The sequence below is a fragment of the Pygocentrus nattereri genome, chromosome 19 (genome assembly GCF_015220715.1).
Source record: "Pygocentrus nattereri isolate fPygNat1 chromosome 19, fPygNat1.pri, whole genome shotgun sequence".
Taxonomy (NCBI): Eukaryota; Metazoa; Chordata; class Actinopteri; order Characiformes; family Serrasalmidae; genus Pygocentrus; species Pygocentrus nattereri.
The window spans coordinates 37,281,427-37,353,515 of NC_051229.1; the positions used below are offsets into that span (position 1 = coordinate 37,281,427).

At 40.8% G+C, this 72,089-nt stretch overlaps 2 protein-coding genes across 4 annotated transcripts; both read right to left on the minus strand.

Annotated features, from left to right (window-relative positions):
- Positions 1–292: 292 nt before the first annotated feature.
- Positions 293–26,713, minus strand: ppp5c (protein phosphatase 5, catalytic subunit). Its single transcript, XM_017691886.2, has 13 exons — positions 26,533–26,713; positions 14,377–14,618; positions 12,356–12,503; positions 11,558–11,679; positions 10,592–10,657; positions 10,322–10,420; positions 8,739–8,844; positions 7,936–8,078; positions 6,559–6,646; positions 6,317–6,357; positions 4,715–4,893; positions 3,963–4,044; positions 293–1,590 (listed from the first exon to the last, which is right to left on the minus strand). The coding sequence occupies exons 1-13, from the start codon at positions 26,630–26,632 to the stop codon at positions 1,528–1,530; spliced, it is 1,479 nt and encodes a 492-aa protein (XP_017547375.1). The 5' UTR covers positions 26,633–26,713; the 3' UTR covers positions 293–1,527.
- A 36,640-nt stretch (positions 26,714–63,353) lies between these two features.
- Positions 63,354–71,566, minus strand: LOC108424029 (gamma-crystallin M2-like). 3 transcript variants are annotated; one of them, XM_037531113.1, is made up of 3 exons: positions 71,552–71,566; positions 64,249–64,491; positions 63,354–63,638 (listed from the first exon to the last, which is right to left on the minus strand). In XM_037531113.1, the coding sequence occupies exons 2-3, from the start codon at positions 64,462–64,464 to the stop codon at positions 63,354–63,356; spliced, it is 501 nt and encodes a 166-aa protein (XP_037387010.1). In that variant the 5' UTR covers positions 64,465–64,491; positions 71,552–71,566. The 3 variants fall into 3 exon arrangements, with proteins under 3 accessions (XP_037387010.1, XP_037387009.1, XP_017547261.1); XM_037531112.1 differs by lacking the exon at positions 71,552–71,566 and adding an exon at positions 66,256–66,273; XM_017691772.1 differs by lacking the exon at positions 71,552–71,566 and adding an exon at positions 64,580–64,588.
- Positions 71,567–72,089: the final 523 nt, after the last annotated feature.

Genomic DNA, 72,089 nt, shown 5'->3' on the forward strand with positions numbered 1-72,089 from the left:
GTCATTTTTAACTCCTAAGGTGAAAGATTTGGCGATTCAGTGTTTTGGAACAACCAGCAGATGGCGTAGTTCTGCACTCCATCTGCTGCTACTTGTTGGGTAGAGGACTGTTTTTCAAAACAAAAGTCCCATGCCAAAGGCAAAACAGTCACTGTAGTGTAGTATACTCGGCTGATCTTTGTTTCTTAAATCATTACAATGTTTTGGGTTCACTCAAATTAAAAGACTGAATTTCTGACAAGTAATGATTTATAACTTCAAAACACAACATGACGCATAAATGGACTGCAGGTTTTTTTATTCAATAACTTTCTTTTCCAAACATGTACACAGGGAGTTTTTTTTTTTTTTTAATGTTACATTATATACTGTATATACATACACATTTGTGTATATAATATTATCTAAAAAGTCAGGGGCATGGGGAGTATGGCTGCTGTGCGTATTTAAGAGAGGAAGATGGGTTTCTGAACATCTGCCATGATCTGTCACAAATCCACACTGGGGTGGGAGGCGGGGGGTAGCTAAACAAACGGACATACGGTGGGGGGAATACAGCAATCTCCAGTGCATTTCAGTTGAGCGAGCTGGGAGAGAAACACGTGGGAGCTGCAAACCAACTGAACAGAGAACAACTGACAGTGAGCTTAACAATACTGTACCGTCCCCATACAAAAAAAAAAAAAAACGGAAAGAGAGCTGAAGTAGTAGTAAGTGCTGGGAACAGAAGAGGCGTGTAATCTGTACAACTGTTTCGTGTTTTAACACACTTAAATGACGGACAACAGTCTGATTACAAGACATTTATAGTGAAGTCTCCTGAGACAGCTTCTGGAACCCCTCCAAACCTGGCTCTACTATACAGAGAGGTGACGCACGCATGGAGGTGTCTGGTTATGAAACCAAGCAGCACAGAACGATTTTCACTGCTACAGTATCACAGAAAAACATTGTCGTCTCTCCCAGAGAAGCTTCGAATGCGGGGTGGGGAATTATGACGAATGAAAATTCACTTACAGGGGGGTGACATTTCTAAATCGGTTCAAATTCAGGACCCATAAAATGTGTCAACCAACTCAGAGCCATTGTGACTGCCCATCCGACCCCTTTCTCTGAGTCACTTGACACGCAGGGCCCCAGGTCTTTGGTACAATCCAGCTCCTCGAGTCCTACGGCTGAACAATCAACCACTCAAATTTTATTAAAAACCTAGCAGCTCTACAGATGTGAAAAAACAGAGAGGGAGAAGAAGAGACATTTCATCTTTTTTTCAAAGTGGATAACGAACAGGAAATTCCCACTCGGCTTTTCTTTTTCTTTTTTTTTTTGTTTTACCGTCAAAGCACGAACACTGCTTTTGATTCGAGGTTTCCCCCTGCTACTCTGAATACCACGAGCGCTTGTGTGTGAGAGACAAACCACTTGTGCAAAACAGGAATGAGAAGAGTGTGTGACGTTTCTGGAGGGACTGGTGTGGACTTGAGAGAGGAACAGCTGCTGAGAGACGGATGAACAACTCGAGTGCCTCTACATCATTCCCAACTGCAATAGAGAGTTGGCGTACGCCATGGGCTTAACATTCGGATGAGGCTGCAGGGAGACAGAAAGAGGGTTCGGTTATACATTTGACTGATTATAATAATAAAAATAGCTCCCAGCTCATAGTGCTTTACAATGAAGAACACCAGCAAGCTATCGAATATTTTCATTTTTAAATATTCCATTCCACGGAATATTATCTTGAATATTCAAATATAAGCTTTGCTAATTTTCCACTATTGCATTGTATTAATTTATTTTGCTTTTTAGTACAACTTAATCGAAACACCACAAGGTAAACGGGAAAAACATCACTTTTAAATAATTATTTCAAAATGCTGATCTAGCCAATCTGGCAACCCTGATCTGGCTCTGAATGGCAGTGATCAGTGGTGGAGAGCAGAATTAGTCAGTCAATGGTTTTTAAAGCTGCTCAGAGCTGCTTTTTACTGCTGCTGAGTGCCTTGTTGTAAAAGACAATAAGCTGCACATTTTACAAGTCTCTCCACTTCTCCCTGTAATTTATGAAGAGGATTTGCAGAAAGCCAGTGTCTAAAATCACATGTTGGAAGACAGAAACAGAGACACAGGTGCCAGAGCATTTAAAATAACTTTGAAATCTCTTTAGTGAGTAATTTCACTGAACTAAACTGGAGTCAAGTCATTTCTATAGACTTTATTCAGAAAAACTGTTTTCATAATTTCATATAATTTAATGCTCATTGATATTCTTTGCCATCAGGAACTAACACACTGTCAATTATCTGATAAATTTTGAATATATTTCTGTATTTAATATGTACCTCTTTATGCCTATAATCACTTGTCACTAGGGGTGGGGAGTTGATTCTTTGATGTGGACGATTCTGAATTGATTCACAAATGTCAAAAATCGATTTTCTAAATATTTAATTTATAACAATGTTGAACGCAAAGGGCAGAACTTGGAAGCGGGCAAGTACAGCGCCCGGACAGTCTGTGAGGTGCACATAACAAAAACACAGCTGGATGAGCGAGAAATCTGACCAGCTCTGCATTAAAGCCAGGTTAGGTCAGGAGTCACAACCCAAATGTTAAGAGCCATTTTGTCCTTTCAACAAAAATCAAAGCACCTAGGAAGCCACAACATTTTATGTCCAGTACGTCTCAGTGTGTGATAAAGTCCTAGTATAAGTTAGGCTAAAAATATAAACGAAAAAGCTGATTTACTTGCTTTAAGCTTCAGCTATAGCCGCTTTCCTTCCGTCTCCGATCGGAAAACGTTTCCTCAAAACTAGATCAGTTTCTGGTAAAATGTCTGTTGACGTTCGACTGTTTTATGAGGCTGAAGCTGCTTCTTCTTCTCCAGCTTCTTCTTTGAATTTTCCCATTCCACCTTAAATTCAGCCTGAGGTGCCAGAATGTAAATGTGGCACCGCTTAAGGTGGAACGGGGAAATTAGAGAAACTGACTTCAGCTTCGCAACTTTTTAGTGTTTGACTGTTTTTCATTGCAGCTTTAATGTACCAGGAAACCATTTGGCTCCAAACGTTTGCCTGAAATCTCTTGGCATTTTCATTCACTACTAGCTCGTCGCGACTGTCTGCGTTGCCATGTTGCCTGCAGTCTGCACGGCAGGGGAAAAGGGACTGGAATAAGAGCCACACTATATGCAAGTTGTGTCACACTAAATTAAGTTATAAAATCACTAAAGAAAACGGGCAGGATGGCTGTAACGTGCTGAGTGGACATCCATTATCATTGGATCTTATTTCACCATAACAGCGCATTGTATCACAGATGAACGGCAGCAGCGTCTCATGTGCTCCAAACAAGAGCAGTGAATGAGAGCCTTCCAGTTCACTTACCACATCACTTCCATTAGTTTTATTAATAAAAGATATTAGAAGTAAATTCGTTATGGATCATTACAAACACTTCGCTTTAAAAGTACCAAGTCCTGACACAGTGAGAAAATAGAAATCTTGTATAGGAAAAAAAAAGATGCATCGATAATTGTTTTAAAATCACATCATAGCCTCTGAATCGTAATCGAATCATGAAATGCCAAGAGACTCCCACCCCTACTGGTCACTGTATCAGAACACCTACTTTGTGGATTTACAGCTATAGACTGTAGTCCTTCTCTTAATGCACAACTTATATGTATTCATTCGAAATTGACTTGTTTTATTCATTAAGGTTGTATTTGGAGGCAGATAAGTTAAAGATGCACCTGCATGGTTGGCGGACCTGATAAAATGACAGAAGAATGTAATAATTTCGTGGTTGTACCAAATAAAGTGGCATTTGATACGATCAATAAAACAGCAGAGACTCAATATCCTCACAGATGGATTTGCATTACCCCAAAGAAATGGTCAATAATTGCTATTTATTACAGCCACGGTCAAAAAAAGCTGTTTAAATGTGATGATACTGACCACAGCAGTGAACTGGTGGAATTCAGGCTTGAGGTCAGATCCCCTGAGGTGAATGTATGCACCTTTGTTTCCCATCTGGTCACTAAAGGCAGGAGACACAGGGGACAGTCAGATTAAATCAAACTACAATGAACACAATAAATGACAAGTGACTTGCACACAATCTGAGATCAGCGACTTCAGTTTCAGAGGAAAAAGTAAGACCTGGTTTTTCATTATTTCATAAAAACACTCAGAAATGATACACAATGTGCATTTTGCCATCATGTCGACAAATTTCAAAAGGGCCCATATCTGACACTTTTTTTTCCTGAGGTCCACTTATGGCATTTGTGTGGATTTATGTCCCATTCATAGTTCATTTGTTACATGACTATTTTCCAACCTCTCATTACCTCTTAGAATATGTAAATGAGATCTGTTCTGATTGGCTGCCCTCATTTAAAAAGCAGTCTAGGCTGAAACACTCCTTATAACTTTAGCATAAATGGGCAGAGTTAAGCTGCCGCTTAAGCTGATCAGCTGGATATAAACAGTGATTTTAAAAGATTCATCCGATTTCAAAAGAGCTGTGTTTCTCCAACCTTTTCATTTCACACATGAGTTTTACCAGCAGAGGCAATTTGCTTTTTAGCACAAAGTGAATCACAAGGTGCACCGCAAGGCTTTGCACACTAATCCAATTATGGAGCTCTAATGAGGTCGCAGCATGATTCTTGAGGTCAGCAGTCGGTGGGGTGGGGCTAACATACCAGTAATTTGGCGCTGAGAACACCGTGATGCACTTCCCTGAGTGAGTGACCTCGTAGCCCTCGGCCTTCACCTCATGACTGCGCACAATGTACTGCAGCTTGTTCTGTTCCAGGAAGCGCTGGGTGACATCGGGCCCAAACTGACAGCTCACGCCGCGCTTACTGATGGATCGCCCGTTCTGAGAGAAAACATCAGGCAAATTAGAGGCTTTTCTAAAACCTGCATTTCACAAATCTAAACTGGGATAGAAGAACTGTTCAGTCTGTGAATCAGATGACAAGGACGACAAAGAAACCTGGGGAAAGGAGGGTGAAGTTCCATTTGCCTCAAGTGTGTTTTTGCCAGTAAAAACATATCATATAAAAATGAAAAAACAAAGTAACACACAAACTCTTTTGTTATTCGAGTTATTAACATGCTGGTTAGAAGAATTTAGTTAGTCTTTTGCACAGCACTCTAGTTTAAGCAGTTTATCAGGGATACCAGGGAACCAAAATGGTACATTTCTGGACCAAACACATTCAGCAATTGGCCAATGGGTTATTTTGATTTTGGTCAGTCTGTGCTGCAATTTTATGTGATAAATGAGGTGAGGCAGATAATTGCTCTCTCGCTGTAGTTGAATGTTTGTTACACCTACAGATAGTATTCACAAAAAAAAAGAGGACAAAAGGGGAATTTGGTAGCGTTATAGTGAAAGGCTGTATTTCCTGTTTATTCTCCTCAGTTTGAAGACTTCTTGGCTGACTATGAAAGCTTAATAAAAACTTGCAGCATTATTTTTTTACGCTGCTGCTTTTACTACAGCCATGCACCATGCAGCAGGCTTTATGGCTTAACTATCGGTGTACAAATGGCAGCTGCTGTCAGAAATACAGTGACTATACTGTTGGATATTACGCAAATGTTATAGCATAATTTATGTGCAAGTCATTGTGCAAAAGTTGTCTTATCTTTGATGATTTATGTTCTTTAAATATCAAATCAAATCAAATGTATTTGTAGAGCTTTTTACAACTGATGTCACCAAGAAGCTTCATGAATTCCAATAAAGATAAAGTTTTAACATGAATGCAAAAACCCCCAGGTGAGCAAGCCGGGGAAACCTTGGGAGGAACCAAGGCTCACAAGGGGGGGACTAATCCTCCTCTGGTCAAACTACCTACAAATATTTGACAAAAAAAGGACCCTATACATCACATAGGTCTCCTTTAATGCTCATGTGTACCTATTTAGTCATAGTATACAATGTAAGTATTGATGATATTATTATTATTATTATAATTATAATTAATAGTAATATAGTAGTAGTAACAATTAGGAGTCCATGAAAACTTTAATGTGGTTGGGCAGCTAGTCCAAGGCAAGTGGTGGTAGCTGGGGTGTGGATAGCCGGTCTGAAGCGGGTAGCAGGAGAGGATAGGCAACCGATGATTCATTTCAGGATATAAAAAGCTCTTTAGGCCCATAAAACAGCAAATAATGTTGTTTCTATTGTGACTAAAAACTGGTCAGCGCACCTGCACAATTTACATAAATTAACATAAGCAGGATATGTTCCTATTATGTTTATAGTACGACTGGTAAGCAGTGTGACTGACCTGAGGTTGAGGATCTGACCACAGGAGATCGCACATAGGACCTGGATGATTGAGAAAAGATGAAAAGAGAAGAAAATGTGGTGGAATGAGCTCACATTTAGTCATCAGCATGATCTCAAAGTCAGCAGGTTCAGAGAAATCTTACTCACTGGAGAAAACCCTGGAAAAAACAGATTTCTTTTTCCACAGCGAGTTCATGACCTTTTTTTTTTTTTTTTAATTAAAGCAGGATGATTTCCTACCCGAGTCTGGAGGCTGTCTGTTTCTGTCAATCTTTCTAAGGTCATCTAAGGTCACGCCGTCCTCACTGAACAGTCCTCCGTGCATCACCTGAAACGTCCACATAGCGCAGGACAAACTTAGTTAAGAGACATTAAGAACAAATCTACAGTAAAAATCTGTGTTTCTTCTGAAATAAAGGCTATTAATCAGGGGTTTGCTGCAGTAACAGCTTCTACTTTCTCTGGGAAGGAATCTTTACACTAGATAGTTGTACATTGCTGTGAGGATCTGACTGAGCGTTAGTGACTGATGGTCAGTTCTGGACCATGCCAACTCAACCCAAAAGTACTGGATGGAGCTTCATCACTCCAGAGAACACAACTCCACCACTCCACAGCCCAATGCTGGCGAGCTTTATACCCGTGTAGCCCACGCTTGGCACTGTGGCATGGAGATCAGTGCTTTTTTGTGGAGATTATTAAGTTAAGTGATATTTTTTAAATTCCACCTCCGCATTTAACCCATTTAACCCGCATAAACACCACATACACACACTAGTGAAGACACACACACTAGGGGGCAGTGAGCACACTTGCCCCGAGCGGTGGGCAGCCCTATCCACGGCGCCCGGGGAGCAATTGGGGTTTAGGTGTCTTGCTCAAGGAGACCTCAGTCATGGACTGTCGGCGCTGGGGATCGAACCGGCAACCTTCCGGTCACAGGGCCAGTTCCCCAACCTCCAGCCCACGACTGCCCCCATTATACAAGCTGTATCAAAAACGAGAGGCCTTAAAAGAGCCGAATCACTGGAAGGGCCGGCTGGATACTTAGGGACATAAACCGTGTATATAACTTTTTTTGGAGGGAAAGTTAATTGAGAAATGTTAATTAGCCCTTTTTTAGGTAAGAAAAGTGCTGCGCACAATGCTCACTTTCATATTACTTGTGATTTAGAGATGAAACTAATGTTATATTGAGAACTTCATATGACACAGAAGAAATTCTATGGCATAATATGTAGCACCGTGTGAAACTCCCAGACCATTTGACGGAATAAGGTCGGTCATTAAGCATATATATTTTTAAAAGACTAACATTAGAATATAACAATATAAACAAATAAACAAACGATCCAATCCATTATTTTTAGTTATTCTAATATCATATAGTTTATACAGGCAAAAAACACTTATGACTGAGATAAACAGTTTGAAATCATTTCCATTTCTGCCTAAGACCTTTGCACAGTACCATGTATCTATATAAAATATGCCCAAACCCTTACACCTTAAAGACACATTGCAGGAAAGATGATTACTTTGGGATAGTCACACCTTCATATTGCAAAACATGCCTACAAAATCAGTCTGAACGCTTGACAGGAAACTATTGCTCACCAGCACTTTGCTGTTGATGCACTGAGCGAGTGGAAGCCACTGGAAGACCTCACTGAACAGCTGGAACATCTGCGCTGTGTACTTGGCCTTGACCTCACCCTCAAAGCCGTACATTTGATTCATGTTGTCTGTCTCGTGGTTACCTAGGGAGTAACGGGAGGTCATGATCTGCTCTTTAAACATGTATGTTGAGTGTAATGACACATTTCTGCCTCAGATATATGAATTTTATATATAATTATTATATTTTCCCTTCAGTTGTCAGCTCACAGCTTTATGTTGATTTCTATCCCTTATATTTATTTTCCCATTACAAAGCTAGCACTCACCTTCAATGTTATTTTATGATAAAGGCACTTCGTTTATAACGGTGATAAAAAAAAAAGCTAAAAAGTTTCAGGAATTTACAAAAGACAATAAAGGAAAAAAAAAGATTAATAGTCAATAATCACTAGATTACTGATAGTTTACATTTTCTGTTTTAAAAAGTCTTGATTCTAAACCCCTCTGACTGTATACTATAGAAACTGCTTTGTATGAGAAAAGTCTACAAACAGAAATTACAGAATTTATAAGCAACTTCTGGAAAAAAAACCCGTCATTTGATTGTGGGTGGGACTACAGCACAAGCCATGCCTCCTTTATTCTGATAGGCTATGCCCAGATTCCTGGTTTTGATCAAAGTACAGTCTTATATTTCCATCCACTGTTTCCAGTATTTGTTATGATTTTTTGAAACGGTACAATCTTAGAGAGCATGTGTTTGGTAGGTTCTGATAAGAAACGCTGAAGGCAGGACTAACCCCTCAGTAGGTGAAAGTAATCTGGGTAAAGCAGCTTGAAACCGAAGAGTGTGAGAATAACCTCCACCGAGAAGGAGCCACGGTCCACAAAGTCACCGTTGAACAGCTGCAAACTAAGGTCAAGGCTCATATACAACTCAAGGCGATAACAGCTCAGTCAGAGGGAATAAAGGGACCAAAGCTCTGATAGATCAGGTAGATCTGAAAGTAGGAGTGTAAATCATTAACTTCATCTCAATGGCTTGACATATACATATCTCTATCTCTCTCTCTCATATATATATATATATATATATATATATATATATATATATATATATATATACACACACACATACACACACACACATATACATACATACATACACACACACACACACACATATATATATATATATATATATATATATATATATATATATACACACACACACACACACACACACACACACACACACACACACACACACACACACACATACACACATACACACACACACCAATTTTCATAAAGTTAGGAGGCTGTGTCAAATGTAGATAACCCTATATTTAATTGAAATGCTGTTTTTTGGAAAATATTTTCCCATTTTGAATTTGATGCCACCAACACTTTCCAAAAAAGTTGGGACGGGGGCCTGTTTACCACGGAGTTTCATCAACTCTTCCTTTAACAACACTCGTTTGGGAACTGAGGAGACGCTGTTGTAGCTCTTAAAGGGAAGTTTTTTTTCTCGTTCTTGTTTGATACAGGATTTCAGCTGCTACCCAGTTCAGGGTTGCCTGTGTCACATTTTTCATTTAATAATGTGCCAAATGTTTTCAGTGGGTGTCAGTTCTGGACTGCAGGCAGGTCAGTTTAGCACGGACTCTTTTGCTATAGAGCCATGCTGTTGTAATATATGCAGAAGATGGTGTCACTATCTTGCTGAAATAGTCAAGGCCTTCCCTGAAAAAGACGTCGTCTGGATGGAAGCACATGTTGCCCAAACATCATTCAGCATTAATGGTATCTTCACAGGTATGCACAGGTATGAATATTCGCTTTTGAACAGCGCACTCCTACCAAGCTTCAGTTTGTCCTAATTTGCCTTCTTGTTTATTTTCAGGTTTAAATGGAAAAGGCCCCAGATTTTCAGTGTGGTCTGAGACTTTTGGCCCCCACTGTATTACATATAGTATTTATTTTAATAAAATTTGATATTTTTCATTTTTATATTTAAAAGAAAGTTTTTATTGATTTATTTTAATAAAAATGTATTATTCAGAAATTGGTATCAAAGTATTGTAGATTTTTAAACGATGTCCGTCGGTTGGCATCATTATTTTTTAACTCCTGTGCCTTTCAGCTTCCAAAGAAGTGTTCCTCACCAAACCTGTATACAATACAGAAACTATATCTGTTTTAAAACCTTAGTAAGAAGCCTTTTCAGCTTCTAGCAGACGAGTCCACAAACAGTGATGCTTTAAATGTGTGCCCACTACAATTCTGCAATAAACACAATTTGCTGCCCAGGATTAAAATCTTACCATGATTGGCTGCAACTACTTGTCTAAAGTTCCCAAACCAAATGTGAAAAGGATACATAAGGATTTGTTGGAGATGGTAAACCATTCAACTCAAAGATATTTAGAAGGTCGTAGTACTGGCCATGTGTGTCCCCACAAATGGTTATTTTCTCTGTCTAGAAAGAGAGTGTAAAAGAAAGAGAGAGAAAAGAATAGGGTTTCTAAATCAAGAGGAAATTGTAAGTCTGGGAAAAAAAGACAGGAAAACAATTCAACAAATTTCATCACTGAGTAAAAAAGAAGACTGTCTCTGTTTATTAAACCTCAATCTTTTTTTTTTTTTTTACCTCTTTTAACGTAATTTCAACAAGACTTGGCAGTTTGGATAAAACTTCTTTTACTTGAACCAGCATCTGAAAAGAAGATTTAAAGAAAGAAATTAGATAAATACTGATGTAGCCAACATATCAGAAGCTTAAACCTCAACAATCAGTACTTTGCAAGCTGCAATAGGTGGGTTCGCACTAGCGCTGGGCGAGATGACCTCAAATCAATATCAGAATTAATTAAATCTTTTATCTAGATTACGGTTAATGATCATTTATTTTTGCCCCCCCCCCCCCCCCCCAAATATACCATATACCATTAAAATTAATTACCATTATTTACTTGATTAAAGGAAAACTAATTTAGTTTTGTTATATTTTACTGCTGCTATTTTGCACATCCTTGGTTAGAAAAATTTGATAGGAAAAATATATAAAACTCCCATATATTTATCTTTTGAATTAGCAGGAAAGTTCATTAAAACAACGAATTCTTGAATTTTATTCTTTACTGTCTTCATTGTTAGTTAGCAAATGTACAAAACAACCTCAAGCCAAATTTAAAACCTAATAGGTACATAATAATTATTTGGTACTTTAGTGATTCAAAATCCAAATAATCAATAATTTGTTTAAGTAATTGACGGATTGTTTGTCTACCAAATTAGTCGTTTGTTGCGGCTCTATTCTGTAATATGACATTGAAATAATGCCTGTACAACAGCCAGTGAGCAAAGCTGATTGTTTCCTAGCAACAGGGATGCAGCACTCAAAAAACAGCATGAACCCCAAATGAAAACGAAAGAGGTCATGCAGGGCGCCTGTTTTTCAACTTTCAGAAAAGCGCTGCGTGAATCCTCCGGAAATCATCATATGGGAAGATTCAGACCCCAAATGTGTGGGGAACACGTTTAAAATTTGATTTTAAGATTTTTGGTCAAACGAAAGCTTCAGCAGTCTGAGAGGAGACAAACAGCTGGATCTCACCTGGTAAGCACACTTCCGATGCAGTTTCTTCTGGTCCTTGAACCAGTCCATCAGCTCCTTCATGAACTTCAACGTTACTTTACCATCTTCAAGTTTAGGGCCTGCATACTCATCCTCAATGGCTAACAGCAGAGGGAAATGTGTCACTCATTCATCATTCATTCATCATTAATTAATGAATTCATTTTTCTCATACAGAAAGTTTAAATCAGGGCCTGACCGATATGAAAATTGAGATCAATACTTAAATACTTAATACTTTAAGGGGCTCAAAATTCCGATAACCAATGATCTTGACCAATATAATTTTAGATTTCTATTTCATATTTTATGATCCAATAGTTTTAATTAAACAGAGCGTCAGTGGCTCATATGACGGTTGGTTCTTAATTGTCACACTTAAAATAAAAAACAGAAACTCAGTCTTAAATAATAAAAATTGCCGGACTGGGGGCGGAGCTACTCTATTACTTTTTCAGCTTATCCTGCTAATTACCACTTGTTTTACTTACTTTTATCAGTTCTCTCAATAAAAGGGGCTTTTATGTTGTAACAGCTTATTGTCATGCTAAAGTGCAGTTTTGCCGAAACTCACAGGTCGACAATATCAGCTAATCAGTAAATCAGTAAGGCTCTGGATTAAACCAGCGTTTCTAACCAAAAACCTCTCACTATGTAAAAATCTATGGACTTCCTCATAAAAGAAGTCCATTTCTCTTAAAATCGTAACCGCATGCTTTACAAAAAAAAAAACCATGTTGCCGCTGTGTGACAAAAATATTAGCTTCATCCACTCACTCATGTTCTCGATGTCTAAGGAGTCCACCACTGATCTTTTGAGCTCGTCACTGGCGATGGCTCTCTCGAAGGCTTTCTGCTTTACAATCTTGTTGCACTCCTGATACTTCATCTTGGCATCTTTGTCATTGGGACGAACCCTCACTACCTGTGAGGGCAGAAGAAAAGCCAATTCTATCAGCCAAACTAAACAGCAGTTTGAACATTAAGGCATATTACAATAGTTTATTTTATGTCACAAGTCTGATAATGTCCGCCGTTTCATTCTGTGTAGGTCAATGACCTTCAAAAATATGCATGCACGGCACATCAGCTGTGCTCTTTACGCACCAAGCACGACTGCAAAAATTCAGAAATAGTGTAACCCTTTGAATGTTCTGCTCAAGCATTTGGTAGAGCACATTTTGAGCCACTATAAACCATCATATATTATATTATAGATGGAAATATTTTAAAACTTGTGAGGTTAAATACAATCCCAATTCCAATGAAGTTGGGACACTCTGTAAAACTTAAAAAAACAGAATACGATGATTTACAAATCCTTTTCAAACTATATTCAACTGAATAAATATATTTAAATGTTCAAACAGATAAACTTTGTTGTTTTTTGCAAATATTCACTCGTGTCGAATTTTATGCCTGCAACACGGTCCAAAGAAGTTGGGACATGGGGCAACAAAAGACTGGGAAAGTTGAGGAATGCTCAAAAACACCTGTTTGGAACATTCCACAGGTGAACAGGTTAATTGGAAACAGGTGAGTGTCATGATTGGGTATAAAGGGAGCGTCCCTGAAAGACTCAGTCGTTCACAAGCAAGGACGGGCGAGGTTCACCACTTTAGTCAGACAGTTTAAGAACGTTTCTCAACATGCAATTGCAAGGAATTTAGGGATTTCATCATCTACTGATCTACTTTCTTCAAAAGATTCAGAGAATCTGGAGAAATCTCTGCAGGTAATCGGCAAGGCGGAAAACCAACACAATGCCTGTGACCTTCGACCCCTCAGATGGCACTGCATTAAAAACCGACATCATTCTGTAACGGATATTCCCACATGGGCTCAGGAACACTTCGGAAAACCACTGTCAGTGAACTCAGTTCGTCGCTCCATCTACAAGTGCAGGTTAAAACTCTGCCATGCAAAGCGAAGCCACATATCAACACCACCCAGAAACGCCGCCGGCTTCTCTGGGCCGAGCTCATCTGAGATGGACTGACGCAGAGTGGAAAAGTGTCCTGTGGTCTGACGCGTCCACATTTCACACTGTTTCTGGAAATCATGGACGTCGTGTCCTCCGGGCCAAAGAGGAAAAGGACTGTCTGGATTGTTTTCAGCACAAAGTTCAAAAGCCAGCATCTCTGACGGTGTGGGGGGTGTTAGTGCCCATGGCAGGGGTAACCTGCACATCTGTGAAGGCCCCATTAATGCTGAAAGGTACATACAGGTTTTGGAGCAACATCTGCTGCCATCCAAGCAGCGTCTTTTTCAGGGACGTCCTGCTTATTTCAGCAAGACGACGCCAAGCCACATTCTGCACGTGTTACAACAGCGTGGCTTCGTAGTAAAAGAGTGCGGGTACTAGACTGACCTGCCTGCAGTCCAGACCGTCTCCCATTGAAAATGTGTGGCGCATTATGAAGCTCAAAATACGACAGCGGAGCCCCCGGACTGCTGAGCAGCTGAAGCTGGACATCAAGCAGGAATGGGAAAGAATTCCACCTACAAAGCTTCAACAATCAGTGTCCTCAGTTCCCAAACGCTTATTGAGTGTTAAAAGGAAAGGTGATGTAACTCAGTGGTAAACACCCCCTGTCCCAACTTCTTTGGAACGTGTTGCAGGCATCAAATTCAAAAGGAGTGAATATTTACAAAAAACAATAAAAGTTTTTTAATAAAGAATTACAATAAAGAATTGGGGTTGTAAATAAATAAATAAAAAAAACCCACATCAATTGTTTTTGGTGTTGAGAAATTAACTTCAATCAACTTTATAACCGAGTAACCATTAAACCTACCGTCTCGTAATCTTTGAGGGCGGCCTTGAACTTGCCCAGGGCCATGTTAGAGGTGGCCCGCCGGTAGTAGCCCTTGATGTAGTTCTTGTCAATCTCCAGGGCACGGGTGGCGTCCGCCAAGGCATAGCCATAGCACTCTGTGCGCAGGTACGCCAGGCTCCGGTTACTGTAGTAGATGGCATTGGATGGATTTAGGTCCAGTGCCTCCGTGTAATACTTGATTGCGTTCTCATAGTCTTTTTCTGAAACAAAACATCAACACAGTAAACATGACTATGCAAAGTCCCAACAGACCTATGCCTTTAAAAGGGAATTCCATCAATTTTTCAGATTTTCTGCATTTTTAAATGGCAAGTTGTAAACAAAGTCATTCAGGCTCTTTTTCACACCACAGGGCAAATCGATTTGTTTCTTATATCTGACTGCTCTGGACTGACTGTCCAGATTTCAAGTGACAAGTGACCAAATCTGGGCGATATGGCAAAAATCTAACATCACGATACTTCAAGATGTTTTCCCGACACAACATGCATCACAATATTTAGTTGTTTTGAGATTAAATAAGTTGATAATCAACTTATCTAATCAACTTATTTAAAAAAATAGAGCCTGTAGTGCCACATTTAATACTAAAAAAAGCCTCTAAAAGCTCCTTCACAGACAGTTATTACATAAAGTTAATATTACCTGCAATTATGTCTAAAGTTGTTTTTTTTTATATAATACGTAAAAGCCACTGGAATATTTACTGCACGTCTATAAGAATGACTGAAATGCTGGATTCTCACAAGACTAAAGTCACTCAGAAACAAGGGAATAATTACATTACCCCACTGCTCCACAGTTAATCCTGTCCCACCTACTGCTGGAAAATATGACTTTATATATATATATATATATATATATATATATATATATATATATATATATATATACTGTTATCGTGACAAATTACATTACAATACAACATGCTTTCCTGAGCATATATCTTCAGGACTTGTGGAACTCTGACCCATGGCATGTTTCATTATATAGAAAGCAAAATTAGTTTAATTTGTTAATTTGTTAATTTGTTTAACTGAATTTAGTGCAACACAGTAAATTCAATATTGATAATATTGAACTTTGTTCATCATATTTTTTTAAAATGTAGCACCGCCGGTGCTTTTTTCTCAACTCCAACTGATTAGATGTCTGAAAATATAAATATTGTGAAGCAATGCGATGACATATTTTTAAACTATCGCCCACTTCTAATACCAGTCATAAACTATACTGCCAAAGTTTTCAGTCACCCATCCAAATCATTGAATTCAGGTGTTCCAGTCACTTCCGTGGCCACAGGTGTATAAAGCCGAGCCCCTAGGCCTGCAGACTGCTTCTACAGACATTAGTGAAAGAATGGGTCGCTCTCAGGAGCTCAGTGAATTCCAGCGTGGTGCCGTGATCGGACGCCACCTGGGCAGCAAGTCCAGTCGTGAAATTTCCTCACTACTAAAAATATTCCACAGTCAACTGTCAGTGGGATTATAACAAAGTGGAAGCGATTGGGAACGACAGCAACTCAGCCACGAAGTGGTCGGCCACGTAAAATGACAGAGCGGTCAGCGGATGCTGAGGGGCATAGTGCACAGAGGTCACCAACTTTCTGCAGAGTCAATCACTACAGACCTCCAAACTTCATGTGGCCTTCAGATCAGCTCAAGAACAGCATAGAGAGCTTCATGGAATGGGTTTCCGTGGCCGAGCAGCTGCATCCAAGCCTCACATCACCAAGCGCAATGCAAAGCGTGGACTGCAGTGGTGTAAAGCGCCGCCACTGGACTCTAGAGCAGTGGAGACGTGTTCTCTGGAGTGACCAATCACGCTTCTCTGTCTGGAAATCCGATGGATGAGTTTTGGAGGTTGCCAGGAGACGGTACTTGTCTGACTGCATTGTGCCGAGTGTAAAGTTTGGTGGAGGGGGGATCATGGTGTGGGGTTGTTTTTCAGGAGTTGGGCTCGGCTCCTTACTCCCAGTGAAAGGAACTCTTAAAGCTTCAGCACCAACAGATTTTCCCAACTTTGTGGGAACAGTTTGGGGACGGCCCCTTCCTGTTCCAACACGACTGCACACCAGTGCACAAAGCAGGTCCATAAAGACACGGATGAGCAAGTGTGGTGTAGAACTTGACTGGCCTGCACAGAGTCCAGACCTCAACCTGATAGAACACCTTTGGGATGAATTAGAGCGGAGACTGAGCGCCAGACCTTCTCGACCAACATCAGTGCCTGACCTCACAAATGTGCTTCCGAAAGAACGATCAGAAATTCCCATGAACACACTCCTAACCCTTGTGGAAAGCCTTCCCAGAAGAGTTGAAGCTGTTATAGCTGCCGACATCATATTAAACCCTATCGATTAAGAATGGGATGTCACTCAAGTTCATTTGCGTGTGAAGCCAGAGGAGTGAATACTTTTGGAAATATAGTGTACATAAAGCAGGCAAAGTGCATGACTCCCACTCTTCTCCAATGAAACCAGCTAAATAAACCTGGACTCATCACTGATTACAGTAACAGTGGGCTTAAATAAACAATGACAAAATTTTCATGCTAGTTATTAACAGGAGAAAATTAATGCGACAGATGTCCTACAGTGTATGTATTGCACTGAATACATCTTTACTTTTCGCTTTGTTATTTTACCTGACACTTTGAAAGTCTGACTGAATAGACCCATCACCCAACTGGCGAAATGATTCTGCTGTTAATGCAATGAACATTCAGCACGGACAATGGACCACACAGCTACGACCAGCGGGACATTTCTGATTCTCTCCACACATTTGATGCTCCTCGTCAGCAAGTCTGTTGTAAACAGCAGCTGCAGCAGGACCACACAGGTGAGGCTACAACAAACTGCTGCCATATCAAATTCCTCTTATGACTGGCCACTTGTTGCACGTAGGCATTAAAGAAATACCGCTGCTGTTTTCATTGCCACGCACAACTATTTCAATGTGTTTACGTGCAGAAAAACCATAGATTCAAAACACACTTATAATAGATGCCACCGGGTATGTGCTGAAGCAGCTTCCCTTCACGTTCTATTGTAATATACAATATACAACATACACTATATGGACAAAAGTACTGGGGCATGCACATGTTACACCTACAGAAGCTTTCATGACCTCTCATTCTACATCCATAGGCATTAATATGGAGTTGGTCCCCCTTTGCAGCTGTAACAGCCTCCACTCTTCTGGGAAGATCTCTACAAGATTCTGGAGAGCTTCTGCAGGATTTTCTTCCCATTCATCCAGAGGAGCATTTGTGAGGTCAGACACTGATGACAGACGAGAGGCCCTGGCTCACAATCTCCATTCTAGTTCATCTCAAAGGTGACGAGGTTGAGGTCAGGACTCTGAGCCGTGCCTTTATGGAGCTTTAATCCCCACAAATTTGGAAGCATAGAATTGTCCAAAATGTCAAGGGTTCTGACCAACCCCTGAAAAACAACCCCATATCATTATACCTCCTCCACCAAACTTTACAGCTGGCACAATGCAGTCAGGCAGGTAACGTTCTCCAAACCCAGACTCGTCCATCAGATTGACAACCATGATGTGACCACAGAATATGTTTCCACTGCTCCAGAGTCCAGTGGTGGCACTTTACACCACTCCATCTGATGCCTTGGTGATGTTGATGCCAGAGGATGTGCTGAAAGCCAAAAATCTTAGAGGTCTTTGTATTTTATAAAAAATTCTTTTACACAGTGCACTGAAGAGACGCCATCTGAGATCCAGTTTATAGCTCAAATTTTTGGAAAAACTGGTCAACTTTCAATAGAAAAAAGCAAGTTCAGTTTCTTTTATTATACATTTTTAAAACTTCATCACCATCTATTGACTGGAAAGACAGTTTCTGCTCTCATGTGGCATCCACCTTAACCTTAAAACTCTATATACTCTAGATTTTGAGTAACATGGCTTTTTATGCTTTTCCATTCTTTCCCTTTCCTTTATTGTGTTGTATCTTTTTGTGCATGCAAACGTTCGGAAGAAACTCTCCCACAGAATCCACTTTTCTCTGCTGCCTGAAACACCTTGTTTGAATTCCAGCCCTTTTCCTTTGTTACAGGATGACATCATCTCGTCACACAGTCCTTCCTGCCTGCCTGTCACTGAGCTCGGCCCCCTCACACAGCGCATAGCAGCAACTGGAGGAGGAAGAGTGTGTTCAGTGCTGTAGCTGTGTGGAGACGATGCTGACCGGACTTTCAGGATCCACTCTGGATCAAACTGATCCGGCAGAACCAACGCCGCTGAAGAAACAGCCTCAGCGGAGTTTACAGATGCTCAGGAGAAAAGGGTCTGTCTGCAGACTGCTGGACAAGGGCGGAACATACAGGGAAGGAACTGCTCTGGAAGTTGACCAGTCAGAACAGAGTGGGCGAGCTGACCAATCAGAGCACACTGGGCTCATCAGGACGCAGGGCTTAAAGACATAGGCATAATAGACCCTCTTTAAAATGACAATTTTATATTAAACTGTGTAGCGTTGATGTGGAAACGTACGGTTTTTGCATTTAACAATATTGACGGCAATCAAACGTACTGAAGACATCACTTGTTTTAATGAATTAGAACCACAGCGATAGTCTTAACTGGAAGAAATAGAACTTTCCTACAAACGGCAATATTTGTTAACTCATGTATTAGGGGTGCAATGGTTATTCGACTTAGTTGGCTAAAATCGATGACCAAATTAGTTGGCAACTAATTCAGTAGCCGATTAGTTGGTGACATCATTACACGTCTTTCTCGCACTCACTAGGAACGTTTTGACTGGAGACGGCTCACTGTGAAGAAGACTCATCTCGGTAAGACACAACGCGTCCCAAACCACACACTAGCTCACTAAATGGTGCGTAAAGAAAGCACACATACCATTAGAAGTGCACTCCTTACTGTAGTGTGTGAAGCACAGAAGTGTGTGGTTTGGGACGTGGCGATAGTTGTGCTAGCTAGTTGGTTAATGTTACTGTTAAATTCTGTGCTACTTCATGTTCTGAGCTGAGGTAACATCTGTTTTTCGAAATGCAGGTTCTCTGGAATCGTTAACGGAGTTGAAACAGAGAGGAGAGTTATTACTATTCACAGCGACCCTGTTCGCTTTTCTTACTGCTGATGCTGCCGGTGCGTTCAAACTCGGCAAACACAGGAAAGCGAACAGTTTTCCGTTCTCCGTGAACGTTTGGCTCCACTCACTAAAACCAGTCATAGGTTTTAGGAGGTACTTCTCGGTGAACACACAGGGGAGCTGGACAAAGGGTTTCCATCGAACTGAAGCATTTACACAAATCGTTCACATTTAACTGTTCGTAGAGAAGTTCAGCACAAACATTCGCCACTTTCCCCTCAGCTCCATCAGAGCACATCTCCACTGCAGCGGTGAATATCTGCTGTCAGAGGACAGTGAATTTCCTGTTTAATTAAAGCTGTGATTGTAAAAGAGACAGACTGAATGAACACAGCTCAGCACTGATTATAGTCAATATTTACTTGTTTTTTTATTTACCTGATCAAAGGAAAACTCGTTTAGTTTTGTTATATTTTCTTACTGCTATGTTGCACATCCTTAGTTGGAAAAAATATATTGGAGTTTTATTCTTTTCTCTTTTGTATTAGCAGTAAAGTTAAACCACTTAATTCTTGAATGTTATTCAGCTTGTCTTCATTGTTAGTTTGCACATGCATAAAACAACCTCAAGCTAAATTTAATATTTAAATTCCATCCATCCATCCATTTTCTAAGCCGCTCCTCCGTCAGGGTCGCGGGGGGGTTGCTGGAGCCTATCCCAGCAGTCTTCGGGCGGAAGGCAGGATACACCCTGGACAGGTCGCCAGTCCATCGCAGGGCAGACAGACACAGACAGTCACTCACACCCAGGGGCAAGTTAGCACGTCCAATTGGCCTGACTGCATGTCTTCTGGACTGTGGGAGGAAACCGGAGAACCCGGAGGAAACCCACGCAGACACAGGGAGAACATGCAAACTCCACACAGAGAGGACCCCGGTCGCCCGGCCGGGGAATCGAACCCAGGCCCTCCACGCTGTGAGGCGACAGCGCTACCCACCACGCCACCGTGCCGCCATAATATTTAAATTGAAATTTAAAATAGCAAATAGCTACATAAAAGTTATTTGGTAATGTAGTGATCCACAACCCGAACAATCGATTATTCGCTCCAGCAATCGATTATTCGACTGGCGATCAATTATTCGACCATCAAATTAGTCATTTGTTGCAGCTCTATTACGCATACAAACGCTAACGCTAAGATTATTGATAACTTTAACGTAAACATACTTAGAAAAGAAAAGAAATACAATAGTGTTAGGATTTAGAGAATTTTGTTAAAAATAATGTTTCAGTCAACGTGTTTACGATAGTGATCTTATCTATTTAAGCACAGTGTGCTTATTTATACTTGAGTTAAATATTTAAATACCTAGACTCATTCGGGAAGTTAGAAATTTGGTTTGGGGCCGTGAGCTTTAAGGAAAAAGTTCATGTTGAAGCCTGAAATGAATTATTTAGATTAATCAATGCATTAAATCTCCAGATGATTTGATTATTAAGGAATCATTAGCAGCAGACGGAGCTAAGGTGGCAGTTCTGGCCTCCAGCTCAATAACAGTCAGGCTACCCTGAAATGAGAAAATGTTCTAGTGGTTCTTTCAAACCAGACCAGGTTTTAAGGTCTCATTTGGATTTCTTCAAACAATCTTCTCCAGATTAAGAAAAGAAACAAAACGACTTCTTATCTGACCACATTACTTTTCCCTACTCCTCTAAAGTGCCCACTGGGCGCTCGTTTTATGAAGTGTTTGTTGAGATGGTGTCAAAAGGGTGTAAATGAAGTTCTCTGGTAACAGCGAGGCCGTTTTGAGTCCGTTAAACTGTCTGTCTAACCGTGACGGTCTACTTCATCTTGCTGAAGTTCTCTTTTGGGCAGGTTTTCCCTCACCTGCACTTTCAAACACCTTTCTTTTTGTTTGTTTACATATGAAACCACCCACCACACCACATACGGGTAATTTGCATTTGCTATTTATATTGAACAGCATTAGGCTGTAATGCTTTTCAGACTGGTCCTAAATTAAAGTCCCTGTTTTTTAGGGCCAAAATTGAAGACCCTTTCATTTTCCAGTGTTTTTCTAACATATAAAAAGGTCTAAGCAACGTGTCCTGGACTATATGATAAAGCTTCAGCAACCACCTGGTGACGAGCCAAAGGTAAAGTAATGCTGCTCTACTGGGCACTTATGAGTCACTCCACAAGCTCAGTGCCAAATGGACATGATCATTTAAAAATGTTTTCATGTTAAGAAATCATTCATTGTCCAACCGTTTTAATTACATATTGCTCTTACCAAAATAACAGATTTTCCCAAACATAAAAACAATTTTTTTGCACCAACTAAGACTGAGAAGTACAGCCCTGTACAGAAGTGCACCACCTGTTTGACGTACAGGGTGATTCAAGAAGACTAATCAGATTCCAAAGTGCCTTATTTTTACAACCATGAGGCGTCTAGGAACCAATCACAATCCAACTGGAAGAGGGGGTAATAAAGTTCCTGACCGTCAGTGGAAGATGGGCCCCCTTCAGTCTGGGAGGAGATGGGACCCCTGAGCAGAGCGTTCTGCGTTCTCCACTTCAATCAGAGTGAATCCGTCATAACTGTGCTGTGTGATTTTCGTGAGCAGTGAAGCTCCAACAGCTCAGAGCGTCCGGCGTTGGTTCCACAGCACTGAATCGCACTGAAAGAGCCGTGAGAGCAGCGACACCCGACACGCTCAATCCAGTCTGGGATGAGTTTGACTGTGGTGTTGATGTCGTCCGTACAGCTGGAGGAGGTTCAGACTGAGACCTTGTAGAATTACACAATAAACTTTATGCTCATTTAAACCGTTTACAGTTCACTGCGTTGATCTGTACACCACAAATTTACAAGCGAAATAAATCACCTTTTTGAATCACCCTGTATTTTGTGTAACTGGGTGTACGATATGCTGTGGGACCCTGTGAAAGATGGAAAAATAGCTATCAACATAAAAGCAAAACTTATCAGCTTTTGAACTTGGCTTAAAGGTGTCAATCTTCAGGTCATTCACTGTGACAGAGCATTTATTTTTAGGGCTGAACAAATTAAGTGACAAGGGAAGCAAACCTGAAGGACACAAAAATGTGAATATTTTAGTAAATTGTATGTTTTAAAATGTAATACATGTGTAGTTTTAACGTACAGACATTGGGTTTGATGTAAAAGTGGGCAAAATGGCAAAAATGTAATATCACAGACTTCAAGAAGTCATAATATTCCAATATTTATTTTTTCGGGTATCTGGTAAGTTGAAACAGTCAAAATGGTTCCATATTTGAACAAATTACGATCAAAGACTATGAACAGAATTATTTATATTCAGAATTTCACATGCTGAGCTGAACTAAATACAATTAAACAGGTTTAATTATGAATGTTAACATGCAGGTGGGAAGCTTTTTAAGCACTGACAATATCCTCGATATGATCAGAGGCATGTGATCTAATTCATTATGATTACAGTAACCGTCATATTGCTCAGCCCCAGTTGGATGCTACTACAACTTTTATTGTGTAATATTTCAGAAAATGCTTTTTTTTTTTAAAAATACACATTAAAAACTAACTGCTTTTTTTTTGCAACCAACAATGTTTTTTTTTTTTTTTACATTTTACTGCATTTGGCAGACGCTCTTATCCAGAGTGACTTACAATTGGATCATTTTACACAGGAGGGTGAAGGTGGTGTTAGGAGTCTTGCCCAAGGACTCTTATTGGTGCAGTGTAGTATGTTTACCCAGGCAGGGACTGAACCCCAGCCTACAGCATGCAAGGCAGAGGTGTTACCCACAGTGTACACTATACACTGTTAATGATGAACCTTTAATTGACATGTTTAACACTAATCTTCTGCGAGCTACGAAAATTTTCGTAAGGGAAACCAGCGACCATGTAGCCCACTCCCCTGCTGTGAAGCGATTAACGCCCATTGTCTTGGTAATGATATGGAGTGCGGCGGAAGTGGAACCCACAGAAAGCTCCTACAGCTCCCAAAGCACCTAACATGACACAACTTGGAGGTGAACTTCAAGTTACAACCCGAGTGCATATGTTACCGATCCGACAGCGCGACGGAGAATCTGTGGAATCGTGTTTCAAAAGTTCTAATTCAAGGGCGCGTAGCAGCGACGGACGGAGCAGTGGCGATTTCTCTAAGACTGCAAGGGAAGCTCAGCTTGCCCTAAAATGTCAAATATGTTCAGTTGTGTTAACATTTCATTCACTACAAATGCGTTAAAAGCTGAGTGTCTTTTCACTTCAACAGGTCCGCTCATTCAAACGGGACGTTTTTTTCATTGCTTCGAAACTCGCCGCTCATTGGATAAATGCCACGATTTTGTCCCGCCCCCGAACGCAGAGCGTCTCTGTGGTGAACGGAGCTGTGGGCGGGTCTGGACGCGGAGCTTCTGCAAAATGATTGAAGGATCAGACGAATCTTGTTTTGATTGACAGCTATTTTTACCCATTTACGTCAAAAGACAAACTGCAACCCATTTCTTGGCGTTTACTTGGTGAAATTACTTGTGCATTTCTGTTGTTCATTGTGTAAATAAAACACACTCCTAGTATTTCCTTGTTTCAGTTTAACATAATTTCAACATTTCCTTGTACGAGTTTAATTTCGTTTCGTTAGTTTGTTCAGTCAGTCGTTCATACTGTTGGCAAGGTCGAAGTGAACTAGCCAGCAAACAAGGTTCACACACAGAGCTGCTGTCTCAGTCCTCCTCTGTGAATTAACATAATAAAGGGTGATGTATGGTCCTGCTAATTGCTGGCAAGAAGGAGGGGTGATGTCCTGAGGATCTTGAAATCTCAGGAGGACTAGTGTTAAGCTTAAAAAATACTCATTAGCAGATTTTTTCTCCTATAAATGGCAGTTTATCATGATTACAGTAACTGTCATATTGCTCAGACGCAGTTTGCTGTTACTACAACTTTTATTTTATAATATTTCAGAAAATACCTGTTTTTTTAAATATACATTAAAACCAAACTTTATTTACAACCAGCAATGTTCATACACTACGTTAACGATGAACCTTTTATTGACACGTTTAAGCTTGAAAAATACTCATTTTTTCTTCCTATAAATAGGATCATTTGTTGTGGACTAGAATGGAATGACTCAAACAATAAGGCTCGTCGGAATGCCTTATCACATAGAAACGGCTGAATCTGCAGTTTATGATACGAACTGCTGAAATTGTGTTTTCAGCTGTGTGTGTATTATGTTAAGTCATACTGCTAAACTTTCAGTCTCTCAGTCTCACACTGCAACTATGCTAGCAGGCTCCAACTCGTGGAGGAGTCGTTCTTCTGAATCAAATCTTTCGAAACCTGTTGAACCGACTCACCAAATGATTCATGGAACAAAACTTTCCTGGAGTGAGTCACAGTCAGTGCTGGGCGGACTGTGTGCCCCGCACATGTAAGCGGTTCCCCACTCCCCAAGCGGTTAACCCAGCTTGTTACTGAGTTAATGAGATAAATCATGTGCGCTTGGTGAGACGGAAGCACACACTGTGCAAATGTGGGGCCACCAGAACTAATTTGGCAACTTCTGATCTGGACCCTAGATGTTTACATCCATGATATAAGCTGAAGCTTTGAATAAAATCTAAATATTATATAGTAATATTTCAAAATGTAAGCTCAACTTACAAAGAGGGCAATACGACAATATTTTATCATGCGATCATGATGATGATGATGAGATTAATAATACTCTGTTCTGAGCAAAAGGTGGATATCGCCTGTATTTACAGAACACGGATCAAAAGCATGCTCCTTTAAAAAGACAGCATTATTGGTCCCGCTTAGAGCTTCTGATGGCATTTTTTAACGCAACACTATTAGTGTATTGTGTCTGTGTCAAAATGTCCTGAATCATGTATCACAAAAACACCCAAGTAACGTGATATGAATTTTTTGCCATATTGCCCCTGATAACTGGAAGGCTCTTAAACGCGCTGTTCTAGAGAAACCGAGTCAGAGCCGTTCACAGTGGTGGTGACAGGAACCAGACGTCCACCTCTAAAAGCTCCCTACATGAAAGTTCCTACACGAAATGGTTTTATGACTAAATTTTGGCCTAAAACAAGTTCATAGTGGAGGGCCAAGCAGGGTGTTGTGAGGCAAAACACACAAGTTTTTATTATTTTTTTTAAATTTTACCATCATGAACATTCCATGTATAACTTATTAGAGGTTATAATGAATACAATGTAATATATAATGTCTATATCTGTGTTGTAGTCATGGCGAACCCCGGTTCCTATGACCAGCACTGTAAAGACATCTAAACCATTTCACACCAAACCCGCTCTGAATGACTGTTTACATGCCCACCACTGACTAGTGCAAAGAAACGGATAATCGGGGGGGGGGGGGGGGGGTTCTCGTGTCTCGAACGTTCGGTTCACACGGATTCGATCCGAAGAATCGGTTCACACTACACAGCTTCCAGTCGGCTAAGCTAAGCTAACGTTAACACGCTGCCCAGCATGACGTAGTTAGCCTGTTGGCTAACAGCACCAACATACAATATATCTTCATTTAACACCATCACCGCGGACTCGGCAGGACACTAACGTTAAAGGCCCTGTTCCGCGGTAAAAGACCCCGAGCGGGACGCTTTTACCGCGGGGTGAATCAGTAATTCGGGTTATTTTGGTTTAGCAGCTTGTAATTCGCCAGTGTCTAGTTCCAGTTTTTCCGTGCCACCTTAAATGAATAGTCCAGCAGTTGGGAGCATCCGAGTGCCCGAGGCGCCAGAATGTAACCGCCGCAGCATTTAAGGTGGAACGGGAAAATTCGAACAAGACGCTGGTGGATAGGAAGCCGACTGCGCTGCCGGCAGGCTGAGCTAAAGCTAACGCTAACACACACTCTACCGCCGCAAAGCTCCACACTGCCGCGGCTCTCAGACCCGCAGAACACGGCGAAGAGGTTAAACCGCTGTCCCGTCTTAGGCGAAGCCCGTTTCGGGTGTACCTTTAAAGTAATTGTTGGCCTTTTCCTTCAGTTTCTCTGCCTGCACACTCCGTTCCTCCTCAGCCATCTTCACCCCGCCGTAATCCGCGTCGCCGGTCATCACCTCAGCCTAACGTCGCAAACGCCTCTTCCAGACGGGGAGGTTTCACGACCGTTCGACTTCTTTTCGGGCGCTGCTCGTTTTCAGGAGAGAACGTGCTAGAAACTCCGAGTAGACGCGATAAAAACTAATAAAATACAGCCTGTGAGTTTCTGCCGTTTGCTGTAGCACACAAACTCTAAAATATAAAATTATATCGGCCAGCATTATCGATGATCACATTTCTCGGTCCTAGTATACAGCGTGTAAGAGCTTAAAGGGGAAGTCCACCAATTTTCTAAAATTGAGATGTAAACAGAGTCATTCAGAGTGGTTTGGTGCAAAATGGCTAAGTGTAGAGTCTCAGATCTCTTTACAGTGCTGATAAGAAACGTTGTGGCTATGTCTACAACACAAATATAACAGCCATTTTTATTTATTATCCAAAATCTCCTACACGTGTCGGCTGGAATGCTCATCGTAGTGAAAAAGTTTGGCTCATAACACCCTGAATGTATCCCCGGCTATGAATGGATTGAAATACAACCTATTTTACTGTCAAAAACCACCAGTGAACCTACACTGTTGATGGTAAAATAGTGGAAAATATGAAATCGTTTTTGTGGGAGCTATTTTTCCCTACAACACCATGCATGCATCCCTTATGGACGTCTGGTTCCTATCACCACCACTGCGAACAGTTCTGACTCTGTAAGTTTCTCTAGAACAGGGCGTTTCATACCAAACCACTCTGAATGACTCTGTTTACATCTTAACCTTTTAATTTGGAACATTTGGAAACTTGTTCGAGTTCCCCTTTAAAAGTGTAGGTTCACTGGTGGATTTGGATAGTATTGGGTATTTCATAATGCATCATTTCTCATTAAAATGGATAAAGTAGGCAAGTCAGTTGATTGTCCTGTTAGACAGGCTTGCTTTTTCGTCCTGTTTCATAAAATACCACCACCACTGTAAGGAAATCTCTACAATGCCTCTGCTTACAATTATCTCTGCTCTACAGGAACTCTGCTTATCTCTCAACCACTGAATTATGCAGAAATTCTCAACGTTTTGCAGCATTCCCTGCAGTATTTTTAATCGCAAGAGTGATAACTCCATTTGAGAGTAGCTTATCTTCATAAATGTTTAACTCTTTCACAAAACATCTAAAATATGGCTTGTTATGTGGTGTATTTTCTCCAAATATTGGTCAGGACTGTTAATATTCTCTGTCTGGTCTCATTGAGCAAAAATAAATGTAGATGTAGTTTGATTTTACTTTTTAAATTTCCATGCAACATGAAAACTTCAGTGCTGGACACAAGCTGACCGTACAATTTATACCATTGTTAACCTCTTTTAACAAACTCTAATATGTTTAGATTATGTATAGAGTCTGATGTCACGACCATCACATTGTATTTTTTTAACTAAAAATCTGTAAGATATCAACTGATTGGCGACTCTCCTGGCCTTCGAGATTTGTAACCAGTGCTTAGCAGGTCTAAATGTCCAAGAGTCCAAGTATTCAGTTTCAGTGGTTAGTGTTACATCTACAGTATGGTTGAATTACACAAATATATGATCTGAGTAAAAATGTTTTGTGCATATTATAAAAGAAATGTGTTCTATGCTTGTAATACTTCAATTTGGCCTGTAGGGGGCCGTCTCTGCTCGATGCAAGGGAAGTTTTCACAGGGCCGTAGAGAGCTTCTTTCAGCTACTGGATAATTCAGCTCGACCATCCTTAGCACGTGTTGTGGAGCCTGGAAAAAGTACTGACCAATAAATAAAATGGGACGCTCTGGAGCCGCCACATATGAGGTCACCATGCTCAATGCCAAGTGTGGGCTAGAGGGGTATAAAGCCCCCCAGCATTGGGCTGTAGAGTGATGTTCTCTGGAGTGATGGAGCTCCATCCAGTACCTTTGGGATGAGTTGGAGCGATCCAGAACTGACTATCCAACATCAGTACCTGACCCAATAATGCTCAATCAAATACTCACAGCAATGTTCCAGCTTCTAGTGTAAGGTCGTCCCAGAAGAGTAGAGGCAGTTACTGCAGCAAAGGGGGACAAACTCACTGTTAATGCCTTTCATTTCAGAAGAAACACTGCCGTCTACAAACTTTTGGACATGTTTAGTGAAGCCTGTTTCATGATCATTTCTTGCAGGCTCTTTGGTCAGACCACAGACACACACTGCAGGCCACTTCAGATACTTTCTCATCACATGACAAGGGCTGAAGGCCTTCAAAACTAGGCTGTGTTATTTATTTACATGTGCTGCGCGGCTCTTTATGTGGTCTTACGTGGTCTGGATCTTGTTTGCTCGCTCTGTAGAGCCCCTCTCAGCATGTGGGCTTCTTAGAAGTAAGACAAAAGTATGGATCCAGGGGAGTTAGAGTAACGCAGGTGTCCATAATGTTACTCACGCGCAGGCCTGCCATGTGACGCACACCCTGCCCTCACCTCATGTTTGGTGAAAACAACACGCAACCTTAAATTAGAACCATGCCAGCTCACAGAGCAGCTATGAGGGCATCTTTCCTGAGGGCTCTGAGTTTGTAACACGTCTAAAAAACAGTCTCTGGAGTTACTAACCTTCTTTCTCACTTTCCAAAGATTGAATCATAACGTCTGACTGAATTAGACACTTTAGCCGTTGAATCAAAACCGGACAGTTGCAGTCAGACAGGGCAATAAATGTAAAGGGGAATTCAACCGATTTTTCAAAATTTATACATAGTCAAATCATTGAAAAAGACACAGGCTCAAACCTGATAATGTGAGTGTAATTCATTGTATAATTAACTGTGTAATCAGCTATGTACATCATTATATATCGAAATAGTAGCCTAGGGCAAAATTTCAGTAACATGTACTGAAGCAACTGGAGGTCTATTAAAGGGGAATTCCAGGAATTTTTGAACACACCCTGCATGTCTCCCTCCACCATAAATGGATTTTAAAAATATGCTTAAGGCCAAAATCTCAGACATGAGGCAGTGAATTCATAACCATTTCATGTAGGAACTTTCTGTGAGGGAGCTTTCAGAGGTGGACGTCTGGTTCCTATCACCACCACTGTGAACAGTTCTGACTCTGTAAGCACCAAACCACTCTGAATGACTCTGTTTACACCTTAGCTACTTAATTATGCAGGAATTTAGAGACGTTGGTGGGCTTCTCCTTTAAGAGACGGTTCAGTCATCCTGAAGTGGACTGGTATCATGACTCAAGAGTTAAATGAGTTTGAGACAGTCATCTAAACAGAAGGGGTGCTGGTGTGTGTGAGTGTGTCAGTGTGTGTGTGTAGGGGGTGGGGAGGGGGTTCCGTCTGGTGGTCTGACTCACTCGGGACGTCCCGTGTTGGTGGAACACAGTCCAGGGAGCAGCAGGAGTGAATCACAGGCCTCATCAAACGGCTTTAAGGAGTGAATGCTCAAACTTTCACTCACCAGCGTTTGAGCCCAATGACATCACAGTCCAGCTTTCACTGCCTGTACGGAGCAGAGAACAGCAGGGCCTCAGCGCAGGTGAGAGACAGGAAGAGAGAAAGGAATGGAAACAGGCCATCATGGGAAGGTGGAGAGTTCATGTAAAGCAGCAGAGCAGTAATATATATATATATATATATATATATATATATATATATACACACACACACACACACACACACACACACACACGGGAACAGTTAACAACAGACTCACTTTTCAGAATAATGTAGATTAGGTTTATAAAAAAGCAAGGCAGAGACTCTCTCTCCTCAGGAGGCTGAGGAGTTTTAACACCAGCAAACATACTCTGACCATGGTCTACAGATGACCTATGGAGAGTATTATCAGTTTCACTACCGTGTCTTGGTTCGGGAACCTCTCAATAAAGCAAAGAAATAAATTGACCCAGGTGGTCAAGCAGGCCAGCAAGATTAATGGAGATAAACAACAGTAACTCCAGAACTTATACCTCCAATCCGCAACCACTAAGGCGACCCGGATCTACAAGGACCCTACCCACCCCCTTTATTCATCATTCCATTGGTTGTTGCCATTGGGCAGGAGATTTAAGGTCCCGTTAGCCAGGAAGAATGGGTACAAAAAATCATTTGTGCCCACTACTGTGAGCATTTTGAATAAGGCGGCACGGTGGCGTGGTGCGTAGCGCTGTCGCCTCACAGCAAGGAGGGCCTGGGTTCGATTCCCTGACCGGGGTCCTCTCTGTGTGGAGTTTGCATGTTCTCCCCGTGTCTGTGTGGGTTTCCTCCCACAGTCCAAAACACATGCAGTCAGGCCAATTGTGTAAAATGATCAAATTGTAAGTCGCTCTGGATAAGAGCGTCAGCCAAATGCCGTTAATGTAAGGACATATATAATCTAATGGACAATGAAGTCTTAATATATATATATATATATATATATATATATATATATATATATATATATATATATATGTGTGTGTATATATCATGTTTTTTCATTTTCTAAGTTAAAATAAGGCAACACTAATATATTTAAGGCCAAAATCTCAGACATCAGGCAGTGAATTCATAACCATTTCATGTAGGAACTTTCTGTGAGGGAGCTTTTAGAGGTGGACGTCTGGTTCCTATCACCACCACTGTGAACAGCTCTGACTCGGTAAGTTTCTCTAGAGCAGAGCGTTTCACACCAAACCGCTCTGAACGACTCTGTTTACATCTTAACCACTTAACTATGCAGAAATCTCAGACACCAGACAGTGGGGTGCCCAAACTTTTGCATAAAAAAGCAGCACTGCTGTGTCTGATCCACTCAGACCAGCGCAACACACACGAACACACCACCACCACATCTGTGCTACTGCAGTGCTATGAATGATCCACCACCCAAATAGTACCTGCTCTGTGAGGGTCCATGGGGGTCCTGACCACTGAAGAACAGGGTAACAGAGTATCAGAGAAACAGATGGACTACAGTCTGTAACTGTAGAACTACAGAGTGCAGCTATACAGTAAGTGGAGCTGATAAAGTGGACAGTGAGTGTAGAAACAAGGAGGTGGTCATCATGTTATGCCTGATCGGTGTATCTGTAAAGTAGATGTGGGAGTTGTAAAGAACCCTTTAGGGGGGTGGCACCACAACTACACTCTTAAAAAAGATGGTTCTTCAAGGGTTCTTGATTAAACACAGAGGTCCCATATAGCACTAAAAAGTACAAGCTTGACATCAAAACAATCGAAGAACCCGTAATGGTTCTGTCTAGAACAACATACAACACATTCAAGCTGAAAAACCATTTAAACACACATTTAAACATGAAATGTTTCTTAACGTTTTCATGGTTCTATATGGAACCATTGTCTTTCCCAAAGAACCCTTGAAGAACCATCTTTTTAACCCTCGTATTATCTTATATATTATATTTAACATCTCTGACCAAATTACAGACATGATTTTCATGATATTTCTTGGCTTTTCTTGATTTAATGGGAACAGCTGGGTAAACATAACATTAACACGATGGTGTGTTTTTCCTGTCCTGTACACCTTGGTGTTCTATAGAGTCTGTTGCTGTCGTTCCCAATCGCTTCCACTTTGTTATAATCCCACTGACAGTTGACTGTGGAATATTTAGTAGTGAGGAAATTTCGCGACTGGACTTGCTGCACAGGTGGCGTCCGATCACAGTACCATGCTGGAATTCACTGAGCTCCTGAGAGCGACCCATTCTTTCACTAATGTCTGTAGAAGCAGTCTGCAGGCCGAGGGGCTCGGCTTTATACACCTGTGGACATGGAAGTGATTGTAACACCTGAATTCAATGATTTGGATGGGTGAGTGAAAACTTTTGGCAATATAGTGTATGTGCATGTGCAGCAATCGGAAACCCACCTGGTGCATTACTGAGCCAAACCCTACAATCTGTTTCTGCGATTTTGATCAGATTATGGGTTGAATTCAAATCTGACTGAAACATTCATGCAATTTCAGTTTGGAGTTTATAGATCTCTTCTTGTAGAGAGTTTGTCTGTCTGTCTGTCTGTTCATTAATAATGTACGTTGTTATTTTAAGAAAACAGTGATACATTTATGAAACATTTTAAACAATTATCAAAAGCAGAAGTATTAGTTTTCAGCATGCTGGACAGACTTTTGACACACTTTTTTAATCCCTTAAATTTGCTAAACCTTTTCAACATTTAACAAACTTCAGATCTCAACGTGCAGCATTTGCTCCGCTGTTTTTGTTTTCGCAGATATTTTCTGATTATTTGAATTGACTGGCATTTTTATTCGCTCAGTTACTCAGTTGTGTGTTATTATTTATCCATTTGGATGATGTTTTAGTTGTTATAGCAACAGTAATATGCGAAGGAGGAAAAGGAGAATCCTATGTGCCTGAAGCTGTCCAGTACATTGTTCTGTGGCTGTTGTGGCTGGCTCTACAGTTCCAGCTGTTATGACATGCACATCTGGTTTCGGTGCAGTTTCTCAGTGAAAGCGCAGCTGCTTTGTTCATGAAGGATGAGGGTGGTTAATCTCGCTCGCTGGCGACTCTGTGGTTAATTGATTCACTGTGAAACAGAAGCTTTGCACCTCCAGATGGCAGAGCTGATAAATAATGGAGCTACTTCATTTATTTATTCATGTTTTGTTGAGTTATTGACTGTTTGCTAATAATTCTATTAATAATAATTACTTCTGCTGAAGTACATCATTTTTACATGCACATTTATTAAGTATGATATGATTATATGATTTGATTAAAGAATGTGATGTAATATGTAAACATTGTTTCACAATACAGTCTATACATCCCACATGAATCATTTATGGAAATTAAGCTGCAAAAACAGAACCTTTTTGAATTCTGTGATTTTGCGATGTCACAAAAACCCAAACACATTTTCATGTATTCAGCCTACAGCAGTTTAGCCCCACCCACTCACACTTGTTATGGCTATGAGCGTTATGGCTACAAGGACTGTTTCAGATTGCTTTTTGAATAAGGCACAGCCAATCAGAGCAGAGCTAATTTGGATATTATCTGAGGGAAAAAAACTTGTATCACCAAAATGGAAACATTACACAAGGAGAAAAAAAAGGGAAAACAGTTTCAACCTGTAATGGAAGTTTTATATTTAATTATTTTTGAGTGTTTCATAAACATTCCTCATAAAATGTTAAAACTGTGAATTTTAACTGGAGTTAAATTATGCAAAAAAAGTGAAATACAACAGACATATAAGATAGAACAGTTTGGCATGACATCAGTGGTATATCAGTCTTAAAGACACAGTTAGAAAAGCAGCCTGTTTAAGGGATAAAGAGAGGTCATGTACAAATTAATGAGGCCTGTTTTAAAATGCATAAAGCCACACAAACATCAAAAGAGAAATATTTCTCATAGGGCTGGTTTTCCCAGACATGGATTAAAGCAGGTCTTGAACTAAATTGTTGTGCTGATGGTGATTCACCACTGAAAATTCTTTGTAGTCTAGATTTAATCTGGGCAAAGGGAGCTGTGTCTCAATGTCTTGGTTTCATTACTGTAAATTGTAAAATCACAGTTTTCTAACAGCAAAAAAATAATAAAAAATACAATTATTAATAAAAAAAATGAAATGAAAATAAAGAGCAGCTCAGTGGTTTGTGTTTACACTATATTGCCAAAAGTTTTCACTCACCCATCCAAATCATTGAATTCCAGTCACTTCCATGGCCACAGGTGTATAAAGCCGAGCCCCTCGGCCTGCAGACTGCTTCTACAGACATTAGTGAAAGAATGGGTCACTCTCAGGAGCTCAGTGAGTTCCAGCGTGGTACCGTGATCGGACGCCACCTGTGCAGCAAGTCCAGTCGTGAAATTTCCTCACTACTAAATATTCCACAGTCCACTGTCTGCAGAGTCAATCACTACAGACCTCCAAACTTCATGTGGCCTTCAGATCAGCTCAAGAACAGCACAGAGAGCTTAAATCTTATTGCTCAGATCACTCAGACGTGTTGGTCAGATATGAGTGTAAACACATCCTTCTCTCCAAGCCACATCAGTCCAGCTCCTGGCAAGTGTTTGTCCTCTGAGTTTAACCCTGCTTTGCTGGTCTTTTGTCAAGGTAGTTGGTTCAAGCACCAGCTTGTTTAACTTTTACTTTGCCTGCTTGTTTTTCACCGTCATGCTAGAACATGCTGTGTTTAATGCACTTGTTTCGTGGCTGTGGTGACTGATGGCTTGTAAACATTGACTGAAGAGGCCTCGCAACAGCATGCAAAATTGTGCGTTTCTTTCAAACAGAGCAGAAAGCCAAGGAAAGCAGGCAATTGGTGTTTGTACATAAGCTGATTTGCATACTACTCTGCACACAGTGATTGGATTTCAGTCGAACAAGACATATTTAGCTCACTTAGGGCCTGTGAACACGTGCTTTTGACTGCAGGTGTAAACACCCTTCTTTAAGAAGAAATTTCTTCTTAAACCCCACCAACATAGTTTTGATGAAGGTTCTGGTATTCATGAATGTTTGCGTGTTTGGGATTTATTCTTAGGGAACAACAGAATCTGCATGTCTTTGGAAGAAACCAGAGCACCCGGAGGAAACCAACGCAGACGTGGGGAGAACATGCACACTCCACACAGAAAGGACCCTGGTTGCCCGGCTGAGGAACCAAATCCAGGCCTTTCTTGCTGGCTGATAAAAGCCTCCAAGCCAGGCCAGTTCAGCATCCAGGACTCTTCTTCTGCGAAGCCATGCTGTTGTGATGGATGCAGTATGTGGTTTAGCATTGTCTTGCTGAAATAAGCAAGACCTGTCCTGAAAAAGACGTTGTCTGGATGGCAGTATATGTTGCCAAAACCTGAAAAAAAAACCCCAAAAAATATTTCATTTCGCATTAATGGTGCCTTCAAAGATGTGCAAGACACCCATGCCATCTAATACTACCCCATACCATCACAGATGCTGGCGTTTGAATTGTTGAACCTCTTGGGTTACAATCCAGATACAAGTCACATGAAAGAACCGTGTGCAAATGGGGTTATTTTTTAAAATATATGGTACCACTTTCTTATAAGACTACCCTTAAATAACGTCTAAAATTAGTTCATTAATAGTTAACAACTAGGTTACCCTAAATGTTATTAATAAACAGTTAAACATAAATAAAAAGGATAAAAGTGAGCTGTTGTATCTGATAAAGTTGGCAGATTTAATACTGACTGATTAGGAAGGCAAAGCCAATCAGTAACCATCAACATCTGAGCTTTAACAGTGTAGATGAAGATGGGCTCACTATTTGGCAAGCAGCAGGTTACTGTTGCCCTTTTAATTTGTGGGTTATAAGTGCTTATTAGTGATTATTTAACAAAATCATTCATAAATGCCTTATGGACGTAGTATTATTGTAAAGTGGTACCTGATATATGAGGATGGAGTGCAGCAGAAAGCCATTCCAGTGAAGTAATTTGAGCTGTGTCCAGTAAAAGTAACAATCACGACCGTCAACGCAATGCACTCCTTGCATAATGACAGGGTTATTAGTGCTCCAGCTAATACGTTAGTATTTCTATGAATAAGACCGTTAAAGCATTTCCATTCATTTCCATCTGTGGCTGGAGTTCCCCACAGATGATAATCACTCAAATTCCACCACCACATATTTCAGTTCCTTTCAAATCGAAAGCCAGGGAAGGTCTGGCTGTCCGGCTTTAGACAAGCAGCGTATGAGCAATGAGGTTAACTTTACACTTCAATAGACTGTTTGGGGACGTATATATAAACAGGCTAATCTGGGCTTGTGTAAACATATTATTGTGTCTGTGTCTGCTTTAGAATGACCGACAGGGCTTTGTAGTGGTAAATGAAACCACAGGCGTGGTAGTTTGGTTTGCTTCTTTCTTTTCTCTCACAGTTTCATTTGCAACGGTCTCTTCTGTTCTGCTGAGAAGTGAGTGATAAACATTTAGAGTATGTCATATAAAACTAAAAGGTTCCCAAACAAAGTGATTTGAAGCTTCAAAGAAAACAAGGCTCCTAACAACCACCTGGAAGACCTGGTAGATCCCAAAACTGTCCCCCATCAGATAAACAGCACTTAAAGCTTTCAGCTTTGAGAGAGAGGAGAAGATCAAGCTGCTTCAGATCTGAAAACATCCACAGGTGTTTCTGTCCATCCTTCCACTGTGAGAAGACCACTCAGCGCTGTGGGTCTGAAAGGAAGAGTAGCTGTTCAAGAAGAACCTCAATGAGAAAAGGAGACGGACGCATCAAACAACGAAGCTGAACAATGGACTGACCACCCCAGAGTCCAGACTTCAACACCACTTAATGGACTTGGTTTGATTACTTCAGAAAATCATCAACCAGCTTCTAAGACTGAACTGTGGAGGTGTGTCTGCAGATTCTTTGAGGAGCTGAAAGCAATGGAAGCTGGAATAAAGCTGGACTATGAAATTATTTTTGTTAAAATGGAAAGAAGCATCATTACTAAGTCAGGAGAAAACAGGCCAAATTTTGGTGTGCCTGCACTGCTGTGAGTTTTTTTTAGTTTTTTTAGTTTTTACGTATGAATGTCACACACAGCCTCAAACAGAAGGTCAGCCTTGATGTTTAGGTCTCACATAATCTCAAAATCAACATCATACTTATGAAAATGTGATGACAATAGCCGATAATTCACTCACATCCTCGGAAGACGTGTTCTTCACCAAGTTTTGGCTGAGTTCTCTTTGAATTCTCTTTCAGTCATCAGATTCACCCACTCAGAGAAGGGGTCCAAAGCACAGCCCATGTTACAAAATGTTCTGCATGCAATTACACATTTCCACCAGAGAGGTCTCCAAATCTCCAACACTGACACAGTGCAGCTTTAAATACAGAAAAAAATGTATCTTAATGTTAATAGCTGTGTCCCAATTCAGGGACTGCATCCTCCGGAGGCTGCATTTGAAGGCTGACTGTGCCACAGCAGCATGACTAGACTGTCCCATTTCGAAGACTCATATGCAGCCAAGAAATATGTCCTTCTTTTCCATGGCAAAGAAAGGATCCATCGGGTGGGTCCTTCACCAGCCAGCATATCCTGAAGTTCATAGCGGATTCAAGAACACGGCAGCTGAGGAGACCGTTTTAAATGTAAGTACTGGGTTTAAACTGAGGCAAGAGGATAACGACACAAATCTCACCAGTAGCCGACGGTCCAGCTCCAATAAAAGAAAAAATGAAGCAAAAATCAAAAATTTTCTGGCTCCATTTTTAAAGAACTTTGACCGGAGTGATATTTCATGATGCAGCTGTAAGGGTGGGAACAGCGGTGCTGTAACGCAAACAGTAAATCTGCTGTAGGTCAGACCATCTCATTTCAGTTCAGCCTTCGCGGGTCTAAGCAGCTTTCATAGCCCGCGTCCTTTGAAGGGTGCAGCCCCTGAATTAAGATACACTGATAGTATCTGATCCACCTAGATTAGCTTATATTATAAGGTAAAATAAAACATTTACATAATTTCTTTTGCTCTGAAATGTCTTTCCACAGCCCATAAAGTGGGGATCATTGCAGGAAAATGCAATTTAACTTGGAATTTTGTTGTATGTTCATTTTTTCAGGATATGTTTAAATTTCGTGTATTGATAAACCTTTACTTTACAGTGCACAAAGGGAGGAGACAGCAGAATTGGCTTCATTACTTATCTATCTATCTATCTATCTATCTATCTATCTATCTATATATCTATCTATCTATATATATCTATATATATATATATATATATCTATATATCTATATATCTATATATATATATATATATATATATATATGTGTGTGTAGAATCTACAAGTATATAAACTCATACCAGTACCACACACAGTGCCACTGTGATACTGAGAGTAGACCGCCAACCAAATAATATCTGGACAGCAGTGGTCCTGTGCTCAGAAACTGTCTGATGATTGAATGAAGAGGTGGGGGCTTTTGGCAATAAGTGCAGATACCAGATAGGGGGTGTAATAAACTGGCAACTCAGTATATCTATTTATGCTGTGATATATACCGACAGCATTTAACAACACATTTAATTTTCACAGGGGTGATAAAGCGCAGCACCTTCCGTCTTCCTCTTCGCCGCTAATGAGAAGCTGACCGCAGGGGGTTTGCTGGAAATCTGGCGCTGAAGTACAGAGGGCATTTATTGCAACCACATGTGCTGTTGGAATGGTTGGTGAGGGCCACTTCAAAAAGAATCCGAGATAAGTCATTGTTTGAGTAAATACATGCCGATTCATCTGAGCACACCCTTCCGCTCCTTTCATCCCTCCTCCCACCTCCTGTGCCCCACCCCCCCCAGAACCCCCCACCCTTCTCTCACTTTCTCTGTTCGTTTCCTTCCTTGCTCTAGAAGGGGTGTAATATCCTGTCATGAGCCATTTTGAGAATGTTAACACTCCTCATGTAGGTGTCCCAGTGTAGGTTCCTCATGGCATCACACTGGGAAAAAATGATTTATTGAATTGTACCAGATGCAAAAACATAATTTCTACAGAAACATATTAAATACAACAGCTTAGTTTCATGCTTCATGAATGCTTTAATATATATATATATATATATATATATATATATATATACACACACACATATGGCCTTCAGATTAGCTCAAGAACAGCGTAGAGAGCTTCATGGAATGGGTTTCCATGGCCAAGGTCCATAAAGACATGGATGAGCCAGTTTGGTGTGGAAGAACTTGACCGGCCTGTACAGAGTCCTGACCTCAACCCCATAGAACACCTTTGGGATGAATTAGAGCGGAGACTGAGAGCCAGGCCTTCTCGTCCAACATCAGTGTCTGACCTCACAAATGTGCTTCTGGAAGAACGGCCAAAAATTCCCATAAACACTCCTAACCCTTGTGGAAAGCCTTCCCAGAAGAGTTGAAGCTGTTATAGCTGCAAAGGGTGGGCCGACATATTAAACTCTACGGATTAAGAATGCGATGTCACAAGGTCATATGTGTATATATATGTACACATATATATATATATATATATAAATCCTTCACAATTCAGGCCTTGAAATGTAAACAGAGTAATTCAGAGTGGTTTGGTGTCAAATGATGTAGTGGAAAAAAACTGTATACTTACCCGACTGAGAACACAGCAGCTTTACCTTTCCTCACAGATTTAATGCACACACACACACACACACGTACATACATTACGAAAGACAGAGAGAGAGAGAGAGAGAGAGAGAGAGAGAGAGAGAGAGAAAAGTGAGAGAGAGAGAGAGAGAGAGAGAGAGAGAGTGTTTATAGTTTCTCGAGCGTCTGTTTACATTTCTCATGAAGCTGTTTAAGACATAGTGCAGGGTATTTATCCTCACTGGACATTCTGAAATCCCCTAAACCCTCTAACTCCTCGTGTCCATTGGGGTTTACCCAGTGATTAGGCCCTTCTGACAAATGGGCATCGCTTCGAGAAGCAGATTTAGAAGATAGAGCAGCAAATAAGACACACAGGAAAAAGAGAAATTCCTCTCTTAGTCCTCTTTAGCAGCAGCTGACTGTCCTCCAACACCAACCTTCCTCTCAGGTGCTGCAGCTCTGTTTCCACTGTTATGCAACACTGATGGATGGTCATCGCGTGCTCTAGACCCAGAGGGTTATTTCAGATCTTGACCACCTTCTCCATGATACTCTCCTGATAGTTTCTAGTAGAAAGCCATTCCCATCATTTCATTATTTACCCACATCTGTCATATCATTAAAGAATGGATTAATAAAAAAGACTTGCAACTTTTAAGGGGCCTATTGCAGAGTCGATCACTGTAATGATTTTCTTAATGGAGAAAACAGTCCATCCTCTAGAACCCGTACAGAACGCAGCAGGACGGATCCTCACAGCACCAACACAGAGAGCTCATATCACCCTGTTACATCTTTTAGAAAGAGTTTAAAGCTCTGCAGCTGGTTTTTAAAACTCTAAATAACCTTAAAGCTCCTGAATGTCTCTCTGTTTATGATCTTAGATCTGCAGATACTGATCTTCTGCAAACACCTTCAGTAAAATATAGAAAACGTGGAGAGACTCTTTCAGTTGTTCTGCTTCTAAACTGTGGAGCTCAGTTCAGCTTTTATTAGACAGTCGAGCTCAGAGCTCACTTTAAATAAACATCTGAAAACTCTACGGCTCTTTGTTGTTTATCTTTTTATCTGTTATTGTCTCTCATGATTTTAGTGTAATCCTTATAGAAGATATTTCAGACCTATAACAGAAGAAGCTTTATGTATCGCTGTTGTCGGAAGAAAGCCTTCTCCAAAACAGTAACTTTACAGGAGAAGGTAAACCTGCTTTACTTTTAATGTAAGTCAATGGAACCGAGTTTTTTCTGAGTCATTTTTGGCCGTTTCTTTTGGTTCCTTCTTCATGAAGCTTACACACAATGTAAAGAGTAACGGGGGTTTTCAAATTATGGGGTGCTGGAGCCTATCCCAGTGGTCATCAGGCAGAAGCCAGGATACACCCTGGACAGGTCACCAGTCCAACGCAGGGCAGACAGACAGTCACTCACACTCAGGGGCAATTTAGCATGTACAATTGGCCTGACTGTATGTCTGACTGTGGGAGGAAACCGGAGAACCCAGAGGAAACCCACGCAGACACGGGGAGAACATGCAAACCGCACAAAGAGAGGACCCTGGTCACCCGGCCGGGGAATCGAACACAGGCCCTCCTCGCTGTGTGGCGACAGCACTGCGCCACCATGCCGCCTATTAGTAGTAGTATTAGTAGTAGTATTATTATCATTATACTACTACTACTAATAATAATAATAATCAACATTTTTCCTTGTGTGGTCAGTTATAATAAATTTTTTTTCACATCCATTTTCCAGGCTGTTTTGGTAGCTATGCCTTTAAGTGAGCTCTGCTCTGATTGGCTACCTCATTTGAAAAGCACCTAGACCTTCCACTGCATGGAACCAGCTCGACTCGACTCGACTGAACTCTTTTTTTTTTTGATACCATCTCCATCGAAGTTCCAAGTGAGCTGAGCTGATACTGATTACTGATCGGTTTCAGAGAATCGCTAAACACATATGCTAACGTTAGCTACCAGGTTAGCTTAGCCTCATGTGCCGCCTTTTTGAGCAACAGGAATTGTCTCTCATTGTCTGTCATTTTTTACACACCATCTTTTTTGTCAACAGTTTTTTTATGTCTTGTTAAAATCAGGCTCTTCTGGACACAAATTTTCGCCTTCACATCAGGGCAGTTTCATTTGGCGTTGCTATGACAACCAGCTGCTCCGAGGGGGCGCTATATCTGCAGTAGAAAATGAAATAGCTGATACCAAATGTGACTCGAGTCAAGCCGAGTCGAGCTGGTAACATGCAGAGGAAAAGCAGCTTTTGTAAACGGGATTTTGTGACATCACAAAAAAGTGACATCAAAATCGAGCATTGCATTTTGCATCTTAGTTTCAGTACGGACTGATCGTATAGATCGGCGAGTGAACAGCATGTTTTGTGTTTTATTTAAAAGAAAATCAGGACAATTCAGTTTTTCATGATATGGGTCCTTTAATGTTCTTCTTCCGGCACCTTCAAAGAAGGCTTTGTAGCATTTGCGTATATAGACTGTACTTACACTAAAATTGTTTCAAAAGCACTGTTTGATGCTGAAAATAATCACCTGCATTATTTTATGCCTCTCTTTTCCATAATAACCCATAATAACTTCAAAACAATAATAACATAGTAGCACAAGGAAGGCCTGTTTGAATCTGCTTGGAGCTGTTTGGATTAGTCAAAAAGTGCACTGTATATGAGGTCATATACATGTCTTATTGTCTAGTTGACTTATTACTTGTGAGTTATTACTTCATGAGTACTAGGTGAACTCACACCATGAGATGAAGAATCCAGCTTGATTCAGAGGAAGCTGAATGACTCGAGGCTGAATGGGCTACAGGAGAAAATGTGAGGGGTTATGTGAGGGAAAATCAAGAGATTCATGGCCGGTGCATCATTTCTCATGAATCTCCCAGCATAAACGGCCCTGTAAAACTCCTCTTAATGACTGTTCTTTCCACCAGCGTAACAAAAAAAGCTCCCCTGCTCCCCAAGCTCCTTCACCTTTGCCTTGTCGTCTCCCTGCGGATGGACAAGCTGTCCAGTGCGGACACGCGGGACAACTTGACCCCACGTAACATGGTCTTCCCCCTTGGGTGCTTCTGGACTCGGCATCTACTGAACCTATCATGTGGGTTCAGACTGTAACGGGCGCAGGGGGAGTCTTTGTTTTTTTGGATTAGGCCGGTACAGCCTCCTCCAGATCCACTGGCACCACGGCCTCATTAAAGTGGATTAAGAAAATGAGCGGCTAAATGTGTAATTGACGTAAATAAAACAAACGGAGTGGAAGAGAAAGTAGGCTGCTTCTCGAAAACGCTCAGCATGAGGAGAAGAAGTGGGAAAGAGGGCAGTATTTGGGGATTCGAGGCTGTTTTAAAACAGATTCTCAGACTCGCTGTCTGACTCGCGAGGTTATCGGGAATTCACAGAGAGACAAAAACTGAAGATAAAAAATAAATAAATCAGCCTTTGTGATCTTTGGCCCTGCTTTCTTCTTCTCCTCTGTCCGTCCATCCTCCTGTCCTCCTCCTCCGCTTGCTTCCCATCGCTCCCCCTCACATGCTTCAGTAGCTGTTCTATCATCCTCCTGTTTATGACACTATCAGTGTTGGCCTGCATGTCTCCTCCCTATGTGATGCTCCCTTTCTCTGTAGACTTCCTGTCCTCCCTAGAGCTCTAAAGTTTCCCAAACTCCCACTCATATTGTCTGTACCAGTCCATCTGTATCAGAGCCTCACAGCGATGCTGAGTTTAGCTTGAGTGGTATTTATAATAACTGAGCTGAGAGCGAAAAAAAAAAAAAACAGGTCCAAAAAATACATAAACGGCATAAAAGATACATTTCTGGAAATGAGGTTTGTGTCTGCACTGCACTGTAATTTCTGGCAGAGTTACCAGTAAAGTACTGTATGGATACCTTATGGATAAATATTTTACAGCATTTTACTGAATATTATGTGTTATGATTATTTCCTGTTCTAACCTTAAACACAGTATTGTATTTAGATTGTATTTTCTGATACACACACACACGCGGCGGATGCATGTGCAAAGACAAGCGAGATTTATTAAGGGGTCAACACAGTCCAGGGTCATAGAGCCAGCATGGAGCGAATGGCGAAAAGACATGATGAAAAATGAACACAGGGATTAACAAACACCAAATACCAAACAATCCAAACACTTCAAACACTACAAACTGCGCAAACAATACAAACATATCAAACAAAGACAAGCACTAGACTAGTGAAAACACAGGACTCAAATACAAACAAGGATAAGGAGGGTGCACAAGACACAGGTAGAAAACAGGTGGGAACAATCAAGGGCAGAGTCAAGAAACAAGGGGGCAGAACCGGGAGGAAACAAAACAAAGAAGCACATGGACATGTTAACAAATGCACATGGAAGACTGGGAGGGGCCAATCGTGACACAGACTTACAATTGCTGTGCTTTAAGCTTTAGCTCAGCTACAGCCACTTTTCATAAACCTCAGGAAACTTTCTCCTGCTTCTCATTCGAATTGTCCCATTCCACCTTAAATGGTGCCTGAGGAGCCAGACTGTACTGCTGTGCCATTTAAGGTAGAATAGGGAGAATTCAAAAAGAAGCAGGAGAAGCAACTTCAGCTTCGATGTTGCAGATTAAACGTATCAGGAAACCAGCTGGAATGATGTATAAAATGTAAATAAGTCCATTCATCTCCAAATTATCGATGTTAAATTGTTCTCTTTGCCATTTCATTATCTGGGTTGCTGTGTGTCCTACAGTCTGCGCGTCAGTCTCCAGGTTGGTGAGCAGTTCTACATTAACTCCAGTGTTTAAGACCATTTATTGAGAAAGCTGTTAGAACTGTGTGTTATAATGATTTTACAGCAAAGGAGGATTATTATGTTATTTTACCTAGAAATCTAGTTCTGCTGTGGAGCCGCAGCAGCTCTGCAGCAGTGGAGAGACTATTCAGGCCTTATTCTCACCTCACTGATGAGGATTTGGAGGCTGAAGTGTTGCCGAAGTCTAAAGGACTCTGAATGTCTATACATCTTGGTGAAAAGTTTAAAATGGAGCAGTTTTATTTCAACAGTTGACAGTGTTTTGTTTGGTTTGTATTCTGTTATTTTTATTGATTTTTGTTAGGAAAACCTGGAATGGTTGACTTTGCCTTTACTTTGTCTACATTTTAGTTGTATATTACACCTTTGGGTGTGTAAGTTTCATTGTTGTTTACATTTTTTTGGTGACCATTTTTGCAGCTTTTCAATGGTGTGTTTCTTTCTGGCCCAGGATTAAATGCAGTGTCTTGTTTGGTGTGTCAGGTGGAGATTCACAAACATTCTGGCAATTGCGCTTTCAAAGTAGCTAAAAAGTAGTGCAGTGCTTTTAAAAAGTAGCTAAAAAGTAGTGCAGTGCTTTTAAAAAGTAGCTAAAATGTAGTGCAGTACTTTTCAAAAAGTAGCTAAAATGTAGTGCAGTACTTTTCAAAAAGTAGCTAAAAAGTAATGCAGTACTTTTCAAAAAGTAGCTATAATGTAGTACAGTACTTTTCATAAAGTAGCTAAAATGTAGTGCAGTACTTTTCAAAAAGTATCTAAAATGTAGTGCAGTACTTTTTCAAAAATTTTCAATGGTGTGTTTCTTTCTGGCCCAGGATTAAATGCAGTGTCTTGTTTGGTGTGTCAGGTGGAGATTCACAAACATTCTGGCAATTGCGCTTTCAAAGTAGCTAAAAAGTAGTGCAGTGCTTTTAAAAAGTAGCTAAAAAGTAGTGCAGTACTTTTCAAAAAGTAGCTAAAATGTAGTACAGTACTTTTAAAAAGTAGCTAAAATGTAGTGCAGTACTTTTCAAAAAGTAGCTAAAATGTAGTGCAGTACTTTTCAAAAAGTAGCTAAAAAGTAATGCAGTACTTTTCAAAAAGTAGCTATAATGTAGTACAGTACTTTTCATAAAGTAGCTAAAATGTAGTGCAGTACTTTTCAAAAAGTATCTAAAATGTAGTGCAGTACTTTTTCAAAAATTTTCAATGGTGTGTTTCTTTCTGGCCCAGGATTAAATGCAGTGTCTTGTTTGGTGTGTCAGGTGGAGATTCACAAACATTCTGGCAATTGCGCTTTCAAAGTAGCTAAAAAGTAGTGCAGTGCTTTTAAAAAGTAGCTAAAATGTAGTGCAGTATTTTTCAAAAAGTAGCTAAAAAGTAGCAACTACTTTTTCTGGAAGCTTAAAATGAACTGTATTGAGTGTGCATGGGGGAAATTCAGCTCTCTACTTGTGCATTTTGGGCGTCTTACTTCCCCTTTGTGCGGAGGCCGTATTTCAGCCTGACTACACTCTTAAAAAAGACGATTCTTCAAGGGTTCTTTAGTTAAGGGAATGGTTCTTTTTAGAAGTTCTATATAGTCCCATTTCATGCTTAAATGACTCTTTGCATGGTGAAATGGTTCTTCAGGTCGATTGATTAGAGAATGTGATTCTATATAGAGCCTCTTTTTAAAAAATGGTTCTATATGGCACCAAAAAGCGTTCTTCTATTTTATACAATCTATGAAGAACTTTTTTGGCCTTTAACGTTATAAAGTCTTCAAGTTGAATCTGGAAAAATATCTGCTTTATTGCTGTTGTGATTGAAGCACAAGAACATGACTGTAAGCACGTTCTTCTAGAACCTTTTTCGCTACATAAGACATACATTTTGTGTCTCCACACATTTCAGTCCTCACCTCCTAGACTTCTGTGTGCCATGACACTGTATCAGTATCGCCCAGCCATCCTCTCGCCACTCTTTCTCAGGCTGCGTGTCGGCCCTCTCTGACTTGAGCGTCCTCCGTCTCACTCCAGCTTAAGTTCTTTTGATGTGTGTTGGGCAAAAGAAAAAGGGATGGGACACACGCCCCAAACAGGAAATGAGAAATTCAAGTGAATCGGCCGATGCCTGGAAGAGCGTGTCTGCTGGTTAAGGAGGCAAAGTGAAGAAAAAGGACACAATAACAAAGCAAGGTCAAACTGGGGAATATGAAAAGGACAGCAAACCAAAACTTGGCAAAGTTATTATCATATTATGGTAACATCTAAAATAATATGCTTAGGGTGCCTTGATGATGAGTGACCTTTCTAAGTACTGCTTTAGCTTTCCCTCTGACATTAGCTGTCGACTAGCGTCCACCACATCTGTCCACAGAAGTAGAGCGCCACACCCAGTCGCCTCGCCCTCACCTTCTCCGAGACGAACAAGCTGCCATTGTAAACATGCGCCGTTTGTTTGCTCTCTTTGCCACCAGGCTGTGCCAGGCACACCGCCCAGTGCTAGTAATGTGTTGGCTCACCAGCTGGTAGCAGTGAGCATGTAAGGGAAAACACCTACTTTCCTGGGGTCCTAAGTGTCCCAGGCCCCATGATACCAGGGTTCTGTATTCCAAGGGCCCCGTTTTCTCAGGGTTCTATAAAGGGTCTTGGGAAGATAAGATCCTGTGATATAGGAGACTAGGAATATAAGATCCTGTGAGAATAGGCAACTGGGAATACAGGACAATAGGAATATAAGATTCTGTGAACATAGGACTCTGGGAATATATGACACTGTGAATATAGGACACTTGGAATATAATATCATGTGAATATAGGGCACTAGGAATATACGATCATGTGAATATAGGGCACTGGGAATATACAACTCTGTGAATATAGGACACTGGGAATATAAAACCCTGTGAACATAGGACAATTTGAATGATACCAAGGTTCTGTATTCCAAGGGCCCCGTTTTCTCATGGTTCTATATAGGGTCTTGGGAAGATAAGATCCTGTGAATATAGGACACTAGGAATATAAGATCCTGTGAATATAGGACACTGGGAATATAAGATCCTATGAACATAGGACACTGGGAATATAAGATTCTATGAACATAGGACAATATGAATACAAGATCTTGTGAATATAGGGCATTGGGAATATAAGATCCTGTGAATATAGGACACTGGGAATATAAGATCCTATGAACATAGGACACTGGGAATATAAGATCCTATGAACATAGGACAATTTGAATGATACCAGGGTTCTGTATTCCAAGGGCCCCATTTCTCATGGTTCTATATAGAGTCTTGGGGAGATAAGATCTTGTGAATATAGGACACTAGAAATATAAGATCCTGTGAGAATAGGCAACTGGGAATATAGGACACTAGGAATATAAGATTCTGTGAACATAGCACAATGGGAAAATACGACTCTGTGAATAAAGGGCACTGGGAATATAAGACCCTGTGAACATAGGACAATTTGAATGATACCAAGGTTCTGTATTCCAAGGGCCCAGTTTTCTCATGGTTCTATATAGAGTCTTGGGAAGATACGATCCTGTAAATATAGGACACTAGGAATATAAGATCCTGTGAACATAGGACAATTTGAATACAAGATCTTGTGAATATAGGACACTGGAATATAAGATCTTGTGAATATAGGACACTGGGAATATAAGATCCTGTGAATATAGGACACTGGGAATATAAGATCCTATGAATATAGGACACTGGGAATAAAAGATACTATGAACATAGGGCAATTTGAATACAAGATCTTGTGAATATAGGACACTGGAATATAAGATCCTGTGAATATAGGACACTGGGAATATGCAAGTTTGTGAATATTGGACACTGGGAATATAACATCCTGTAAACTTAGGACACTAGGAATATAAGACCCTGTGAACATAGGACACTGGGAATATAAGACCCTGTGAATATAGAACACTGGGAATATGGAAGATCCTATGAACATAGGACAATTTGAATGATACCAGGGTTCTGTATTCCAAGGACCCATTTTCTCATGGTTCTATATAGAGTCTTGGGAAGATAAGATCCTGTGAATATAGGAACTAGGAATATAAGATCCTGTGAGAATGGGCAACTGGGAATATAGGACACTAAGAATATAAGATTCTGTGAACATAGGACAATGGGAATGTAAGGTCCTGTGAACATAGGGCACTGGGAATATATGACTGTGAATATAGGGCACTGGCAACATACGATTCTGTGAATATAGGACACTGGGAATGTAAGATCATGTGAATATAGGACACTGGGAATATAATAGCCTGTCTATGTAGGATAAGGGGAATATAACATCCTGTAAATGTAGGACAATGGGAATAAAGGACAGTGTGAACACAAGACCATATACATTCAAGGTTCTGTGAATGTAGGACATTGGTATATTCCCAATGTTTCCTAAAAATATCAATGAGAAAATAAAGGATGACCTCCGCACACAACCAGTCTTATGGAGCGCTGAAGCAGAACTCCAGTTTATTTGTTCATCTGGCAGTGCGGTCGCTATTTCTCACACTACTTAACAGTAGCCGCCGCATGTGTGGTGGGCAATTTGTGTGTTTTCTCGCACTGGGTTTATTTGCTTATGGGCAATGAACAGTGGCAGAAGCCCATATGGTCTACCTAACCCACAGCAAGAACCCACACGATGACTGAGTCAGGCTGCGCGTGGGCTTCGTTCGGTTAGTGTAGCATACAGACCTCAGTCAGACTGAGCAGGGAAGCCACGAGGAAATGAGCCGCTGCAGGGATTTTTTCAGACGTGTTATTAGTGAGCCGGCTGGCTGCAGCTCCTGTCACAAATGAGACAAGGAAAGTTTTTTATTTGGAACTCCCACACACAGCATTTGTCTCGGTCGCCCTCGCACAATAACCCTTCTGTCCCCATGACGCAAAAACGAGAGCAAACTCAAACAGAAAACACTCAAAATGATTGGCTGACATGATATTAGAGTGGAGGTGTGCTTCCTGTTCCTGTGTTTCTCTCCCTCACTCTCATGGAACCTCCGGTTGTCTTAGGTTAGCACTCTGGCTAGAATCCGTAGCTCTTTTAAGCCCAAGATTTAAAGGGGAATCATGACAATTTTTCAAAATATCCGCATAATTCAGTGAGATGTCAACAAAGTCAATCAGAGCGGTTTGGTGTGAAATGGTTCAGATGTCTTTACAGTGGTGGTGATGGGAACCAGGGGTCGCCATGACTACAACACAGATATAGACACTTTATTTACTATCCAGAACCACCAGAGAACCTACACGAGTCTTCTGAGTTTATATGGAACGTTGATGATGGGAAAATAGTAGAAATAATAAGGTTATTCGACTTCATAGGTGAACAGGCAAGTCACACTTGGTCTTGCTTTATTTTGATAGATGTTATCTAAAAATGTTAAGTTTATGTGTCATAGATCTTACGTGTCAGTTGATTCTCACCAGTGTTAGGGTTATGATTAGAGCTGGTATTAGACTTAGGACTAAGCTGAGAGTTAGGTTGAGGTTTCGAGCATAGTAAGTTAAGGGTTAATGTAAAGTCAGGATTTAGGGTAATGGCAAATTAAGGTAAACTTAAGAGATTATTAGTAGAATGTAAGTGAATGCAAGATTAGCATGAAAGTTACCAAAGTGGTGTTATTGTGTTTAACTGCTGTGTGGTTAACACGTCAGCTGTACAGGATTGTTGACATGAAGAGAGATTTTATCTCAGCACGGCCGTCTTTTAAAGAGATATGAGTTGTTTTCACACCGGAGGGTTCTTATCCTCCCCTTTCACCCCTCATTGCTTACTAGCAGCTCAACAACACTTCACACACTGAGAGACGACAGTGTCCTAGCTCATCTGATAACAGAGTTATGGGAGACAAATACTACATTTTTTTATATTCATTCAAAAATATCTGAATCGATGTCCATTCTGATGCTGGAATGGCCACTAGGAGGCCTGCAGTAAAGGTTTTGATGAGGTTATCAGCCAGAACCTTCTCAAAAGTATCATAAAGCCATGGTGTCACGGTGATGTCTGGTTCCAACACCATTGTGAACAATTCAGTCAGTTTCTCTAGAACAGAACATTTCACACCAAACCTCTCTGAATGTCTATTTTCACATCTTACTCATTTAATTACACTGACGTTTTGGGAAATCAGTGGAATTGCCCTTTAATGACCGATAGAGAAACAACAAGTCTGGTCACCAGTTCGCGTCTAAAAGTGCCATCTATTAACACTTAGGGCGGACAGTGTTTGAACTGTGGTCAAACCTGTTCTTCCAGGGAAAAAAATGGTTTATTACTCTTCTCTGCTATCACTTCCTCCTCACTGGGTGGCCTCAATGAGGGGGCCCTTGGAAGAACAATTGAAAAGAAGACTGGGAAACTTTGAGCCCACTGTCAACACCGCAGGACTATCACTGAGTCTGAGAAGGTTGAGACAGTTCATCACCCACTGACTCATCAAATCTTAGTCCTAAGCATTTATATTATCTCTGTCTACTTAACATACACCATAGTGCTAAAATAGAAAAAGCAAACTAATGAGAGGCAGATGTGGAAGATCATGTTTAGCCCAAATTCACTGCTTTCAAGAAACCCATCCAGACCCCCCTCTGCGGAACCATCGGCGTTACATAAACTGTGATAAATGCGAAACATTCTCCAACGAACAGCTCACGAAAAGCCTGCCTACAATTCAATAAAGTGCTGCTGCGTCCTCGTATTGCTCACGGGGAGATGGTTGAAACCCTCAGAGGGTCTGCAGCACCGTTTATGGATGTTCCGGAACGTTTCGAGCCATTCCACGGGCATGTGTTGGCCAACGGCGAGGAGTCCAGAGGAGAAGTGGAGTGTAGCTTCGGGGCTCCTTCGTTCTGCTGAGGCATCGACTAACTGGCTTGAATTACAGGCCAACACGAAGATCTGGGTCTACTTAGCTCTCTCTTTCGAGGCCTTTTTCCTCATCTGTGTATGTGTGTATGTGCGTGTTTGTGAGACACTTGGGCCAAGAATCAAATTTACCCCATTTAACCCCCTTATTTAAATACAGTCAATCAGCCAAAGCATGTTTGGACTCTAAGGTTGTGCCTCTTTAGTTCTTCAGTGGCGACAGATCAGGATTTTCCTCACATTAATGTGTAAAAAAAACAAGACAAAGCCTGAAAAATTAAATCCTTTTGGTGTTTAGACTGATTATGAGCAATGCTGGGTTTTTTTTTCTTTAGAAAAATGAACAAAATTAGCTTTAAATGGCCAGGACCCACCAGCTAACCCAAAGATGTATTACACACTCCTATAACTTAACAATAGCTCAGCCAGTTTGCATTGAAGAGCCGTGTTGGTTTTCAAAACTACTATGAATCATTCCGTATCTACTATGAATCATTCAGTATCTACTATGAATCATTCAGTGTCTACTATGAATCATTCCGTATCTACTATGAATCATTCAGTATCTACCATGGATCGTTCCGTATCTACTATGAATTATTCAGTATCTACTATGAATCATTCAGTGTCTACTATGAATCATTCCGTATCTACCATGGATCATTCCATATCTACCATGAATTATTCAGTATCTACTATGAATTATTCAGTATCTACTATGAATCATTCAGTGTCTACTATGAATCATTCCGTATCTACCATGGATCATTCCATATCTACAATGAATTATTCAGTATCTACTATGAATTATTCAGTGTCTACTGCAAATTATTCTGCATCTACTTTGAATTATTCTGCATCTACTTTGAAGTATTTAGTATCTACTATGAATCATTCAGTATCTACTATAAATTATTCAGTATCTACTATAAATTATTCAGTATGTACTATGAATTATTCAATATATACTAGGAATTATTTTGTATCTACTATGAATCATTCAGTATCTTATGAATTATTTTGTATTTTATATGAATTCTTCAGTATCTACCATGAATTCTTCAGTACCTACTATGAATTCTTCAATATCTACTATGAATTATTCTGTATCTACCAGAAATTATTCAGTATCTGCTACAAATTATTCAGTATCCACTATTTATTATTTATCTACTATTGTGGGTTATTCAGTGTATGAAAGTAATGTATAAGTGTTGTAGAGGCAGTGAATGGTGGGCCCACATGCAGACCCTTGACACCAAGACACCCAACATGTGAATTTTTTGTGAACTGCTCCTTTAAGAGGGTGAGGTGTAAAGAGTCGTTTTCTTTATGCATCTTCATGAATAACAGTTTGTGAATGCTAGTAAAGCTTGTGTGCGTGAGGCTCAGTGTGCGTGTGAGTTTTTATAAGCACTGAAGTTCGCGCCCTCCCGAACGGCCCTCTCTGCAGGAAGCGGCCATCAGGCATGACTCAGCGAACCCACCCCCCCCCTCCGGCCATGGCATCTTTAATTAGAGCCACCACTTGTTTGTTTTTTAGCCTTTCACTCTCTCTCTCTCTCTCTCTCTCTCTCTCTCTGGCTCTGAAACACATGCACCTCTCTTTTGGCGATGACTCAGAGCTTTCTCCTCCACCCATCCCTCTCTCGCCCTGCTCGTAATGGAGCTGCCCCAGATTCCCCTTCAGCAAAGGACAGAGGGGAAACAGCTGTGCATGCTGCTGTATTATACCTGCACAGGTAAAAAACAAAAAGACAGGCAAGCATATCGTCACCATCAAATAAAAACCTGATTACACCATTTGAAAAACACACCTGTACTTTATAATATTACACAAAGATTTCATGATGAATGGACCTATAGAAATAGTCCAAAATGACCCAGAATAAATTCTTCATGACTGCTGGTGTGTATTTACACCGATCAGGCATAACACTATGACCACCTCCTTATTTCTACGCTCACTGTCCACTTTATCAGCTCCACTTACTGTATAGCTGCACTCTGTAGTTCTACAGTTACAGACTGTAGTCCATCTGTTTCTCTGATACTCTGTTACCCTGTTCTTCAGTGGTCAGGACCCCCATGGACCTTCACAGAGCAGTTACTATTTGGGTGGTGGATCATTCTCAGCACTGCAGTGACACTGACATGGTGGCGGTGTGTTAGTGTGTGTTGTGCTGGTACGAGTGGATCAGACACAGCAGTGCTGCCGCTGGAGAAAAGGGAGAAGCATACTGTACTTTCAGTGTAAGTCAATGGAACCAGAATTTTTCAGCTCAGTCTTAGAAGCTGGTTGTTGATTTTCTGAACTAATCAAACCCATTCACTGGTGGTGAGGTCTGGACTCTGGGGTGGTCAGTCCACTGTTCAGCTTCTTTGATGTGTCCGTCTCCTTTTCTCAGTGAGGTTCTTCTTGATCAGCTACACGTCCTTTCAGACCCACGGCGCTGAGTGGTCTTCTCACAGTGGAAGGATGGACAGAAACACCTGTGGATGTTTTCAGATCTGAAGCAGCTTGATTTTCTCCTCTCTCTCAGAGATGAAAGCTTTAAGTGCTGTTTATCTGATGGGGGCAGTTTTTGGTGTCTACCAGGTCTTCCAGGTGGTTGTTATGAGCTACATTTTCTCTGTAGCTTTTAAACCTCTTAAAATGTCAGGATTATTACATACTAAGACTAATTATTCAGTAACTACAGGGACTTCAGTCCAAATTGGCTGAATTATTCAGAGGTTATAGAAGTGCATAATAAGACATTGGGCATGCCAGCAGGCCCTGTTTATTTAAGGGTTTGATCAATTTTTGAAACTCACTTATTTTCCTTAGACTTTCTCCTTGCTTATGCAAGTGGAATATCTAATTTCGAAATATCCCCTGAAAAATAAATACCTTGTACAGGTTGTTTTGACTGGAATGTTTTGACTTTTGCACAGTATATGTAATAATAATATGCCCCATATGTTTTATATATTTCTAAGTACCTATGTATAATAGTGCTATGTCTCATTTTATGAGAGACTTAAAAGTCATTTGTGTGGTCAGATGAAAAGACAGCATGTCAGAAACAGACTGGAAAATAGGAGGAATGCAGGTCCGTGGGGAACCGAGAGAACCCACAAAAGTAGGAAGGAGAAATAGGAGAGTAGGGGATATGTTGGGGGGGCTATAAACTGAAAAAAGTGCTGCGTAGAATTGACATGATTCAAGTTTGTAGATAATTAAATTATAAATTAATAAAATAGTCATTCAGTTTACGTACAGTAGGCAGTGATTGTGTTGATGTAATGTATTTTATTGAGGCGGAAACGATGGGTAAATGACTAAGCATGTGTACTTGATGCAGTCACTTATTGCATGGCTCATTTCTTCCTTTGGTTTTGTGTGTGTGTGTGTGTGTGTGTGCGTGTGTGTGTGTGCGTGCATGTGTGTGGTTTTGCATGGCAGCACCTTTTTTTCATTTTTGAATAAACTGACATGACAATCAAGTATCTGAGCTAAACTGAACAACTTTTTTTCATTACAGGCCAAAAGAGGCCTCACACTGACCTCATACCATTCACTATGGTCATCAATTCCACTACAGGGCCAGTGACTGGCAGGCCAAAGAACATGGGATACCAAAAGGCTAATAGAAACCAGCAGACACTCTCTGTCCACCCATGCTAGCCCCCGTGCTCTCTCACGAGGGTGTCCAGTTACTGTTACAGACCCACAATCTGAAATATAGGCCCATATGTGCCCTGGACCTTAAAATCACCCCCCTTCGTCCACCTAATTGTGAATTTGAGCCAAAACTGTTTCCAGATCAGCATTACTCTGAGGAGCGTGATCCCTGGAGTCCATTACACGTCCATGACGGCACTCACAGGGGTCATAGCATGGTCAGGTCTGTAATCCAGCTAATTAAAGTACAGCCTTAAAAGTAGCTGAACGTATAATGAAATTGCACTGAGGGGATGACATGCTCTTTTTGAAACCTCATTACTGGACGTTTATTGCTTTATTCTGTCATTGCTTCAGTTTTCCAGTGAAATGAATCAACCGCCGCAGTCCTGGGTGTTCCTGAGTCGCTCCGCGACATCTGAGAGATTTAACACAGCTACTGTAAGGTTACTTTAAGTTCACGCTAAGCTCATTGTTTGGGCTACTCCAAGCTCCAATAGTTTGCTCAGAATTATAATAGCTGTATTTTACAACCCAATTTCCAAAAAAGTTGGGACGCTGAGCAGAATGTAAATAAAAATAGAATGCAATGAGGAAATCATGTAAACCATATTTTTTTAAAGAAAATACTAAAGGGACAACATATCAGATGTTGAAACTGACTAATTTTGTATTTCAAAAAATATTTGCCCATTTTCAATTTGATGTTTATCGCCTCTTCTTTAAGCCTTTGGGAACTGAGGAGACATTGCTGCAGTTTCGAAAGTGAAATACTTTGTTTGATACAGGATTTCAGCTTTGCAACAGTTTGGGGGCTTATTTTTTTATTTTATAACCCTCCAAATGTTACCAGCGGTGACAGGTCTTGGACCGCAGGCAGGGAAATTTATTACCTGGACTTTAATACGGACTTTAATGTTGTTGTAATACATGCAGAATGTGGTTCAACATTGTCTTACTGAAATAATCAAGCCTTCCCTGAAAAAGACGTCATCTGGATGGCAGAATTTGTTGCCAAAACATGTGTATACCATTCAGCATAAATGATCCCTTCACAGATGTGCACATCATCCATGCCATGTGCATTAATGTACCCCAAAATGACTGATAAACTGAGTGGTCTTTAGCCTGAAGGACAGCGTCCGTGATTTCCAAAAAAATTCAAATTTTATTCGGCAGACCACCAGACACTTTTGCAATTCCCCTCAGTCGATTTTGAATGAGCTCAGGCCCAGAGAAGGTGGCAGCATTTCTGGATTCTGTTTATGTACAGTTTCTTCGTGTTTTAGAGTTTTAAATGTCATTTGTGGATGCAGTGATGAATTGTGTTCAGAGTCAGTGTTTTTCAGAAGTGTTTGAGCCCATGCAGTGATTTCCTCCATAGAATCATATCTGTTTTTAATGCAGTGCTGCCTGAATGCCAAAAGATCATGGCCAGCAAATTCTGGTTTTTGGCCTTGTCCTTTACATAGAGATTTTTTTCAGATTTTTAATGATATGTACCGTAGACGAGGAAAAGCAGAAGATCTTTGCTATTTTATGTTGAACGTTATTCTTGAATTGTTGCATTATTTGATGGTGCAGTCTTTCACAGAGTGGTGACCCCTCCTCATCTTTAATTCTGAAAGACTCCACCTCTCTGAGATGCTATTTTTATACCCAATCATGTTACTGACCTGTTGCCAATCAACCACCAGGTGTTTTTTTAAGCATGACACAACTTTACCAGCCTTTTTATTGCCCAGCCTTGTGTTGTTTAAATGATTTACACATCATTTAATTTTGTTTTAGTTACATTTCGCACAGCATCCCAACTGGAAATGGAGATGTAATTTCTTTGGGCATCATTTGGGAAGATGCATTTTACAACTAACTCTTTACTCCCTGGTCACTTTATTAGAAACCCCTATCTTGCAACTGTATAGTTATGGCCTGTTTACATCATGCAGTAACATGCAGTTTTGGTGATCACATTTCACTTGACTGCATGAAAAGCCAGGTGTGAACGCACCCAAGATGCAATGTGTGCATATTACAGTCACATCACTTAAAGCACATTCTGTGGTCACAGGTGGATCTTGACTGCTGTAATGGAACAAAACCAGCCAGATGCTCGTGGTATAATACAACAAAAGATGCTTTACTTAAAAAGGGCTTGACGATACTGCTAGCTGGTATACAGGCAGTGGTCAAATCCAAAAAGGCGAAAATACAGAAAAAAAAAACAAACATAAACAATATCAAATAGTATTCGAACTGGAACGTTGATTGGTAGACTGTGGAAGTTTCTGGGTCATGTGATGTCTGAGTTCTGGGAAATGGAATCTTTATGAACATCAACTGCATTTAACATAAGGATGAACGGAAAGTGTTTTCATTATCTGTGTAGAATTATATCAGCATAAATGTGTGCTACTAAACAAAAAGAGAGTAAACAATGAAACAAAAGATGGAGGATATGCAAGACTGCAGTGCTCCAATCCCACAGCCTTCATTGACCAGGCTGAGCTTGTCCACTCAAGCCAAAATTGATCCAAATTTGATCCAGACATTAAACTAAGGTTAATGCAAGGCTGCAACCTGTTGTTGTACCCCGTTAGCCAAGCTCTAGCCTTTCATCAATGGTCAGTTCCTGACCACAAAACTGCTATTCACAGGATATTTTTGCATGGTTAGCACTGACACTGGCCTTCAAGTGTAGCTGTATCTGACACAGTGTCACTAATGTGCTGAATGGTCCTTCATCCAAATACATGTTTGGCAACAGTGGCCCTGCGGTCAGGAGCTGACCAATGATGCGTGGGTTAGAGGGTGGCTGACAAATTGCTCATGGGTCATTCCACGCCAACTCAGTGAGGGCTGTATTATTAGGTTTCCATGAACAACTTCAAGCAAAAACATCAATTTAGCTCACACAACCATGCAAACTTTCAAAGCTGTGCTTCAAATAGCTTCAGTTATGAATTTCGTAAGTTTGCCCTGCCCAGCTGTAAATATTAAACATTGAGGTTTTTTTCTACATAATATTTCTCACTTCAGGGAGAAAAATAAGGTACTGGAAAAACAGAAGATGAGCCCTTTAACCCTTTACAGAGCAATGAAAGTGAGCTGAAATGTTAACTGAGTATAAATATAATGTTACTTCTCGATGAAATCAGATGGTTTTATATTGTTTATTAATTGTACAAATCAATTCTTGCTGTATTTTGATATGCTGAACCATTGAATATTTCATTCACTGTTGCTAAACGTACATTTTATGTAATATTCTTGTTCTTATTTCTAGCAACTTCTTTGGCTGATTCATTTCCGAATGCAGTATTTGAACTTACAAGATGAGGTCAATTTCCATTACAGAAAGTCCGTTTTGTAGACTGTTTACACGGCAAAATCTGGCGCTCCAATAAATTAACCCATTGTGGGAAGGTATTGAGATGCAACCAGTTCATTTAAAACAAACTGCAATTTTTAGAGTCGTATTCGTGTCTGGTTAATGGTTTTGTTCAGTTAAGTCATTTTGAAAGCAGCTAAACTCCAAGAAAGTTCAATTCAAAATTTTTAATGTTTGCATAAAGTAAATAATTTTTTGCTTTAATTTCTGATGAAAATCCACAGTGTGACTGGGCAGGCCCTCAGTGCGTTTACATGGAATTACCTAAATGCAGTTATCTGTCTTGAGGACGTAGCATTGTGTAAATAAATGAATAAATCCAGTCTATATTGTGGAGTAACTCTGTACTGCATGCTTTAGTATTTTAGGTTAATGCATTTTCACTTTGGAACGGCATGTGATTTAGTAAAATAATGGATTCAGGTGTGTCAGAGCAAGAAAAACACTACAGTACAGTTGGACTGCAAAATACAGTATTTACATAAAAAGTGCAGAAGGATGGTAGAGTGGTAAAAAGATAGATATGCAAGAATAAATCTAATATACATGTACACAGAGTGAGTAGAGGGAATCCAAATTGCTGCTCCTGCTCCATTTTTGTCATTTTTCAGTTTGACATAATTTGAAAATGCCTGTTGCTCTTTACATTGTGTGTAAATTTCATGACGAACGGACCAAAATAAATGGCCCAGAATGACTTGGGGGGGGGGGGGGGGGGAGCCTGGTTCCATTGACTTCCATTAAAAGTAGAGTATGTTTTTTTTTTCCCTTCTCCTGTAAAGTTTGTATTTTGGAGATATGAGGTTTTCTTCCAACAACAGCGAAATGTGGGTTGTATGTACTGTGAGTACAGCATATATAAAAAGATAAGTTTGCAGAGTAAACTTCTCCCGTAACTTTCTGCAAACGGAAGTGTGAGACATTTTCCAGTGTTTTTGCTTCCATACATAAATTCCACATGAACTCAGGATGATTTCAAATACTTTGGTCTGGGAGCTACATACAGCTTAATGCAGCGGTTTGGGCACAAACCAACATCCCCCAAATGTACTGAATTAGTCAGGCCATATTCAGTGTTTTCCAAAGTTGGAAAGTCACTGGAGCTACCAGGCTAACATAGCTAACAATGACTAGAGACAACAGTTAGCATTGCCCAAGCTGCACTGGTTAACTCATCACCACACTAGCCCGACTTTAATTATGTGGTTTCTGCCACTGTATGACACACCGTTATCTATACATGGACCAAAGTACACACAGATAAAAACAGTAACACCCATCTTGAAACCTAAACTGTGTTTTTTTTAATCCATGTTTATAGATAACCGAGTCATACAGCAGCAGAAACCACATAATTGAATCTATTAGAGATTACTTAAAAGGAAACTCCAGCCAAAATGAAAACTACCACTACATGTCGTAAACAAGCCTACTCACCTCCTACAGCAGCACCACTGACGTCTCTCCTGCTAGCAAAACCAGCACTGACCAGCAAGGCTGGTCACCAGCAAAACCAGCATATTGTAATGTAAAGGGGTTCCTGGAAAAACAACAAGACAGCTCAAAGTTCTTGTCTATAATGCAGTTTTGATTGCTAGTCAACCTGTATGGTCATGCTGGGTGACCAGCTAAACCAGCACCAGACCAGACCAGACCTGTATATCTACACTGTTTTTAGCATATCTGCATCTAGACTCTATTGAGATTCTCCCATTTCAAAACTAGGAAAACTGCCTTCTGATGCATCTTGAGGGGTAAAAGGAATTTTGAAAGTTGCAGAAAGAAGCCAGATAGCTAATGTTACTGCTTGGAATCCAAATCCCTTAATTGCAGTCATGTAACCATAGCAAGCGCCTTCTAAACATCATTACAGTTGAAAGAATTAATTACTCAAATGGGCCTGAAAAAGCAAAAAGCTAAAGTTAGCATGGTAGCTGGCTATCTAGAAACTGTTCCTCAGTCTGCCTTGTTTTCTGTGGCTGAAGAGGGGAAAAAATGTCTCTGGCGTCCAGTTTGCACTGGATAAAGAGTCAACAAGTTAAGAGTTACACCAATGCTAGTTTGGATGCATTTACTGGCCGATAGCTCAGTGGCTAGGCTAGGTCAGGATTCGTTGAACAGCACTGGAATTCCCAATGGCTCTGTGATACTGGAATAATGCTTGCTAGTTGTGACCAAAGAGTGCAAGGCAATGCTCAGAGATAAATTTGCACCACAGATTTTTTTTTTTTATGAAATATGAGATATAAAAGGATGTGCCATTAAAATACAAATGCTAATATTTCAAGCTTAAAATTTCCACAACACAATATGTCCAGCTTTAAAACGTCAGAAGTGGAAAGTTATAACCTTATAAAAGAGTAGAATCCAGTTTATTCCTTTATTAAAACAGAAAATACTACACTAACCAGTGTTGGCTAAGGGCAAGGCTCAAGTGTTGGTGGCTGCCTGCGGGGGAAGTTTAAGAGCTGTACCACCTCATAAATTAGGCATCGTGCCAAAACACGCACTCTCTCACTCAAAGTGAAACAAAGATAAAATTACACAGGTCAAAAATTCAAGTAGATAACATAACACAGTTCATATACAACCTCAAGATGAAAACAGTTAGAACCTCAAAACCTTGAACACAAAAAGTTCACTTAACAAAAAGAAAGGAAAACAAACAAACAAACAAAAAAGACTTGAGACGCTGTGTTTGGACAAAAGAAAAAAAAATCATACTAATAAAATAAAAATAACTTGTAATGTAATGACTACCCTTATGATAGGAGAACCCTTATTCAGTTGAAAACAGCAGCTCAGAACCCTCAGTGGTAAACAACATAACCATGCAAGCCTCCACCACAAAGCAGCCAACCAATCTAGGGTCAAGTACAGGCCCACCGGAGCAAACACCAAAAAAAGTAAAACTTCAGTGCTCCATATGCAAATAGTGCCTTTAAACTTGCCAGTATGAAGCAGCTCTAAACATAAACTATCAAAATCCCTTCACAACCTACCAAACCTACTTCTTGTAGGATAAGATTAGGGCCTACCCAATAAAGAGGAGAGGAGAAATACTTCACTGCTTGACGACTGCGACAGATACCAATATTTCAGTCAGATCTAACCATCCATCGGACTAAAGTCACAACCAAGATTTTTCCTGCCTTAGGCTGTCTACAGCAAGATGCTGAGATTTTCGTTGGGAGTGACAAGGATGGACAAGATTAGAAATGAGCAGATCAGAGGGACGGTGAAGGTGGAGCAGTTTGGAGATAAAGCCGGAGAGGCCAGGTTGAGATGGTTTGGACATGTGTTGAGGAGGAATAGTGGAGATATTGGGCAAAGAATGTTGGAGATGGAGCTGCCGGGTAGAAGGAGAAGAGGTAGACCTCAGAGAAGGTTTATGGATGTAGTGAAGGTGGACATGGAGATGGTTGGTGTGAAAGTAGAGGTGGCAGTGGATAGGGCAAGATGGAGGCAGATGATCCGCTGTGGTGACCCCTAAAGGGAGCAGCCAAAAGAAGAAGAAGAAGAGGCTGTCTACAGCACCAATACGTGCAGAGAGATGCAACCGCAATCTTAGCAGGTCACAACAAACAGCACCAAAGGCCAACAAAGAAAAAGTCTCCAAATAACTGTTACATCTATCGTAATAAAAGGCATCCAAGTACTTTGCCCTGTTGTATTAAGAGAATGAAAACATGAAAGTGCTAAACTCGTCAGTTCTGACTAACTGATGAGAGAGATCAACTACACTAACAACTCAGTATGATTTGAAGCAAGTGAGCATTGATTTAGGCATGCAGTTAGCACCATGCTAACTTTTCAATTGCTTGCTAGCTTCTGCCTCGTAGCTCTAGTGCTAAAAAAATGGTCATTTTATATATTCTTGGTGTTTTTGGCTAAAATTTTAATGCTTGTCGTCCATTTATATGTGCTGGGAGATTTTACCCCGCTAGAAAAACCAGCATAGAGCAGCATAGCTGTTCACCAGCAAAACAAGCATATCGCTGTTGTTGGATCAAAAGCTCGTATTTCCACAATGGTAACTTTAGAGGAGAAGGAAAAAACATACTTTACTTTTAATGTAAGTCAATGGAACCAGAGATTTTTCCATGTCATTTTGGGCTGTTTCTCTTGCACCATTCATCATGAAATTTACAAACAATATAAAGGTCTACTGGTATTTTAAAATTATGTCAAAAACTGAAAAACGTCAAAAATGGAGATATGAGGTTTTGTCCCGACAACAGTGATATGTTGTGTTCTGGATGCTGGTAGTTCACAAACCAGCACCAGACCATCTCTAGACCAGCCTAAAGACCTGCTTAGACAAGCACAGAAGGCACCAAACATGCATGTAAAACATGTATCATTTTTTACAGTGACTCGTTCAGTAAAGAGTCCTAGCACAGAGCTGCCGCCACTGCTTTCCTTTCCTAACAACTCACAGGAACACTGCTTAGATTACAGCTCGTATTCACAGTCACTGATGTATCTAGAACTTCCAGGTGCATATGAATGATGGTTTTTTTTCACAAAATTGGTCTCATTGTTAATCACAGCATGACTGGTTGATTCCGCTGTCACTCGTTTGTATTTAAAATAACATGCAAGGCCTTCAGTTCAGCTCCTGAAGTCCTAACCAATGGGAGAGCTTGCTTGGCTGCATCTACCTAGCTATCACCATGAATATAACAACCCTGATGAATCTATAAAATAAAAATGACATTCTTTTTTTCACAGATGTCTGTAGGCCTAATTATGTGAACCATCACTCCAGAAGAAAGAAACAACAAGATTTTTTTTTGTGGTTTTGAGCTTTTTTTATTCGATTCTTGTAGATGTTCACATTAGATTTAATGATCACATTAGATTAATACCAGGAATCCATGATGCGCCTCATGCTCATGAACCTCATGCCGCTCATTCCCATCACCTCCCTGAAGTTCCTGTACTCTCCGGGCCTGAAGTACCACATCCTGCCTCTGTAGTGGGGCTGCTCGTACATGAGCCAGTGGCCGTCCATCACGTGGCAAGACTGGCAGCCGCCGGACCAGTGGTAGCGGTCCATGATGGACTCGCAGTCCTCGGTCACCTCCATCATCTGGCCCATGAAGTTCTCCCTCTCATACATCCTCATGCGGTAGGATCCCCTGTACTGTTTTGGGAAGAGGATGAAAAAAGTCAGTTCAGTGGATATAACCTTTACGTTACGTCATTCTAAACAATTCCTTCAAAAATGACACGTTAAATCTTTATTTTTAAAGGGCCCATATCTTACATTTTCTTATATTTTCTTATTTTTTTTCCAAAAAGTCTTATAACTTATAATCATTTTCCAGCCTTTCTTCAGCCCTCGATGTTTTAGTTACTACACTTTTAAGACTGATGTAAATGACCTCTGTGCTGATTGGCTGCCTGCTTCACTTCAAAAGCAGAGAATGGGCGGAGCTAAACTAATGTAGGCCAAATAGACGTATATGGCACAACTGTGATATCATAAGAGCACTTAATTCAAAATGCAGCTTAATCTCCATACAGACTAAATAGTTATTTTTGAAACTTTTACTTTTTCACGATATGGGCCCTTTAACTTACATGGTCCTGAAGTTTTGCTACATACTTCTATAACCTAAGAGAAGCTCAACTGGGTTGCAATGAAGTCCCTGTAGTTACTGAATAATAAGCCTTAGTATGTAATAAGACTGAGATTATTGGGGATTATGAGCCAGCTGAGGCCTTGTCATGTATTTCGAAGCGAATCGTACCATGGGGATCATGCGGCAAGACCTGATCCAGTCGGTCATTCCCAGCATGCCCATGCAGTCGGCGTACTCGCCCCTCCTCATGAAATACTGTCTTCCCATGTAGTTGGGGCGGTCGTAGACCATCCAGCAGCCGCTCTCCACCCTGCAGGAGTGGCAGCGGCTCAGGTAGGAGGACATATCGGAACAGTCGCTGCTGCACTCATAGGAGCGGCCCATGAAGTTCCTGTCCTCGTAGAAGATGACCTGTTTGGGAAAAAAGAGTGCATTGAGAATGAAAGTGCATCATTGAAGTGATTGCTGTTCATGCTTTGCTGCCCCCTATGGCTCTTACCCTGCCCATTGTTGGTTTTTTGTGTGTTCGTCAAAGGCGACGCTTTGAATCTCCAACTGGTGAGCTGACACTGTGCCCGGTTTAACCCTTGCATTTATACCTCACCCATAACCCAAGTGGACATGTGGCTTCTATTGTGAAAAGCCCTGAGCCAGCAACATAGCACAGAGCTGATGGGCTTTCGCCGGGTTTCCATGTGACCCGGTCTCCAGAAGACTTTAGAATGGGCCCCACAGGCAAGACAATGCAGATAAAGTTCATTATTTTGGCCTTTACATGCTGGATTATCGGTTTTGTTGGACGCTGAATGAATTAGCTCTGTACCAAAAATGCTATTGTTTACTGATGACCCTACTAAATCTCTATCAAAACAAAATTAATTAAAATCAAATCACCCAATTAATTAGTACAGCAAACAAAGTTTAAAGTCTAAAGTCTTTTGTATTCAGGAACTATTTATAATTATTAATGCACAACACATTTTTCCATTCATTTATTCCATGCATGCTATGTCCCATCAGTTACTTTAAATAACGTATGCATGTACTATTTAAAAGTGCAAGAGGAGAGTTTTCTACATTTTGTTCCTGCACACATTGAACTTTTCATAGCTTTTCATTGCTGTTCATAAAGGCACTTTAATACACAACTTCTACTGATTTGCTGAGTTTAACAATGCACCAAAATCAGTGCACAGGCAGCATTATTTTTACCACAATGCGTTAAATTAAGCAAATAATTAGCATTAAAATGTGCAGCAGTGTGTTGTTTGTAGAGGATGTTATAACTTATTCTCACTCAGAAAAAAAACAAAACAAAACATAGAATTTGACCAGGGGAGTGCAAACCGTTGCTTACCACTGTACATTACAGAAAAAAAGTTGTAAAACTGTGACTATTCTATTATACATTTTCACTAGATTTAAGTTTTAATCAAAATATCACATTTAAAAAGGTACAGAACAGGCACTGAAGTTTTTTAAAGGTTTCCTAGTTAATTTTTTCCCAAACAGTGTTTTGGAATCTACTCAAAGTAAATAGTAGGTTACTGATATAATCGATAGTGACAGCTTTGATCGTTCACTCTCAGAAATAAAGGCACTACACTGTCTCTGGGTCAGCCCCCCTCTTGTCACTGAGGTGGTTCCCTCAGGGCTCCATCTCAGTACCTTTAGTCAGGGAACATAACTGAACCATAATCCACTGAAATGATATGTTCTAAGCTGTACTGACTCCACACGCCCCGCCTCGCCTACTGACTTTTATTCTAATGTTCTGTTTTAAAACATTCGGTTATGAAAAGGTACAAATATGAACTTTTTTACCTGGAAAAATGTATTTAAGGTTCACAATCAGACCTTAAAACCATTTGTACCTTGATGAAGGAAAAGTGTACGTTCACAGTACCTTTATTTCGAACAGTGTACATAAAACATAATTACAGTTACAATTACTAGTTCCAGTACATATAATCTTGTTAATTATACAATGCAATGGCCCCAAATCACACAGGGAAATACTGCTTTCATACCATTGAGTTAAAGGATGGGTGTTAGGTGTTTTTGATCTCAGTAATAGGATCCTGGACCCTAATAGCAATTATATTAATGTTCCTATCCATGTAATTATGCAAAATCTTTTTAAAAATGGGTGGAATTGCCCTATGTGGCCACTGCCACACTGACCATACTGATTCCTGAAAAGTTTCTGTTGGTGTTTTAATCACTCTAGAGATTCATGTGATCCATCAGTTTTTTTGTGAAAGTAATGCACTCTTTAACCTCGTTACTGCGTGGGGTCTTTAATGTATTGTGAGGTACACTCACCGGCCACTTTATTAGGTATGTTCAGTTGCTTGTTAACACAAATAGCTAATCAGCCAATCACATGGTTGCAACTCACTGCATTTAGGCCTGTAGAGGTGGTTAAGACAACTTGCTGAAGTGCAGACCGAGCATCAGAACGGGGAAGAAAGGGGATTTAAGGGGCTTTGAACGTGGCGTGGTTGTTGGTGCCAGACGGGCTGGTCTGAGTATTTCAGAAACTGCTGATCTGCTGGGATTTTCACGCACAACCATCTCTAGGGTTTACAGAGAACGGTCCGAAAAAGAGGAAATATCCAGTGAGCGGTCAGTTGTGTGGATGAAAATGCCTTGTTGATGTGAGAGGTCAGAGGAGAACGGGCAGACTGGTTCCAGATGATAGAAAGGCAGCAGGAACTCAAATAACCAACCAGAATCTCTGAGGAACGTTTCCAACACCTTGTTGAAAGTCTGCCATGAAGAATTAAGACAGTTCTGAAGGCAAAAGGGGGTCCAACCTTTTACTAGCAAGGTGGCTGGTGAGTGTATATAGCAATTGCAATATGTAGCAGTATAATTTAGTTCATATCATTCATCCAGTAGGGAACCTTCAGTTGGAACCTAACCTCCAACTGCTCCCCGGGTGCTGCGGATAGGGCTTGCCCACCACTCTGGGCAAGTGTGCTCACTAGTGTGTGTGTGAGCTCACTAGTGTGTATGTGGTGTTTCACTGCATGGATGGGTTAAATGCGGAGGTGAAATTTCCCCGTTGTGGGACTAATAAGGGTCACTTATCTGACCTGCAAAAGTGTTTCCATTTTCTGTAAATATTAGCCCATTTCACAATGTGCTACACTACAGTCCCCAGCATGCACCGCAACATAATGTGTGCTCTGACTCTCCCAACCCAACAACAGTCTATGGGACGGTTACACCTCAGTTCTATACAATTCCACACCAGTCCTGTCACCAAATGCATTTCTGCTGCAGATTAATCAACATAATTATGGGGCAGTCGTGGGCTGGAGGTTAGGGAACCGGCCCTGTGACCAGAAGGTTGCCAGTTCGATCCCCAGTACCGTCAGTCCATGACTGAGGTGTCCTTGAGCAAGACACCTAACCCCCAACTGCTCCCCAGGCACCGTGGATAGGGCTGCCCACCACTCCGGGCAAGTGTGTTCACTAGTGTGTATGTGGTGTTTCACTTCACGGATGGGTTAAATGCGGAGGTGGAATTTCCCGCGTTGTGGGATTAAAAAAGTATCAGTTACTTACTTATAAACACCAATTGTCAGCTCAGCAGGGACGCTCACACATTGAATATTTCAACTGTCCATGTAATATTTTAAGGTCTACAACAAGTGTTTGAAGTTTTTGTGCATTCTGAATGAACAATGGTTGGTTCAGATTATAGCACAACATTAATTAAAGATTAAATATAAACATTTTACTCTGGCTCGCAGACTCGATGAGATTTTTTAATATGGCCCTTTTACAGGTTGAAGTTGACACCCTTGTTTTAGGCCTTCAGAGAAGATCTAATGACTTGTGTGTCTAGGCATCCACAGCCAAGCTGTTCTCCCATTGGTTAGGAATTCAGGAGCTTATATGAAGGCCTGACATGTTAGATTAACTACAGAGGAGTAATGGAGGAATCAACCAATCATGCTGTGACTTACATTGAGACCAATTTTATTAAGAAAAAGTATCGCTCATATCCCCTTCTGGAAGTTCTAGGTACTTCATTGACTGTGAATATGATCTGTTGTCTAATCAGGTTTGGATTAGTTGTTAGGAATGAAAAACAGCTCTGACAGCTGTGTTAGAACACTTTACGGAATCACTGTAAAACCGATGCATACAAGCTCAGATATATGATAATGTCTGTTACAGGCTTCAGATAAAACATATGGAATGTGTTTTACAAGCTTCAACTGTAATCAAGACTTTAGTCCTGCAGTACTAGAAACCCATAGAGGCACTAGTAAAATTAGCTTTATCACAGAGCTTGTTTATTCCTTGTTTTGACACAGTTTTTATATTCATGGCCTGAACAGAATCTGTAAGCCACTGTTTTCCATTGCATTAAGGCTTTGTTGGCACTGAGAAGACTTGCGAAAGAAATGCCTTTTTAGTCACACAAACACATAAACCTGTCAATTCTGGCTGTTAGGCGACTGATTTGTTTATATGCCCCCGGGTTGCTTCTGTGGCCGAATGTGTTGCAACATTACTTAGTAGGCAGACACAGAATAACTAATTCATAATAGTGTAATTCAACCTGGGCTGAACTCCAGTCAGAAGGTCAAGGTCATTTCAGGTCATCAGTGAGGCTGAGGAGAAATTAGACTCAGCAGTTTGGGGAATTTCCTGACCCCAGCGAGCCTGGACAAACCCACCCACCCCAACCCCGCCGCCCTCATGCCTACAGGGCTTTGGTCTCAGGACTACAGGAATAGTTTATGAGGCCTGAATCAAATTTTTTTTTGTGTCCCAAAGTCCCAATAAGCTTCATTCCTCTGGAGAGAGAGAAACAGAGAAAGGAGAGAGTCTCCAGCTGCGAAAGAGGAAAGAAGGAGTGAAGGAGTTTGAGTGAGAGATCACCACTGATCACACAGACATAATTGCAATCGTTCTTTCTTTTTTTAGAAAACCGATCTGTCCGAGGCCCAGTAAATGAGTCAGGCTCGAACGGCCCTCTCAGCTCCTCGGGCAAGCCAGACAAGCTCAAAGCTGACTCACGACTGGTGCACTAGCTCCAGTCTAAAAAACACACATTCATTTAATAAACATTAGATGAGGTGTCAGACAGTGCAGTGTTGCAACTCTAGACCGCAAAGTGGAAACATTACTGAACATCGCTGCTTAAAGAAGAGTGCTGTTACTGTAGTGATGACCTGCTGTGTTAAAAACAGCCCAGCACTGTATAACACTATACACTCAGCTGCCACTTTATTAGGTACAGTTGCTTGCTAGTAAATGGTTGGAGCCCTTTTTGCCTTCAGAACTGCCTTAATTCTTTGTGGCATACTTTCAACAAGGTGATGGAAACATTCCTTAGAGATTTTGGTTGGTTATTTGAGTTCCTGCTGCCTTTCTATCATCTGGAACCAGTCTGCCCATTCTCCTCTGACCTCTCACATCAACTCACTGGATATTTCCTCTTTTTCGGACCGTTCTCTGTAAACCCTAGAGATGGTTGTGTGTGAAAATCCCAGCAGATCAGCAGTTTCTGAAATACTCAGACCAGCCCGTCTGGCACCAACAACCACGCCACGTTCAAAGCCCCTTAAATCCCCTTTCTTCCCCGTTCTGATGCTCGGTCTGCACTTCAGCAAGTTGTCTTGACCACCTCTACATGCCTAAATGCATTGAGTTGCAGCTGCGTGATTGGCTGATTAGCTATTTGTGTTAACAAGCAATTGAACATACCTAATAAAGAGGCCGATGAGTGTACATCACTATATGGCACATGCAGGGTTCATCTGACCCAGCATCACTGCGTTAAACGAGTTATAACCCAGTTTATTAGAGTGACCCTAATACATAGCTACTCTTGACCCAGCGCAGGGTTCATTTAAACTACTCTGTTTACTGTCTGACAGTAATCACTGATCACTGATACTTGTAGCCCAAGACATGCTGTTTTTTACTTCAGGGGAATGTTAGGCCTTTTTAAGTAAATATTAACATCATTTATGTAATAATTTTATTGTAGTTGACTAATGTTTGTTAACCTAGCTAACATTAAATGATAAATCAAACTAAATAAGGTGCTGTTGTTGAACGCAAGATGTTTGTCATGTGTTCTGTTGTCTCTGAAAGTTTGTTTTTAATTCGTGTCATCTTCTTTTCACAGGTTGGAACAAACATGGTGGAAAACTTGTGGTAAACTGAGAAAAGGCTTAGTAAATATTTGATTTTAAAATAAAGTTTGTCACTATTGACCAATCCTTCTATGATTTTTATTGATAAAGCTAGCTAGCAGCACGGTCGCCAGCTAGTAGCATGATAGCTAGTGAGCACAGTGAGAATGCCAGCTAATGTTATGTTGTAAGCTAGCTGAAATTTTAGTAAATTACAGATCACATATGTAACATATTTTGATCATGAACAATTTAAACAGCTGTCTTTTGTATAATTCACCTGGAAATTGGTAAAACAACACATTAGCCATTGATCAGTCAGACTCAAGTCATGCATTTGATGACTTAAGAATGGGTCGCTCTCAGGAGCTCAGTGAATTCCAGCGTGGTACCGTGATCGGACGCCACCTGTGCAACAAGTCCAGTTGTGAAATTTCCTCACTACTAAATATTCCACAGTTCACTGTCAGTGGGATTATAACAAAGTGGAAGTGATTGGGAACGACAGCAACTCAGCCATGAAGTGGTCGGCCACGTAAAATGACAGAGTGGTCAGTGGATGCTGAGGAGCATAGTGCGCAGAGGTCACCGACTTTCTGCAGAGTTAATCACTACAGACCTCCAAACTTCATGTGGCCTTCAGATCAGCTCAAGAACAGCGCAGAGAGCTTCATGGAATGGGTTTCCATGGCCGAGCAGCTGCATCCAAGCCTTACATCACCAAATGCAATGCAAAGCGTGGAATGCAGTGGTGTAAAGCGCCGCCACTGGACTCTAGAGCAGTGGAGACGTGTTCTCTGGAGTGACCAATCACGCTTCTCTGTCTGGGAATCTGATGGATGAGTCTGGGTTTGGCGGTTGCCAGGAGACGGTACTTGTCTGACTGCATTGTGCCAAGTGTAAAGTTTGGTAGAGGGAGGATTATGGTGTTGGGTTGTTTTTCAGGAGTTGGGCTCGGCCCCTTAGTCCCAGTGAAAGGAGCTCTTAATACTTCAGCACCAAGAGATTTTGGACAATTTCATGCTCCCAACTTTGTGGGAACTGTTTGGGGACGGCCCCTTCCTGTTCCAACATGACTGAGCACCAGAGCACAAAGCAAAGGCCATAAAGACACGGATGAGCGAGAATTGTGTGGAAGACCTCGACTGGCCTGCCCAGAGTCCTGACCTCAACCCCATAGAACACCTTTGGGATGAATTAGAGCGGAGACTGTGAGCCAGGCCTTCTCGTCCAACATCAGTGTCTGACCTCACAAATATGCTTCTGGAAGAATGGTCAAATATTCCCATAAACACACTCCTTACCCTTGTGGAAAGCCTTCCCAGAAGAGTTGAAGCTGTTATAGCTACAAGGGGTGGGCCGACTTCATATTAAATCCTATGGATTAAGAATGAGATGTCACTTAAGTTCATATGCGTGTGAAGCCAGTGTTAAAATGACCTTAAATTGATGAAGAACACATACTGACTTGTTTAGGACTCATATTGGGACATGAGGTGTGCCTGTTCTGACTTGGGACTTGAATCGAGACTCGACTGTCTTGGCTCAGGACTAGAGGCATGCTGGTTTTGTTTGCCGCTTAGTGTCTTGTTCCCACCTCTGGAAAATAAACTACTGTAACAAGTGTAGTTCATCACCACTTCGGCAAAAAACACATTCACTGGCCTTTTCCCACACTTTCATAACCTCATTAGACAGAATGTACAGTGACGTCTTAAAAGGAAACAGATATGATGAGCGGTGACTGTGCAGACTCTCCAGGCAGCACTCAGACACACCACGCATCGCACTCCAAGCATTTTTCCTCTCTGATTTGCCCTTTGAAGTGAAGACTCTGGTTTC

Bases quoted from the DNA above. Each gene is read 5' to 3' on its own strand.
- ppp5c (XM_017691886.2), bottom strand. From the start codon at position 26,632: ATGACCGGCGACGCGGATTACGGCGGGGTGAAGATGGCTGAGGAGGAA. The intron at 8,079-8,738 runs GTTAGTCCTGCC...GTTACTCCCTAG, and splicing joins TTACTTTCACCTACTGAGGG to GTAACCACGAGACAGACAAC. The intron at 1,591-3,962 runs GTCAGTATCATC...GTCTCCCTGCAG, and splicing joins TCCACCAGTTCACTGCTGTG to CCTCATCCGAATGTTAAGCC.
- LOC108424029 (XM_037531112.1), bottom strand. The intron at 63,639-64,248 runs GTACGATTCGCT...TTCCCAAAACAG, and splicing joins CTTGCCGCATGATCCCCATG to TACAGGGGATCCTACCGCAT.